This window comes from Amblyomma americanum, chromosome 2 (genome assembly GCF_052857255.1).
Source record: "Amblyomma americanum isolate KBUSLIRL-KWMA chromosome 2, ASM5285725v1, whole genome shotgun sequence".
NCBI lineage: Eukaryota > Metazoa > Arthropoda > Arachnida > Ixodida > Ixodidae > Amblyomma > Amblyomma americanum.
The window spans coordinates 42,501,967-42,573,627 of NC_135498.1; the positions used below are offsets into that span (position 1 = coordinate 42,501,967).

Here is a 71,661-nt window from a genome sequence, read left to right on the forward strand (position 1 = left end):
ATAAGGGCGTACGTGTGTATTTGTCTCATAGCAAGAGATCCCATAGAGGCTCAGGTGCATTCTATCGAGACACTTTCTCTTCTCCCCTACTTACTCCTTATCTCGCTACAGGCTCATTTAAGACGAGAAGTTCATTCTCGCCTAAGGCGTAGCGGTCGGCACGCTTAGCACACGAGGTATAGTGTAGTATGTGTACGAACATAGGGCGACCACGATCGTACAACACGGGAATCGTTTTTGAAGGCCTTTAACTGGAGAGAACTACTCGATTATTTATTCGTGTTAATTTCGATTATGAACCAAAGGGTGACATTTTTTTTCTTCTGTTAGGTGTAAAACAATCTGCCGTGACGTGAACGCTGACCAAACAAATTGTATAGCGCACTGTTTTCCGAGTTCGGGAATAAAGACAGAGTGGAAATCGTTACGGGTACGCATGCCTCTCCGGAAAGATTTAAAAACAAACAAACAGAAAAAATAATTAGGTGTTTAACGTAGGTAAACTGAGCACACGTGCATAAGCAGGAGTTCTTTCTTCAATTGGAGGGGACATTTAAGCTCCGCCTGAAGGATATGGCGTGATATCATCAGGGGGTTAATGCCCATGTACGCAGAACTGGTTATTCTCTACTTAACATATATATATAGGTGGCGGCGAGTCTTCACATATCACTGCCAGCTTAGTGGCGCAGCGCATAAGAGATGCGCCACTTCACTGGCAAGTGGATGTTTCTATCACAGCCACCGGTGGAGATTGCGCCAGCCATGTTAGTCTTCCTGTGCAACCTCCTCCCGCGCACCATCGCGACGCTCCTCCGAACTTAGCCGAGCTTACCCGAGTAAGTCTGTTAAGTTAGGCAGCAGCAAAAGATACGCACTTGCGGTGAGCGTAGGGTGAACGTATGTACAGTTTTTGTAAAAAATATACAGCCCAAGCAGTTTGCTTCCAAACATAGCGTGGCCCTTTATCACATCTGACAGGCGTAAGTTTGGTAGGCTTGAGAACTTAAGTTCACCCTGCCTTCGGGAGGTTAGGCTCCCTCAGTATGCGAGAGGAGCGGCACTGCAGGGCTCAGAAGCAGACCCCATTGGGCTGTATGATTTGGAAGAACTGAGGATTGGGCGAGTTGGTTGAGATCCATCGCATTAAGAACCAGCGCTAAAAACACACAGAGAGGACGAGACGAGACACACGAAGGCGCTGAACTTACAACTGAATTTTATTTGATAGTAAGAAGTCAATTTATACAATACACACACGCGTTTGACTGGACAACCTTAATGCGATGTATGCTTTGTGGGTACGGTGACAAGATTCTCGGCTGGTGTTGGCGATCGTATAAACACTTTTGCAATAAAAGACGTTCATACTGTGCAGCGCCGCCCGTTATTGCAGTTACTTGAACGTTAGAGCGGAAAGTTACTCCGGTGTGACTTGATATTTATATCGGCTTTGATGAACGAGAGCGTAAACCACCATAACTCAACGACGGCAGTTATCGAGCTCCTTTGTTGCGTTACGTTTATGGCTTCCTGCCAAATCCAGCGAAAACAGCTAGAGCGTCTCGGGTTGCACGCATACGTGATTCGGTGGCAAACATTCTTCCGACATCCCGGCTGGAAGAAGCGCCAGCACCTGTGGTTGCCACGTCAAGTTTCGCAAAGAATGGAAAACTTCAAAACATGCGGGGTATATTTTTATTTTTTCTTCTCTTGTATTTTTATCTTGTATCGACAAACTTTTCCGCGCTAGTGAGTCATACCGGTTGTACAAGACGCAAAATTGAGAAAGTTGGCTTGGATGAATGTCGATCGGAAAGGAGCGAAAAGACACGCTGTGCGCATAGGTTTTCTCTCTTGGTGTCTTTTGTGTATACGTGTTTTTTTTTCGCTGGTTTTCAAGCGATCTGTGTACCAGTTGGAGCTTTCCACAGCGTTTCTCACTTCAAGCTGGCTGTGTAAGTAACAGTGCGATGAGTTCCTTTCGCGAAGTCGATAACGCACTTCGAAAATTTGCATCTGCAAATTAGAGACCCGCCGCGGTGGCTCAGTGGTTAGGGCGCTCGACTACTGATCCGGAGTACCCGGGTTCGAACCCGACCGCGGCGGCTTCGTTTTTATGGAGGAAAAACGCTAAGGCGGCCGTGTGCTGTGCGATGTCAGTGCACATTAAAGATCCCCAGGTGGTCGAAATTATTCCGGAGCCCTCCACTACGGCACCTATTCTTCCTTTCTTCTTTCACTCCTTCCTTTATCCCTTCCCTTACGGCGCGGTTCAGCTGTCCAACGATATATGAGACAGGTACTGCGCCATTTCCTTTCCCCCCAAAAAACCAATTATTATCAAATTAGAGACAACTTGTTAACCGGAATAGCTGCTGAGATATTATTAGCTTCGGAGACCTCATTTGCACGTGTAACGGTTGATCAAGGCGCATAGCTGCGATTATGAGGTGGTGGGAGCGCTTCGGGCTTAATCCCGGCTCAGACAGCCGCCTGGGGGCTCTTGAATGCGTTTCCAGAGAAACTCATGTGAAAGACGGCTATATTGAGAGCTGGTGTAAACATGCATGAGTGCTCTGTGGTTTAAAATTAGGTTGGTTTAAACTGGAAACGCCTGCGGCTAAGTCTACCGATCTGTTGGGCCGTTGGCCTTCGCTTAATCGCTGGATGAAATTCCAAGCAGTGTTAAGGAATGGTCCGAAAATAGTTCGGTTGCATCGGGTACTGCCTACACGTCTTAAACGTGCATTGCCGCTCTTATGCAGCTGTCGCGCACGCGCCATTTTTTTTGTTAGAATCTCCGGCGTTCAGATAGGCTTAATGGTATACGTGTACTTATCGCGTTGCTCAGCGGACACTGGACATAATAGTTGTATTTCTTACTTCATTACATGAACTATTTGAACTGACGTAAATATATTAATGCGAAATAAATGAGCGATTGGGATGGCTCTGATTTTATTGACTCACATATTGGTATTTACTCAAAGCAAATGATCAATTTTGATTCTCGGGTTTCATTGATTGGCATACTAATATTTTACAGCTTTAAAAGCTTTCAGCGCAACAAGCAGACCTATCTAAACTGACATTTTCTCTAAATAATTCTCGATTTTGCCTTAATTTCACTAACTGGCATGCTATTATTATTTGCTGCAAATATTTTACTCATTACCATGCACGTGGGCCTTATAGTTAACCGTGTGTGTGCGGCGAATTTTTTTCCTAACGTATATACCATGCCTTTTTAAACCCAATTGCCATATTATCTACGTTTTCTGATCCTAGTAGTCGATATGAATGATGATAGCAAGAAAGAAATACTTGCCAAATAAAATTATTTATCAATTTAGAGCAACTCAAGTGCGAGGAGAAGCATGCCAGTATGAATAGAATGCCCGGCGCTGGCGCTCATCCAGTTTTGAGCATTTCTTTAATTTTCTTACTTCTTTCGATTTACAGTTCATTACCCCTTGCACAGTTCTCCCTGCTCCTTTTCTGCAGCATGCAGTCTGTGCGGTTTTCTTTGTGAGAGTAACAGTTTGGCCAAGAAGATTTGTTGCCTTAGAGACTAAGCGTTGTTTTGTCGTGGCTCTCACACTTCTTGCGCTATTTTGTGGCGGTGCAGGAGGAACATTACGCGAACATTGGTGTCTTGTTTGTGGCCTCTCAATGACTGCTTCGAGAGGTTTGTTTCGCATATTGGTTTGGTGATATGGTGTGTAGGTCTGACTCTAGGTGTGAGGTCAGCGTATATTAGCACGTGATTGCAACTGAAACGCACCGAATGAGTAAAAACAAACTTCTTGTGACCCTTGCACAGGCTTGTTCGACTTCACAATGTACCTGTGATTCTGACCAATAAGTGCGGCCGGTAATTTCCACGGGAATTCTGAATTTTATAAAAGAGAGTGTTCTAGAGGACAACTTACTCCCTTTTCACTCTCTTCTGTTTAGAGTGCATGCGCTCCATAGCTACTGTTTTACGATTTCGGCCTTACGTGAGAAAATGCGGAAGGTCGGGAGTGTGATGCGTCAGTTTTCAAATGGGGATATGGAAAGTTTTGCAACTATCGATAGTGATACTTTAATAACTAATCTTGTTTTCTTAAGTGTTCAGGTTGTTGGCGGCAACTTGTGCTTGATGAGACTTTTGTGTAGTCTTATCTGCGCAAATATAAAAATTTCTTTATCGTAACGCAAACGACAGCTTGTTTCGATTAGGTCATATTTACTCCTTGAAAAACATGTATCTCATTTTGGTCTTCCGTTGCTGACCAACTTTTCACTCACTCACTCACTCACTCACTCACTCACTCACTCACTCACTCACTCACTCACTCACTCACTCACTCACTCACTCACTCACTCACTCACTCACTCACTCACTCACTCACTCACTCACTCACTCACTCACTCACTCACTCACTCACTCACTCACTCACTCACTCACTCACTCACTCACTCACCCAGTTTCCCGGACTAGTTTCGCTAGAGTATTCCTGCAGCAGAACTATGATATAAAGTTATAGCTCTGAAATGAGGTCTGCGAGACCTAACTAATGAAATGCGAAAGTGAGCATTGTAATGTTTCTTATAGACCTTTTCAAAAAGACGTGAGAGGGCGCCGCCATATTCGACACTGAACTATGCGAGGCAGTTGCCAACGCCTACTCATTTAACCGTAAAGTCTTCGGCTTAATCTCTTTTCGACACTCTCCCCACAGCCCAAAAGCCAGCAGCTCCGAGGATCCTGAAAATCTCTATATAAAGGATAACTGCCTTTGTTATTTATAGAATATTGGGAACTTGGACATGATGTATACGTTTCAGCGGCAACACCAGGTAGGTAGGTAAAAACTTTATTGGTGAACCAAGTAAGGGAAGGCATTAGGGGACGTTTGGTTGGCTTCGTTCTTAATCCCGGTTGGCGGCCATCAGTCCATGACTTCTGGCGACCTTCTCCGCCCATTCCACCAGCCTCTTATGTGAGGCCAAGTTAGAGGCCGAGTTCTGGCAAGTCCTCGTTCAAAGCTGTTCCGAACCTCAGGCCAAAAACTGGTCACACGCATAGCTCCGAAATTTATGAACATGAGCCATGCATCACAAGCGCAGTGGCGACTTCGATCATCGTGATACATCGACCGACTGCTTACCGAAAGAGGCTCTTCTATATCACGGTGCAGCTAGAAAAGCATTGCTCAAGGTGAACACACGTAGGAATGAAAGATGCATAGTGCTATAGAAGCCCCTTACTAAGATATTAGTAATCAATGCGCTAATCAGTTAGTTATCAACGCGCTATATTCCGGTATCTGCAGTGACTCCGCGTCGCCGTGCAGACCTATGTATGTATGCTCATTCTTATGGCACTGAGATAGATCGTTAGTGTTGAATAATACGATTAAGAAATTAAACAAGTATCAATGCATCCAAAATAGGTGTAACTGTGGCTGAGTTATTAGTATTTTGTTTATGTGGTGTTTTATTAGAGTTCAGTTGAGGTGTTGAATGCTACAGGTGAGATTAGCCTTGCTTATTCTGCAATTTCTAATTGCAATTTCTAATCTCTGTGTAGAGGCACCTGCACGGAGATTAGAAATCCGTCACCATTTGTTCGTTGCCGGCTCAACTTGCGTGAACTTGTTCTTGTTTCAGAGACAGGCGAGCATTCCTTAAGTCTAAATCGAGTCATGCAATCCGTTTCGTTTATTAGCCTTTCTTTCCTTCTCTTTTGTTTTCTCACTAGCGTCCAACGCTGCTGGCGTTTCGCTGGCGTCTGCATCTAGCGATCACCTTGTCGGTATCCGCCCTTTGATCGCTATCGTCTTGCATGGTTTCACGCTTCGATGCGCATGCCCCAGATGTAATTCGAACGAGCCGTTCTTCCATGGCAGCGGGAAGTGAAGACGCGGGGGAAGGATCTCTTAGAGCAAGCTACGAAGGCAGGGTTTTCACCTCAGAAATTCGTTAGATTTTGGGTCGCAAAACTGTTAATCAAAACAAAAATGCGATCGCATTTGTTTCAAGTCAGTTTTCTTTATTTAGAATATCTTTTATTGCAGAAACAAATGCAAGGGTAAACACAAAAAAAATCTACTGTAGAAGCATCTTGGCAAGGGTTCTTTACCCGTTTCCTGGCAACAGATAGCTTACGCTAACAGCGAACACAGCTGCAGTTAAATTATTACACAGGAAAGGACACACAGTAGGAATAGCTTTATAAAAAAAAAAACGTCATGGTCCGGAAATAGTGCCTACACATATTAAGTGATTTGAGTGTTATCTTCGTAGATGGAAGGGGGCGAAAGCAATTTTTCAGTATAATATTTCTTGCATTGGGTGGAGGGCATAGCAGCCTTTCCCTCCTTCAGATTCTTTTCTCCCATAAACCTGTCCGGCAAAATTCTGACCAAACCACCGCCGTGGCTCAGTGCTAAGTGTGCTCGGCTGCTGAGCCGAAAGACGCGGGTTCAATATCGGCCGCGTCGGTCGCATTTGGGTGGAGGCGAAATGCTAGAGGCCCGTGTACTGCGCGATATCAGCGCACGATAAAGAACCCCAGGTGGTTGACATTATCCGGAGCCCTCCACTGCGCTGTCCCTCATAACCTGGGTCGTTTTGGCACTTTAAACCCATAAAATTCGGACTAGCGCAATGCTGCATAAACCTTGCGCTTTCAAGAGGGCATACGGCTCGATGTACACTTTGCCTCCATATGTGGCACATCCGCACTGCTCTCAGATCGTTGCCAACGCATGCATTAGTGTTGAATGACGCGCACTAAAAGCGCCGTCTCTCCCTGAATGGCTGTAACAAGTACGAGGAAAGATAATTTCAACCTTCCTGGAAACGGCTGAAGAGGAGGCAAAATAGGGCGTGTCACCAGATCCGTCCCTGCAGCCTCGTGGAGATTGACACAAAGCTTAGATATTAAAAAATAAAAAAAAATATTTGAAAGAAAGAATAAACAGGTGATTCACTACAGACAGATATAGACAGTCCAAAAAATAAAAAAATAACATGACAGCATGCAGTCTTGTCTAACCCAAGAACAAACAAAAGTGTTGGAAGGAAAAAGAAAATGAAAATAGCAGCCGGCAAGTCACTAATAGAGGACGGAAACAAACAGCGATAGACTGGACGGGAAGTGGAAAGGGGCGTGCCTCGTTTCCAATGCGTGTCAGCGGGGTGTCGACGAAATACACTCGCGATCTCTGGCGATTACAAGTTCCTTGTCTGTCCGAAACACCAGAAAGGAAGAGCGAGCGGCTTGTTTCTTTGCAAGAGGACGAAGTAGGTCTGCCGCAGCGCACTGTGCAAGCATAGTGCCACAGCTTTGCAATAAGAGCGATAACACGTCGCCCGTGAAAGGCGGTGCTCATCCAATCGAGGAGTTTCTCTCTTCTTTGCACTCTCGGTTCCGCTTTCCGAAAATTTCCGGAACTTTGACCGCTGACCATCCCACACAATGAATGAATGAATGAATGAATGAATGAATGAATGAATGAATGAATGAATGAATGAATGAATGAATGAATGAAGTACTTGGGCTTGCCTCGGGAAATCCGGAAATCGGGAGCTTTCCGGTTACTTTGGTTTGGTTTATCTGGGTTTAACGTCCCAAAGCGACTCAGGCTATGAGAGACGCCGTAGTGAAGGGCTCCGGAAATTTCGACCACCTGAGGTGCTTTAACGTGCACTGACATCGCACAGCACACGGGCCTCTAGAATTTCGCCTCCATCGAAATTCGACCGCCGTGGCCGGGAACGAACCCGCTTCTTTCGGGCCTGCAGCCGAGCGCCATAACCATTCAGCCACCGCGGCGGCGTCTTTCCGGTTAGTAGTCGCAGTAATATTAGTGGTGGTGTTAGTACCATTAGTAGTGGTACTGGTATTTGTAGTAGTACTACTAGTGTCAGTAGTGCCAGTCAAAGACGTAGTCAGAAATGCTTTTCGGTATGGGCCCAAGGTGAATTTTTATATTGAACGGGGAGGCCGTAGAAGGTGCTGGGTAAAAAAAAAAAGAACTGGTGGATTTCGGGGGGGGGGGGGGGGGAGGATACCTGGGGGGATGCCCTTAGATACCTGTCTGGTGTCAGAAGTAATAGTAGTAGTAGTCTGGTTTGGTTTACGGGAGTTTAACGTCCCAAAGCGACTCAGGCTATGAGGGACGCCGTAATAGTGAAGGGCTCCGGAAATTTCGACCACCTGGGGTGCTTTAACGTGCACTGACATCGCACAGCACACGGGCCTCTAGAATTTCGCCTCCATCGAAACTCGACCGCCGCGGCCGGGGTTGATACCGCGCCTTTCGGGTCTGCAGCCGAGCGCCATAACAAATGAGCCACAGCGGCAGATTATAGTAGTACTAGAGGTGGTGATGGTGGTACTAGTAGTGGTGGTGGTGGCAGTAGTAGTAGTTCGAAATAGGGTATGTCCCCGAAGGGCATGGTGGGATCCACGGAGCATCCCCTAAGCCTGCACTGTTTCTTACAGCCACCTGAAAAGGTGGTTCTATGAGTGTTTATGTCTGCCTATGTGGTTGTCTCAGTGCCGTGTATGTGTTATACGTTAGCCCCTCTCAAGGGTGATGCCCGGTTCATCAATGGAGGGCAGATCAGAATGGTAGTAGTAGTAGTAGTGGTGGTGGTGGTGGTGACAGTAGTAGTAGTAGTGGTGGTGCCAGTAGTAGTAGTAGTAGTAGTAGTAGTAGTAGTAGTAGTAGTAGTAGTAGTAGTAGTAGTAGTAGTAGTAATATGCACTTGTACAGGTGGCGGTTGCAAGAAACCAGGGGAAAGTGGCTATGACGACTCCCTCGCCGACGAACTCCGAGCGCACATCATCAGAACGCAACCTGAAAAGGTGATGGCATCGCGGTGACCACCCGTACACGCCGCACCCTCGTAAAAACCACCAACTCTCTCAGCGGAAGCTGCAAGAGCGTGGCAAAAGCGGAACTCTTCCTCTGACGCGCGCAACGCACGCACGTAGACGCCACAGCGCCAGGGAGCACCAAGCCCTTCTCACGGAGGGCGAGGAAATGGCGCTGCGAGGGTTGGGAGCGAGGGAGGGAACGGATTCGCGACTGCACACCTGAGGCGCAACTACGCCAGCCGGCGGCAGCATCGCTCGCAACGGAGCGAACGGGAGAGGGCGAGCCACGCTCCTTCCCCCTTTTCTGCGAGACACGTGCGCGGCCCAGAGCGCTTCGTTATAAGCGCGCCGACGCCGCTCCGGTCAGCCTAGAAACGAAAAGGCTGCACGAAGCGGAGCGCACCGGCTTTCGAAGCTCGCGCCGCCTCCCTCTCATCTTCAATCCTTTCTTCGTGCTCCACCTGCTCCGAGGTTGAAGAGGAACCTCCCGACACACCTGGACTGGACTTCTGTACCTCTCCGATGCGCTCTGCCTGGCGAATTTCAACGTGACTGTGACAGTGTGGGATATTTCGCTGTTTCGAGTTGTTCGTTGAAAGTGTCGAAAATATCTGCGAAACTTTGGAGTGAGTGCGCTGTCATCGACCCGTCGGCGTAAAGAACTGGGGGTTTGTTTAGATTAGGCAGTGCTCAAGAAACACGGAGAAGCCATGACGGAGGCCGGGGTAGGCAAAGCGTTCGAAAGCATCAACTTGGAAGTGTGGGACATTGTTGTTATTGTCGCGTACTTCGTCGGAGTGATCGGCGTCGGCATCTGGGTAAGTGTACACGTCGTTACTTTTTGATGTCCTAAAACAACAAAACAAAAGTAACACACTGCAAATACGCGAACGAGAAGGCATTAATGGGCGAGCCATCTTAACGACTATTCGTCATGACACCGACTGGTACTAACTTTAATTTACCCCCATTACAAAACCGATAATGGAAAATATATTGTACGTCTGTGATAAAGGCGGGGTTAAAAAATAAGCGCCAGACAACTGTAGGACCCTTCGACGTTTTATTCTTGTTTTCTCTAATGTGCCAAGAATCTCGCCGATTTGAAGTTTACGTTTTCAAATTCGGAGAGCTGTCTACAAACATTATCGTTCGTTGAACGCTTCAGCTAACAATCGAGAAAACATCGACAGCATCCCTACTTCTTTATTTTTTTTTTACAAGTGATCTTTTAACGTTGTTTTATTAGAAAGTGCTCGGAGTTGGCGATCCTACGACATAAGCATGAATGGAATGCTCAAGTACGTTGAAGTTAACTGCATTGAATTATCTTTTATTCTCGGTTTTATTCTCGGTTTTTACACGTTCTCGGTGATAACAAAAAAGTGTTCAAAAACAGAAAAGCTTTACTTTTCACGACTTTTGACATTTTCCAACAACACGCGTGTGCGGGCTGGGAAAGCGCGAGTCGCATGCACATCAAACACCATGATGTACAGATGAGTGAAAATATAAGCTCAGGTCACTAAATCGCAAACAGTTAACAACGTATCGGAAGGCATAATGTTATCAATTTTTTCTTTGCGCTACGGTATTTGATTTTCAATCCATTGTCAGTGGCGACTTCTAATAATCGCTTTTCGCAGTGATATTGATTCAGTAAAATCGCATATCTGCTGAGCAAGTTTCCGAAGAGCATAGGCTGTTCTAACGTAATTCCTGGACTCCTACAATGCGTTACTAAGCAAGTGCAAATAAGTTATGAATTATCACGTGAATTTTCGCATATGGATCTATAACTTTAATAATTTAATTTATCTTCGGAAATCTGTGTTTGCATGCGTTGACACTGAGAATCAGCTTTATGCGCCAACAGCAGTCAGTCCGTTGTTGGGAGTAGAGCGCGGATGAGTGTATAAAAAGCCGATCATCGCCGTACGAACGCGACATTTGTGTCCTCTTTACGTCCTGCAAGTGCATCTGCAGCGAGAGTCCATGTCACGCACACGTGCCTTCAACCGAGATGAAAACGATTAACGTTGTGGCTGTTTCGCATGGGTCTCCTCAATCCACGCCACCTGCGAGACAAGCTTGCCGCAGGCGCGGCGCAATAATGATCGGCGCAGCCACGCTATACACAGAGCAGTGCAATCTTTACAGCCTCCGGAGTGGCCGCGTTGAGTGAGCCAGGTCACCCACGTGAGACGCGTCTGACCACCGATAAGGCTTGGACGGGAACCAAGTCCTAAAGGGAGAAAAAATATCAAGCAAACTGAGGTTAAGGAGCGAGTTGTTTGAAGTGGCCTTCGGAATGTCTGCTCCATTCATAAGCTTCAAACCAGCCCGCATACAGTGTGCAGATCTTGTTAATTAACACTGCATCGAATGCACGGAATGCGGGCAGCGCTATGCGAATGGCCGAAAGGAGATGGTGAATGGATTGTAACATGCCAGAGGAACACTGCGGGCTGTGAGAGGCGCGGGGTTCGGACTAATTTAGATCTCGGCACACACAGGCGCTTTTGCATTTTTGCTCTGTTGATATGGTGTCGTCGCTGCCGTATTTTATTGCAACTAGCAGATAACGTTTCCTGTCTGGCACTGGCGACTAAGGTCAAGGTCACATACCATTGCATCCCTACTGGATTACAGCCTCTCTGTCATGAGATAGCCAACAAGATAACGTCAGACTTATCCTGGTTCCTCAAGGTGCAGCCGCCCGCCGACCCCTGTCGAGTTGCTGACTGGTGCCCTTTGCCGTGGGGTAAACCCTGGCCATTCTTGAGACGTGCCAAGATGACAGGTTTCGGCGAAATCGCGGGGAAAAATATGCGACTGGGGAATGTATCTCGAAGAAGAACCTTGGCCGCTGAAAAGAGCCTTGTTGTATACGCGTGTGGTTTTCAGTGCCCAGCTACAACGTTGTTTGCTTCCTCAAGCACTCGCGTTCTGAGTCCCGTACTCGTGGCAAGAGTTTCTGCTATCCTCTGTCACGATAGTGGTAGTCGAAATATGCCTTTTACGATTAACATTTAATTGATTAACTTCTGCGTTTCAAATCCTCACATGAGAAGGAATGAATTCGTGCAGCGCGAAAAATAAGCGGGTGGGTCTTCATCTTCCGGTGACACTGACACGGTCAGTTATTCTTGCCATGTCCGTGTGCCCTTTAAATGTTTTTGTGGCGAGCTACAAATGTGTGTTAACACACTTTCTGGCTGGTCTCTTCCCAGAGGGCGAGAAAAGGATAACGGATTTTGTATAGGAATGTCAAGCTCGCTCTGGAGAGTTCAAAGGGCGTTTTGTTTGGGGGCTGGAAACCGTTATCTGGTGAAGCTTGTTACTAAGTAAGCGCAGATGCTTGTTCAGTGCTTCCGTGCCAACCAATTCTATTGTGAGATATATCCCCCCCTTTTCCGTGAACGTGCACACAGTGTGAACTTTATGAACGGCTGTTCATGATAGTGCATTTTTTTTCTACTGCAAATTGGTAAGTTCACTGAAAAAAAAACAACAAAAAAGCCCGAGTACAAGACAATTCTTGCGTTGAATTTCTTTTTAAAGAAAGGGCGAGGATATCTTTGAAGTTAACATGTTGTAGGGATTGCCTATACGTAACAGCGACTGTTTTCACTTGCAAGAGGAGCCTACGCTCGAGCTTGGCACGTGGTGATGAAAAATAACTCTTCTTATCGGTCTCACTGTACTATTTCTTTTTTTTTTGGTTACGCGCAGCACCGACTAGTCTTGGGCAGAAATGCCAGTGTCAGCGCCCTACTACGCTGCAGAGCAATGCCAACGCAGCAACACTAGATTTTCTTCTCGAGTTACGTAAGCGTGGCTATAGAGGAGCGGTCAGGACTTGCCTTGCTTTATGTAATGAGACCCTGAACGAGCTTACTTCCGCGCTGGAAGCCACGCATTTCATTGTGACGCGATCGAAAACTAGTTTTCCTTCGCCATAAAACGCAAGAAAGGACAAAAAAGCGAATCCAGTTTTCACTTTAACCCGTTAGGTAACGAGTCCTCGTGATGAAATTTGCATTCGTTGCGTTGACCTCTTTTATGTTTGCTGATTTTTTCATTGTCACGAGCAACCTCTTGAAAAGGAGCGTGACGGCAAGATATCGTTGGAAGCTATCGAGATGTGAAGTTACCGCACAGTTTTCAAAATTTCTCCCCTTTTAAGTGGCAGAGCGATGGCTCATTCGTGTTCGCCATGTCGGCTTTAGTTTCAAATATATTTACTACCGTGAAATCATTTACAAACATTCCTGCTTCGCAAGTCGAGTAATTCGAAGCGCGCATCAGTCTCTTGCGGACGGCCACCTTCAGACAGAAACGTAAGTGGTTTTTGTCGTAGTTCTGCGGAACTCACACAGACAAAATAAGGCGTTACAAGGAATATGTTTCGGGGCGTTGTTGGCAGACTGGATGGTCCAGTCTAATTATAGGTTGAAGTGGTTTCGATCATCTTCTGTATTAGACGTTTTGGGGTAGTAACAGAAAGGAAGAATATGATAATTTAAATGCTGGCTCTCGTGAAATGTTGCCAAGTACAACCTCGGCTCTAACTTGCCGTTTGGGGCAACGAAACGCTATCAATTCACCCAGCTGCGTTGATTCTGGAAAACTGCTTTGCTGGAAAGGTGCATAAGAAACAGTTCTAGCACTGCAGCGCATATAACTCATGTTATCGCTCGCTGGCCGGCATCAGAGTGTCATCACTACCCATCCCATATGCACGTGTCCCCATGGCGCCGATATCTTAAGCAAGTGGCTGCGATAACGCGGATTCCAAGCGTGTTCGGCTTTTAAACTGGCTTCTTTGGCAACGCGCAAAAACGTGCATATACTTCTCAATGCGGATTACGCCAACTCTGGCGTGGGAAAGCGAATGAGTCGTGGATTGCTTCGGCCAAATCGGGTGTCTCAAAATGTTATGTGGAATTAGGGCAATGGGCTAATTTTCGTTTGCTTTTTTTTCGCTTGTCAATCAAGTGCTTCTTAAAAAACGTATTTTTTTTGTTGCGGCAGTGTGCCTGCTGGCTTAAAGTAAACACGTAAATTGGTTGTAGTATCTGTAAAGTAGCAAAGTAAAACCCGTAATTGCAATGATTAAAAGGGTGTTTCGCAAACAGGGTTTTGTAAGTAGCTATTAGCTTCTTTTCTTTATAACCGCAGCACTGTAATAACTATGCTTGCAGGGCCAACATATGAACATTTTGGCACTTATTCCTAAATGTAACAAGGCGACACTTCGAATTTCTCTTCTTTAGAAAGATCTTGCACTTGGAAAACTGTAGAAAGGTAGTAAAAATCCAGAATGGCTTTTATGACGGGCGCTCGACTACTGATCCGGAGTTCCCGGGTTCGAACCCAACCGCGGCGGCTGCGTTTTTATGGAGGAAAAACTCTAAGGCGCCTGTGTGCTGTGCGATGTCAGTGCAAGTTAAAGATCCCCAGGTGGTCGAAATTATTCCGGAGCCCTCCACTACGGCACCTCTTCTTCCGTTCTTCTTTCCCTCCCTCCTTTATCCCTTCCCTTACGGCGCGGTTCAGGTGTCCAACGATATATGAGACAGATACTGCGCCATTTCCATTCCACCAAAAACCAATTAAAAAAAAATTTATGACGGACGCCTGCATCAGGTCTCCATGAAATGCTCCTCGATGCGAGTCTAGCGTGGTCAGAGAGCGTCAAGGGATTCCGTTTCTCGTTTATAGAACCGACATATACCATATAGCTTTTTTCCCCGCTGCTGAGGTGTATTGGCACCGGAAAGACTGCGCGTCCTTTATTAGGCAAATGTGAAGGCGAGTATTTTTTATGCCTGTCAGGAGGTACGTTGTTTCTTTCTCTACACGTGGACAGAACGTGATATTACAAGCTGTTATTATTCGTATTTTCTTTTTTAGTTTCTAGTAATGTTACGCAAACCTATTCGGACTGACTGTGCAAACAACCAAGGGCATAAGGTTCGCGGGACGTTTTGCCCACTGCAAACAAAACAAAAACAATAGCAAAGAAAAAAAGCAAAAGCAAAGAAAAAAAGGCAAAGAAAACAAAAACCAATAAATCGTGCCAAAAATGCAATGTTTTGTCGCTTCGTCTAAGCGACAGATTTTTTTTAGTTCAGTAGAATTTACTGTATTTCTGTGGTTCCATCACGAAACATTACTACAGAAAATTCTGTTACTACATGTTCACGACCAAAATTACTACAAAATATCAGTTGCTACCACTGAAATTTTTATTTCGTTTTTTCGACTGGGTATTGGAAAAACGTGGAACATAACGCGAAAAACTTTTCTTCCTCGTTTTGTTTTCTTCAAACTTGCTACGCGTTAAAATTGTAAAGTGACGTTTCGCTTGGAACTTTTCCAGACTACGCGCGAAGTTTTCCCTTAGCTTGCACTATACTATTGACGCACACGCATATTTCTCCGCACTTTTCGTTGCCAGTGGATAACGCTCACGTGACTTTTTTTTCACGTTGATGCTTACGTTGCCATTATTCTCTTTCTATTTGTATTTTTTATTTACACTGGCGATATTTTTTATATTCTTATAGCAGCTTGCTTAGAATTCCATGCATGACAGCTTCGCAAGCGTGAATCTTATTTTGACTGCGCTTTGCACAACGCTGCAGGCAGTCTTGTTTGCGGGGCTGCTTCTGCGCAGTTTGCGGATCGTGTCGAAACTATGCCGAACCTGACTTCGTAGTTCGGGTTCCGTCACGTCTTGGGCTGAATAAGCCTAGCGAAAACGACAGCTACGCACCTCTCCGCTTCCCTCGCATCTCCCCTCTCCACACATTAATGCACCCAATAGTCGGACATCATTCCTTGTACCTCACAGAAAGCAAATGTACTTGGAAAGTCCTTAAGTTGCTGTTGCCTAGCAACAGGGCATAACTATGCTGCCATGCCTTCGTGCCAGCATCCACGGCACATTTAAAAGTGGGATTGATTCCTGCTACAGTCCCAGCCCTTTTCGAGAGTTGGCATGGCTAGCTATACGTACAGTCTTGGACAAAAGTCTTAAGGCCAAAAGGTTTTCGCCTCAGCCGCAAAACAGAGCCATTACGGCGCAATTAAAGACCGAATGAACTTGAAATGATAGCGGAAGGTTTCTTCTTGCGGTAGGGGAGCTTTCTGCTTGGCTTGTGTTTCGAATGATCCGCTACACGGAGCATTCTAGGAGCATTCATTTCGCTGCAGCTGAAGACTGTGGCCTTAAGACTTTTAACCAAGACTGTACCTCCTTATCGTCGTTTGACCGCTTTGCAGTAAACCAGTGCATATGGTGGCTGACCGTCACTACCCTGATGCTTTACCCAGTCCGCTCATCTGCATGTTTCACCCTCTCTGCATCTTTGTGCCAAGAACTCCCGAGGCTTAAAGGTGCATATTTCCTCAGTGAACACTCACAAGTGACTAAAGAAATCACCGTGCTTACAAGGTCAAATGTACCCGAGTAGCCTCAGTTAACGTGAAGGTCATAGCATCTCCTTGAAGGTTTTCTTGATGCGCGACGCGAAAAAATGACAACTGAAATGTTTATGAAGAATTTATTCCGTGGCCTTCCTTGGACGCAGAACAGTGTTTGACGGTGCACGGAGTGTACTTTTGCCAAACGCCCGTCGAAAGTATCCTTGCTGCGAGGTGCATTGTTCACCATGGGAATTTTTGATCCGCATTTTTTTATCATCGTGTGTACTGTACGCTCAACTCGTGAGAATTCTTCTATTTCCCTTCCGGGAATGGTAGGAGTGACATGGAACCACGCTCTGCAGCGCCACCTATGCCCACGGATCGCGATAGGAGTGCACGCTTCTGCCTAACCACCTGTTTGTCGCTGACGTACGACGGGCATTCCTGTCGTCGGTTTCTCAAGCCGCTCCTCGTAGTCGATTCAACGGACGGAAGACGCTGTGCGTTTCCTTCCAAGCAGAGATAAACGCACCGCATGACGTTTGTCTGCTGGCGGCTTCCGGATAGCGAGAAGGCGTGCCCTGCAAGGAAAATATGAAGCAATAGGAAGATCAGAGAAGACTGAAAGAGAGAAAGAAATCTAGAAAGGAGGATGCAACAGCTATCGCGCTTTATCCAAGGTTTGAAATTTTATTACTCGAGACTGAACAATAATAATAATAATAATTGGTTTTGGGGGAAAGGAAATGGCGCAATATCTGTCTCATATATCGTTGGACACCTGATCCGCGCCGTAAGGGAAGGGATAAGGAAGGGAGTGAAAGAGGAAAGGAAGAAGGAGGTGCCGTAGTGGAGGGCTCCGGAATAATTTCGACCACCTGAGGATCTTTAACGTGCACTGACATCGCACAGCACACGGGCGCCTTAGCGTTTTGCCTCCATAAAAACGCAGCCGCCGCGGTCGGGTTCGAACCCGGGAACTCCGGATCAGTAGTCGAGCGCCCTAAACACTGAGCCACCGCGGCGGGGCAACTGAACAATCCGCAAATCAAGATCTCGAGCTCAGTGGAAGGACGTAAAATAAAAAAAAGAAGAAAAGTGCAGATCACGGCACCACTTTCTTCTACCCACATTCACACCACGCAAGAGTAGTTACAGCCTTTCATTCGCGGGCTGTAAGAGTGGTTTTGTAGTTGGATAAACATGCGTCAAGAGGTTGAGAGGAGAGGCTTGCTTTAGCCGAAGGACATAGAGGTCTTTAGCTCTAGCACTTCAATCCCCTAGTAGGTACAATGCATTGGCTGTAAACTTTCTCAAAGTTTCGCACTCGTGGGCAAAATGGGAGGTTTTCAGAGATATAATATGACAGATAAAAGACGAAAGGCACAGACAAAACGAGAAACAGGCTACATACGGACGGAGCTAGAGCGATGACCTGACAAATGAAGTTGTTCAATACCGCACGCGCCGAACGCTGTCACAAGTTTAAACTGTTACGAGAGAAATAAGGAAGCAGCGCGTGCGTTTTAGACCGAAAACATCTTTTTACCCAAAAATGTTTTTTTAGCACACGGGGAGAGAAATGGCACTTGTGCAGACATGAACACACTTGTTTAGAGAGCGTGAGCGGTGTGCCGTCGGCGTGGTTTACGAGAGGTCTAGAGCTAGATATATATCACGCCATCGAGCATGCGCTTTCGTAAAGGAATGATGGTTGGTATGTGACGCTCTCTATGGTTTTATGAGGTGCTACACAAGTTTGACGATTGCATCAGTGCAATGTGTGGCATCATTAATTGCTTCTGTGCCGAGCTCGATCGCTGAGCATAAAACAAGAATAAGTTGAGCCCGTTTGGTATGCTATTGTAAGCAGCTAGAGACCGCACAATTAAGGTACTGTTTTCAGCGTGATATGCGGACCTTGCCTAAATGTCACTTAAAAAGAGATAGTCTGTGCTCAGGTGCAATACCGGACTGGTGCAGAATTATTCAACGATCATAGTTGGCTAGTGCTCGTTGACATTCCTACTCCCACAAGACAAAGCAAGACAGGCACAGCCATATGTCTATATCAGCCGGATTTGGCTCCGTTAGATGGCCACCGGCTACGTTGTATCCAATACAGATACTCAGGCACACACGCTCCATTGCCACGGACACCCGCCCGTGGTTATCCGTCGCTCAAGGTTACTAGACGAAGTCGCGAGTTAGGAAGAGGCACTTGTAGCAGAGCTGAAGTGGGTGCCAGAAACAAAAACTGGCAGCAAATGAGAGCAGTGTGGGCAACAGAAACAACGGAGCCCGAACGAAAGCAGTCGGCCGTCTGTCGCGAGAGGTCTGTGACGGACAAAGTGAGATAAGAAAGCACTCAGGTGGCTGGCTATGGACGCCTTGGTAACTGGTTCTGTGCACTTCAGCGACCGTGGGTAGGCACTTTATCAAGTGTTAACAAAAAGAAAACAGAGATAACAGAAGCTTGATATTTAGAGGGAGTGCCAGAGAGTGAGCTATGGAATGAAGCCCCTCCACTTATGACCGATGGGAGGCTTCGCTTGTTTTTTATTCTTGTTTAGGAGGTAGCCTCAAATGGGAGTGGGGGTGGGGTGGGGTGGAGAGCGTTTTTTTTTGCCCCTGGGTCCAATGCTTTCACACAATACGATAGTCTGTGAAACGATTCGTCTCTCATGTTTCGACGTGTGTCGAAAACTCCTCACAGTAGCTAGTGATTAGGAATTTTTGACAGCACACGCTTTAACAACACACGGGAAGTTACCCTCACTTCGCTGATTAGCGTTCGTTAAAGTGCAAAAAAAAAGCGAACATTTATTCGTAGGATGATGCACAATGAGTGAAGTATATCAGTGCAGTTAACATGACTCTTATTACCCTTAAAACTAATAGAAAAAATGATAAACTATGCTTCTCAACAGATTTTCTTGTTAGGGATTGCACGAATGAAAACTTTGGCATTATAACCAGTGGAGTTCGCACTCCTTGTTCCGGTTTCGCTAACTGGCAGATGCTAATATAGGACACTGTAAAGATGGTGGAATTTTGGTTGCAAGAAGCAAACTGAAAGTGCAAGTTTTTTGAAAAGGCGTTCTGTGTCTGCTTTAAACACACTGACATCCCGAGCGCAAGGTCCACACACGGAGCCGTTAACGTTGAACTTGCGTTTTTTTTTTTTTCAAACAAAAACTCAGTTGTTGAGTGTGTTCCTGCTCCGTGAAAGTTTGTCCTTGTGAACGCACAAATCCGCTTTCGAAATGCCCACCGAAAAGCCGCTTGCCTGTAGCTACGTGTTGAAAGAAGCGTGGGGCCGAGTGGCTGGACCTTGCCCGCCGCGAGTTTGTGGCCGTACACAAGGATGGCCGCTTTCTCTGACTGAAAGGCCGCGGCAAAGGCCAGCCCGCATTGCCGCGAGCAAGTCGGCATGCTCTCACCCTGCATAAAAGCAAAGGTCGCCGGAAACGACTGTCAATAATGTGCTTCAGAACGCTCACCCAGCAGAGTCCAGCAAGTTGTATACTGCAGCTGCAGTTACGCGGACTAGGCAATATAGACCAAACACAGTAAAACAATAGTTGACAGCTACTGGGAGTGCGAAGGAAAGATGCACAGCATTTTCGAAGAATGCTTAAGTGAACAAAAATCAATCTTGGTCCGGGGCTTAAGCCCGGGACTCCCAGCTTACCAGCTACACTCATGGAACTCCTGGAAAGCTACATGAACGCCACGTAGCCGCTCATAAGTGCTCCAAGCTCATGAAAGGTAATAATGGATATTTACAAATTTATGGAATTAATTAATATGGTACACGAGTTCTTGCTCATGCAGGTGACGATGAGTTGCATGTGTGTAGCTCACGAGATTTAATGGGGCCACAATAGCAGGAATGTGATTATGTGTGTGTTTTCTGTAGAGTTTGGCCAATTTATGCTTACGTATTAAATACAACTTTGTTGCCTACGTAACAGGTAGTTTTGCAGTCTCTGCACACTGCCTTCTAACGCGTGCACGTCGCGTTATTCAGCATGCTTAACTGATCGTCAGTTCCGATGAATACGGCCTGTATGTGGCGCCACACCAGACATCAGAGTACGAGACGCTGCGTCAAACCCTACGACCCGAGGAGAGCCTTCATACTGCAGACACCCACTGGGGTCTTTAAACCACTACGCTAAGCAAAACCAGCCAGACAGGGCACGCGAGCCGGGGGCTACACCCAGGGCAATGCCAGTGACGCGGCGCGCACACCCCAGAGCAGGGTTGGCGACACGCAGAAAGATTGGTCCTGATTACGAAGCATTACACGCCGAGCCACCATTTACTGCCGCACCGCGAGCGGGCGAAGTGTACCCGACAGACGGCGCGTCGCCCAGCTAATGGCCGGCAATTTCCTTCCCCTCCTCCCCTTTCCCGGCGAGCGCCCTCTGTAGTGTACCTCCACTACCCTGCGTCTCTGGGCTCGTCGGGAATTCCGCTGAAAAGCGTTCGTGCCCTGCCTCCGGAATGACGACCGCGAGTCTCGAAAGGGACCTCGCGTGCGACTGCTGCCTGCGTTGGCTCTGTGGGGTGAACTCTTTCGGCACGTGCGCCTGCGAGGAGGTACACCGGAGGCATTCCTCCTGTCCCCCAGAGGCGAGCGAAGGCGTCGCTCAAGCGTTTAACAATAACGCGCTGTCGCGACTAGTGATGTCGGAAACGCGCACATGCGGAAAAATGACGGAAGGTGACGTGTTCCACTTTTGTCAGATTTTTCCGCTTGAAACTCGCGTGCTTTAACCTCGGATGGCTTTAAAAGTTATATCCGGCTGCCGGATATGTCGCAGCCAGCCATTCGCTCCGGCCGCCCACTCTGGAACAGGTGGGCACCTTTCGTGCGAGCAAGTAAACGTGATTGTTGGGAGTTGATGCTGTGGGTGCAACACCCGCGCTGTGAACCGCGCAGCGAAAATACATGCAGTGCACGAAAGTGACTGTTGCTTGGAGGCTTGGAGCCCCGCCGCGGTGGCTCAGTGGTTAGGGCGCTCGACTACTGATCCGGAGTTCCCGGGTTCGAACCTGACCGCGGCGGCTGCGTTTTTATGGAGGAAAAACGCTAAGGCGCCCGTGTGCTGTGCGATGTCAGTGCACGTTAAAGATCCCCAGGTGGTCGAAATTATTCCGGAGCCCTCCACTACGGCACCTCTCTCTTCCTTTCTTCTTTGACTCCCTCCTTTACCCTTCCCTTACGGCGCGGTTCAGGTGTCCAACGATATATGAGACAGATACTGCGCCATTTCCTTTCCCCCAAAACCAATTATTATTATTATTATTATTAGAGGCTTGGCAACGCGTTTAATATCCAATCATCATAATCATCACTCTCATCACAATGAGCATTAGACGGTCATGGAATGGGAATGTCATGGATTTGTGCATTTCGGTCGCAAAAACCACTCGCAGAAAAAGGAGGCTTATTGAAGTTGTGTCGTCAGCGGGCACGCCTCATGTCATTTAAGGTGAAAGGGTGCAACTGATGAGCACTGCGCGGTTTAAGTTATTCAGAACTCAAACGGCGAGCCTGAAGCTTCGTACGAGTAGTCTGGTTGAGGAAAGAAAGGGAAAGCTGTTCTTGATAGTGGACTGCAACTTTAAAATCTTTAGCGCCTACATGAGGAGTTAAGTTGCTGTCTCATGGCATGCTCAGTGATGATCAAGGCGTCATAGGGGGCAAAAAAACAAAACCTGCAACTAACAAGTACATAATACAACAAAAAATTTACCCGCTTGCTGAAAGATATTGTTATTCGAGTTCATGAAATGCACCAAAAATAGCCAAACTTCACCTAATTGATCAACAAGAAGCCATTATGCACATTTTGTATATTCTGGAGGCCATGTAAAGTGATTAAATGACTTCAAATAGAACCCTCCAAATGCACCATTTTTTAAAATTTCAGCGCACAATTATGCGCATTATAAGTTGAGTTCTAAAAAAGATCTTTTCGAATTCCCGTCCTTTGAAGAAATGTTAGCATTGGTAGATTTCCCCGCTCCATATAACTCGAAACAACAGCTCCTGTCGAACTCTACATGACACTATCTTAAGGAATAGATGCAGGGAGGGTGGGGGATTACCTTGTGCTTTGAACAAGCCTCATTTAAATATTGCACAAAAATTTATGGCGCAGTTGAACGAATCATAAAGGAGCAGCCAGTAAACATCTGTCGTCCCCAAACGTCAACGGCAACGCTTCTGTCACAAGTTCATTCCATGCATCTGTAACGATATTTTTCGGTGTTAGATTTCCTTCACAGGTCTCTTTTATTCTCCATCTGACACGAATGTACGGACGCACATTTTTCCCCCTATCTTTGCCGGCTCTGGGGGCAAGAGAGCGAAACGTCAAGAGCACACACTAAACGGCTGCCAAAAACACTCTCCTCGCATTTTAGCAGCGCGGCATCTATGAGCTCACTTGGCTCAAGGTCGTCTCGTCATTAATGGGCTTTACGGTGGCTACCGCAACGACGCGGGAAGCCTCGACTTGTGGATACCAAAACAAGGATCGCCGTTGGAATAAAGCGATGCGGATAAAAATGAAAACAGCACAGCGGACCCGGTGATACGGAGAATGAAAGGATACAATTTAGTGAGAAGATAAAAAAAAAAAGGACCGCCACAATGGGGCGTGAAGTGGACCCGACGGGAGGCGGGGGTGTTATTTGTGCTTGTGAATTGCTGGTCGGTGAACAACGCGACAAGAAGACAAACAAGAAAGGCAAATGCGCCTAGCGTGAATCCGGTTCGGAGAGGGTTGCGTGAGCTCTGCTTCCCCCCCCCCCCCCCCCCCCCTTCCTCTTTGGTCCGTTTCGTGAGAACGCACGTGGCGAGGTCTTTTAGGAGTTGTTTTGGGAGAGCGAGGTTTCGCCGGTGTTTTCGCTCGGGGGCACGCTGGCACAGGCAGACTGGATGTCGCCCGTGCACGGCCGATCGCCTGTACACAAACACAGTGCTGGCTGGAAGAAGGAGGTAGGGATCGGCATTCCGCTGAGCTTGTGGTTATCCTCGAAGCTGACGCGTGTGCGCGCAGATTTGAAACGAGGTGAGCGACATTGGATTGGATGGGGTGGCTCCTTTCGAGCCCCCTAACGGTGCCTTTGAAGGTGATTTTCTTTTCGCTCACGAGTTGCTGGAGCGGGGTTTATCGACGTGACGAAATTGGCCGCGTCGGCTTTGCCCATAGCGAAGAGGGAACTATGCGTTAAAGAAGTAACGGGGACTGCTGAAAAAATATACGCTGGCAATTCCGAAAAAAACGAATGAAAAAAGTAATGAATGCATTGTTGTTTCATTGAATGAAGGAAACCAGGGAACGGATGAATGAGAGAAGGAAACAATGAATGAATAGAGAAGTTTGAAATGAGTGAACGAGTGAGCTTAAATGTATTATTCGGTTGTTAACGCAAGTACTGGCCCATAAATGCAGCAGCATGAAGTGTTAAGTTGAACCTTATACAAGTAGCAAAAACAAATTTGAAACGATGCAGGAGCGTCCCACTCAAAAATAGATAAGAATAAGTGGCGACTGCCCACTCTCGAGCAGCGTGGAAAGTCTCTAAGTGCCGCCTTTCCTGAAACATGACGAGAGTACTGTTTTTGACATTCATATTTCCTTCCACGCAACATGCACGTGTGTTTTGAGAACCCTATATTGGCTGCTGAAGAGTTCCATTGCCTATGATGGGTGCCGGTGCCGATGTTGGATGCCGGTGCCGATGGCCGATGATGGGTGCCGGTGCCGATGAACTGTACCTGTGCCAGTGCAGGGTACCAGTGCTGATGACGGGTACCAGTGCCGGAGGATGGCTGTGCCGGAGGAGCACTGTGGCAAAGAATGGCGAAAGATGATAATGCTGTCTTGGAAACGAACGTCTACTTTTACATCAATTAATTGAGGGCTCCTGGCTTTGGCCGCCGAAACAGCAGCGAACACGCTGGGCGATCTGTTACATACGCAGTCGTCCCAATTAACACGACGGGAAGCCGATGACACCCGTTGCTCGAGCCAGCGGCAATGGACACGCGGGAGGCTTGAATCGTTCATCGCGACCTGGTTCGCCTCGAACCGTTGCCTTTCTATGCCGGGCTTCCTCTTCACTGAACAGGTGTGGGAATAAAGAAAAACCCGTCTCGCACGCGTATTGCCAAGCCGGCACGCGCAACCCGACGGTATTGCCCAACGGCGTGAAAGAATCGTTTGTAGGGGAAAGCGGGGTGCGCGTCTGCGCCCCGCGGAAGGCTTGTGTTTGCAATATTGTCGAGAGTGGGCGACTGAGAGCAAGAACGGAAAAAACAACAACAAATCATTAAAGGAAAAAACTTGCGTGCTAGGCGTGGGGAAATACTCGGAGAGTTACTCTCCTCCCGGAGGCATGAGGTGAGGACGAAGCATATTGCGCTGCTTGCGGTGCCAGCGTCGTCCCACATCGCTTCTCGCTGAATTGCCACCCGGTTTCTGATTGCGCACGGACGCTGTCGCCGTCTAAATCTCCTTGTTATTCGTCCACGCGTGGATCCATTGCGCAACGAGCAAGAAAACGACCCTTGAATGAATGATATGCACTCATAGGTCGGGATTGCACGCGGTCATTCTATTTTTGTGCTTGTATAGCCACTTTCGGCGTTGTCACAACACAATCAGTATTCAGGGCGTCAAAAAGCGAAAGAGGTGGGTTATAGCAGGGACGCTACGGTGGAGCAATTGCCGGCAGATAAAGCAAGGCTAACGCCACCTGCAGCTTTCAACACCTCAACTCAACTCAACTCAACTCAACGGAAGAGGTGGAACAGTTAAGAGAAACAAAGAAAGCGGTTCGAGCTTTCCTTCTGTATTGTTTCATTGAAATGCTAGGCCACTGCTCGGTGGTGGGCTATGTCGTCTTGCGGCAGGACTCAAGGTCACGGGTTATGTTCCTGTCCTCAGTGGTCGCTTTTCACTCAGCTCTAAAATGGGAAAATGTCTGTGTTTATAGATTTTAATGCGTTTAAAAAGCCCCGGGCCAGTAGATGTTTACAATGTGCTGATTGTGCTCTCTGTTTTAGTGTACAGCTAATAGTCTGCACTTGATACTTGGGGTAAAGTGCATCATGCTAGTTTTTGCGACATTTTTTTCGTCTCTTGTCTTGTCTTTGTATCAATACATCAGCGATGAGCTTGATCTTTTATTCGTTGCCAACTATCATCTGAGCACATTATTTCTCACTGTATAACCGCGCCAAGGTAGTATTAGTGTATCCAAAGAGGGCCTCATCCTTCCTTGATCGAATCCATTGCCGCGGATATAGTCTGCTGCTAACTATTTATTATGCAGCCGGTAACTAATGACGATGATGATTATGCTCCACATCCATGTATGAAAGGTGTTACGTTACCGCTAGCGGCACTATGCCCTAGGACAAAAGCCAGTACGGCTATTGAGGAACCACTGGAATTCAATATGGCACCCGGCTTCCAGAGCACTTTGAGCGACTGTTGCTCATGGCGGGTTTTCCCGCTCTCGCCTCAGCTCCTGTTCTTGCTCCGTATTTCGGAGTATTGTTTGTCTCGAGCTCGGCATCAAACATCGGGAAAACGCGCGACAAGATTGGCAGGAAGGACAACGGCATCGCGTATCACCGATGCCCATGCGTTCTTTCCATCGCACGTGGTCAGGGTGAAGGACTTCGTTGATAGTCGTCAACAACTGCCAGCGAAAGCAATAAAAAAAAAGAGGGAGGGGGAGAGAAATGAAGGTGCAAATCCAAGTTTCCGCTATCGTCTCGATGAGAACCGCACACGCACGCAACAAAATGACGTCAGGAACGTATACTTGTGCTGTTTCGGTTCCCCACGCCGATAATTCTCGCCGATTGGCCGAGTATGCATTTCACCGGACCCTCGCCAAGTAGGGGTGAAGGTGAAGGGAGAGTGAGAAGGGAGAGGAGGCGAAGGAGGAAGTTTTTTTTTTTTGCGCGAACGCGAACCAGCCATACATCACGGTCGTCCGCTTAATTACGGAGCAGCGTCCGCGGCTACGTCCGCCTGCGTTACTTCCAGCAACCCTGCAGCAAAATTACGCGGTGAAGGCTGGCACCGGAACGCCAGACAGTGAATGTGAACACGGTGGTAAACGGGGAATCTGCGCTGCCAAGGTGGCACTGCAATTGTTGTTCCATTCGGTGATTCAAAACTGCTTTTGTCAGCCGCTTGGGCCGCTGCAAACGCGAGAACACATTCTGCGCGATTAGATACCCGCGTTTGGCTGACAGCATTCATTGCCTAGCTTCTCTCGGCGTAGCCCAGATAGCTGACGCACGGCACGTGCGCCTTCGACAGAGCGCGGAGGCTCACGCCAATAAGCGCCTGAAGGTGGCGCGGAAAAGTACTAAGAGTACTACCCAAAACTGCTTGCTCTTCTCGCTAGGCAGTGTGTTATGGCGCTGCAATCGGCACTGCAAACTTCAGCGCAAGTTCGCCATAGCGGGGCTGACATGAAATGCGCTTTCCTCTATGCGGTCGTGCCGATAGCCTTCGTTTATAGAAGAGCGGCAAAGGTGAAAATGTGAGAAGCCTGCGCGCCATCGTATGTGACATTTTTATTCTGTGTTCCTTTAACTTAGTATGCTATCTGTATTGAATTCCTTTCGTAACTTTCACCAGTTTTTGCATTTCAATGGGTCAGCGGCCGAGCTTTCCGCACAAGTAAAACATATAAGGCCGTCGGAATATTTGCATTCTTTATTTCAGTATTTAAAGAAAAAGCAAGGAATTTTAATACCACAGCACAGGTAGATGCGTCATCGGCTAATAATCGATTCAAGAATATCACATTCAGCTCCGCTTTCTATCCCAACGTCCCGACTGAGTAACGAAGAAAGAGTCCAGTTTGTGAATGACAATTATTTTAGTCTATGGAACGGATGCAAATGAATCCAGGAAAGAAAGAAAAGACAGAAGCACGTTTAAACAACTAAGCCTAATATGATAATCGAACCACAAAGTTGGCAGAACATTTCTCTTTAACCTGTGTGGTTGCGAAACAGGTAACAAACGAAATAAAATGATAAGCAAGGCTATGCGCATTACTGGACTTCGCCGAGTAGGCTGTTTACCGCGATAATTCCGCGAAGTAGTCTCGTGGTACATTACAACATGCATGATATAAAGCACTACAGGTGGCGCTATACGTAACACTCGAGACAGACAGTTTTGAGGAAGAGAAAAGAAGCCGAGCTGGGGGAAAAACCCTCAGAGGTACAGGACAAAGACTGCGTGGATGGCGATTCTATTTGAGCGTAATATACATGGTCTTCTTTAGCGTAATGAGGCGCGACGTTTTATACGTGCAGCTAACCGCTGGCATCATGACAGCGTTCCGTCTCGCAGTCCAATTAATTCTAGTCACCTGTAATACCCCTCAACCACAAGACAGGTCCTTTCTTCGCCAGCTGGGTGACGAACAGCTAACAGGCTAATCGTATGGCGACGTTGCGAGAGGTGACAGTCCGGCCCTTTTCGCACCGACCTTGGTCTTGGCGGTCAGTCGCTCTTGTGAAACAGCCAACTAAGTAGACTCGGCAACAAAAAAAAAAAGCGGAAAGAAACGTGAAGGGGGAGTGCCGTGTTTTCCTTCAAGGGCCAGGCTCTGGCAGGCGAGCTAGCTGTGCCATTAAAATTCCTGTCGCAGCTCGAGGCGTCGAGGCTTCTGCGTTGAATTAAGTCTAGCCTGAATAGGAGCCAGTATATGCATCACTCATTAACGATGTTTTCACGTGAGCTCCAGCTATATTGCTTTCTCTTTATTATTATTTTTTTCACAGAAGACGCGTCTGAGATGAAAGTGAAGGTTCTTGGTGTGGCCGACACAAACTAGCGTCGTACACAAGTTTTTCTCTCCTCTCTAGCTTATTGCGTAAGAGTATGAGAAGAGAAAAATAAGTGGATGAAAGCGAGAGAAACAATAAAAAGATCGTCTTTGCAAATTATACGACCAACATTTTTATTGTTTTAACAACCGTGGTTCGAAGATCTACGTATGGTATATGATAGATTTGAATGACTTGGGCGCGCAATAAATAATGCTTACTTGATCTTATAACTCAGCAGCGAGTACAACACGTGCGGGTCACTAAACTTATTTATATTCCTTCTTTCTTGCGCAGTCGTCATGGAAAAGCAGTCGTGGATCCATGAGTGGCTATTTCCTGGCCAGCAGAAGCATGCACTGGATACCGGTGAGTTTTCCACTTTTTATGAATCGTGACAACGCTTTCCTGGTTTGGTACTGAGCTAAAAAAATCTGTTTCTGTATTTAGGTTACACATACGCGATGCCCGAACTATACGGTGGCCCGCATCGACAAAAAACTGCCCACAGCTCTAAGTCCCAAGGCCGAAATGTTGATGATCAAGGCCAAAAGATATCTCTCTATTTATCAAATAATCAGCTTCTATTTTGTCTCATTATGGCCCCGTTTATACTCTACTGGGCCACGGAATAATCTCAGTAATTGCGCAAACCCCTTCTCAAGGACTCAAATTTAGCGTATTAGTATTCGGAGAATTCCATCGTCAGATACCTGACTGTCGACACACACCAGGAATCATTCGTTATCGGCTGGGGGCATAAAAAAAGTCCTCAAGTAAGAACAACATGACTCGCACACTGCTTCGCCTTATCCTGCGTACGAGGACAAGAAAACCTGATCTCGGCGTCCTATATAGCCCAGGAATATAGAAATTAAAGGTGAAGTCAATAGTGGGCATCCTTGCCTGATATGCCTTGCCTGCCCCACACGGGTAACGACCAGATGCTGTGTCGCAGTTTGTGTTAGTAAAAGCGCAGCCATTGGTTCATAGAGTGTCTTCTTTTGCTTTCCTCGATTTAGGTCGGCGCCTCGCTGTTCGCCAGCAACATCGGGAGTGGTCATTTCGTGGGTCTGGCCGGTTCCGGCGCAGCTACGGGCATCGGCATCGCCGGATTTGAACTCAACGTATGTATCGTCCCCGACAGCGGGACAGGCCACACCTATTTTTATACTAACAGTTGTTCCAGAAAAAATTATGGCCATAAAATCACCAGAAGAAGAACCAAACTCCAGATGACGATTAGGTTCAGGTCTCTGAACCGGTATAGGAAAAAGAAATCCGGATTGCTATATTGCCTGGACACAGGGTCCATATCATCGTTCGCTTCTTGATTTCATCAAATCAGCCCACATTTTTTCATTTGTTTAAGCATCTTACTCATATTTCACTTCATAGTTCTTATGCCCTGAGGCAATAAACATCGCTTCAAAAAAAAAAAAGAAAGAAATGAAATAAGGAAAAAATGAAGTACAAATATTCAGTCCTTCCTCGTACTAGGGACCTCAAACCTACAGCAGGTTTTCAAATACCAGCGTTTTTGTTTCTTTTGCTTCTTGTTTGATACTTTTTTTGCCGTGAGGTTTACTTGTGAAATTAATTTTTTTTTTGTGCGGAGTAGCATGTAAAAGAAAAGAAAAGGGGGAGGTATACCGCAATGGATAGCGATATCTTGAGCTACGGCATCGCTGCTAGCTGATCTTTCGCACTCCGCGATTAAGAGATAAACGTTAGCAGGAGTTTTCTCAGGAAGGGCCCGACAATAACAGGACGTTGGAAGAACGCAACACGCGCACGCACTAGCAAGCAAAGGAACCCGTATGCCGACGCAGGCATCTTATGAAGGATGCGGCGGGACGTCACGGAAAACGAAAAAAAAAACAAGAAAGAAACTGGGAAATCAATTCCTGTTGAGCAGAATTTGGAGCACACCTGTTTCTCTGCATAGGCTTGCTTATCATGGCAGGTTTAACTACAACTTCGAGGAAATCTGGCCGCGAGCAAATTGGTATACTTCTAAACTCCGGCGCTCTCTAGCTTTCATGAACGAAGCGTAGAATTCCGTCTCCAATGGCCGATATCACGCCTGAACAAGAGCATTGAAGGAGTCGAGGCTGCTTGCCACGCCTCCTGACGAGCCAGCAGGAGGCTCAATGTTCGCGCAGATACAATTGTGCGTGGCAGCGCTAAAAAGAAAAAAAAGGAACAAGGGTTATCTCAAACAAGAGGCCCGTCTAGTGTTATCTTGCGTGGTAATGCACACCTGTCTTGTACGCACGCAGGTGCCTAGAAAACTACACTTGTTGCAATCGATAAGCTGCTATTGTGTTCATTTGAGCAGAAGGGTATGACAAAAAAGGTGCGGTATCAGGAGACCTTACAAACATCAGCGGGAGGCCACTTCGTCACTTGAGACCAACCGGCTGGAATGCAATGCGATATCGTTCTTATCCTTTGGACCTATCTGGCTTGTTTTCTTAGGTCTTTCCCGCTTATGAGAGCTTCGAGCGCAGTGTTCATCTTGATGACGCGAAACTACAACACAGAGTTCTGGCCTCTTCCGATGACTTAACTTTCAGGGCCGCGAAAAAAAAGAATACAAAATATTAAATGAGAACATGCCAAAATATAAGAATAAAGAAGACACAAAGTCGTATACAAAATTTCTTTCAATACAACTTGAAAGCCACAACTGAGAATGAAAAAGCAAAACTAAGGGAAAGGAAGAAGCGCCCATGAAGCTTTGATGATCCAATAATTAAGCCTAAGCACATCATCATCATCAAATACTTATGATATGATCACAGAGCAAGTTCGAAATTTTTTTGGCAGCAAATATAACTACATTCACATTGTGGGACTTCTGAAATTGACGAACCGCAAGCTTACCCGCCACACCTGATCAGTACCTGTTGTAATCCGTTTTTCCTTTTTTTGTTGTCCACAGGCGATTTTCATCCTCATGATTCTCGGCTGGTTCTTCGTGCCTGTCTACGTGGCCTCAGGGGTGAGTGCTCTATTGCCGCTTGCAGTTATGCTTATGTGGCATCTACAAGCGTTAGGGAAACTAATCCGTTCCTCAAGAACTTGAAGCATCACGCTATAAGGGATGATAATTGATTACGAAAAACGAATACAAAATTAGCGTTACTGTTCGATAGGGACGTACGCTATCTGTTAGAAACTAAATTCAATATAGTTATCTGCGACGCCGGTGCCAAACTATTCTGTCATAGAGCCCCAGTTCGCGGACAGGCAGTCCTTGCTTTAGTGCTGTCATTTTGTAGAAGCGAACTCAATAAAGGTAGCTACAAGAATTCGAGAGGCTGAAAATCCACCGATAATTACTCATTCGTGTGCCTCCCGCCGCCCATTCTTATTTCCGTGGTGTTCTTCTTTTGCCAAATAGAAATATTTTTACAAACAGAAGAACCATAGTTATGAATACAACGTATTGCAGAAAGCGTATGTTATGTGACATCAAAAAAATTTCTTGCGGTGACAGGGTTTCAGGTATATACTTCTACCTGGCATTAACTGTCCCCCATTACTCTAAAGAAGTTAGGAAGATGATTTTTAAAGAACTTTATAAGAATTTAGAACCGCTTTCTGAAATGCAGTTTTTTTTCCTAAATGAAGCTAGAATAAATACTACAGGCATATAAAACAAATTGCTTGTTCTAGCACAGTGCTGTTCTCTTCAAGATATTCTTCCTTTTTTTTCAGGAAATTTGAACTGTAAAATTTGTAGACAAAAAAAATTTCATGAAGTTAGGCAACTTCTGTTCTTAAAAATTCCTCACTTTTTCCAAATTGACGCAGTTTTCAAACTTCTGTGAGGAAAAAAAATGGGCGTAAATATAGAATTTTTGGTGCAAATTAGGAATTTTTGGATTATGGCACGAACCAACGCTGTTCCAGTATCACTTCGCCGTTTGCGGCGCATAGTGTTCTTTCGTTATTTCTATTTTTCCTCCGTACAGCGCAGTGCAACGGAAGAAAACTCGTGTCTTGCAACAGGATAGTGTCCTGGATGAAAACACTAAAAAATTCAGTATTATACGGCTCTGAGAAAGTCCCTGTATGGGCGAGGTGTCGGAACGCGCCGGGTTTCAAATGCTGTCCCACATACTTGTTTCCAAGGCCCGTTTATTTGCACCGCGTTGGCATCCCCGTTTGCGGTGGGGAAGCGCGACCGAGATTCTGAGTGTCGTATTTCGTAGCTCTGGTGACAGCACTACGCATACATACATGCATAGCTACGGCTCACTCTTACCGAAAAGTAAGTCGCCGCGTCGCTGCTACTTTCTCTATGCACTCGGAGTTCCCGAGGAACTAGCAACAGAGTGAGGCTTGCTCTTTCATAAACCTTCTTTGTATGCTTGTTTTTTTTTTTTTGCCCTAACGAAGATTACGGTGATTTGTGTGGACGACGATGTTCTGTTGGCAAGACGACTTGCCCGACGCCCTTATAAAAATTTCTTTAGACAGTCTATAGACTATCCGTAGACTTCCGTCTACCATGTCTATAAACTCTATAAAGACAAACCCTAGAGGACAGTCTATAGGCAATAAAAATCCTATAGATAGTCTATAGACAATCTATAGATATATGGCCATACACTTTTCGTAGAATTTAGTCTATAGACAGTCTATACACTATGAATAGATAAAAAGAAATATCTATAGGAAGGCAATAGAGTCTATAATAAGTCTTTATACTGTCTATAGACCGTTTTTATAAGGGTGCACAGCCGGAGGCCTAAAGAGTTTCGCTATACTGGGACACAAAATAAACACACAAGAAAAATCAATCTCTGCGAAGCCCAAGCGTGACTAACGCAGAAAGATAAAGACTGGGGCAATGACAAGAGAGATCATTAGGCGAGCGTTCAGGCGCATCATAAACAACTGAGTAGGCGGCGATCGCAAGTTTCTGTGCCTATAATTTATTTATTCATTGTACAGTACATGGTTTGTGGTTAGGATGTGTCTATTCAGTGGTGTGTTTATGTGACCGAAAAGAAAATAAATTACATATTCAATAAGTCATTTAAGAAAAAAGCAAATCCGAAACTCTTGGTAGCAGTTTCTTTGCAAACGAAGGAAATAGGTAGCTGTAGCGTGTCCCCCGCGTTTGTGTTAATAATAATAATAGTCTTTTTGGGGAAAGGAAATGGCGCAGTATCTGTCTCATATATCGTTGGGCACCTGAACCGCGCCGCAAGAGAAGGGATAAAGGAGGGAGAGAAAGGAGAAAGGAAGAAAGAGGTGCCGTAGTTGAGGGCTCCGGAATAATTTCGACCACTTGGTGATCTTTAACGTGCACTGAAATCGCACAGCACAAGGGCGCCTTAGCGTTTTTCCTCCATAAAAACGCAGCCGCCGCGGTCGGGTTCGGACCCGGGAACTCCGGATCAGTAGCCGAGCGCCCTAATGACTGAGCGAGCGCAATTGACGATGGCGTTGAGGTTTCTACCCAGCTTGTTGTCGTGAGGAACTGATTAAAAAGGTGCCATCGTTGACTATTCCGCTTCATTAAGGCAGCTAATGAGCATAACGCCTTTCGTTTTCTCTAGCGTTGAGTCTGAACAAGCTGCGTTGTGATCTGCTTTATTGTGGGGTCACTACAAGGTATATGCCGGCAAAGAATTAATACCACTGGATGGCTTTCTGGAGAGAGGCACCCTCCAGGTCCCTCTTGCGCATTTACCCACGGCACAGAAGTGCATTTCCGAACGGCAATTTACGAAGTCTCATTCTGTCAGTACTTGGCTCGCTCGCTTGCTGACTTCCAGGAGGGAGGCTTTGAACGCTCGAGGAGAGCGTTGCGTACTGTCGGAATCAGCACGAAGATCGCAACTTTAGGGCTAGCTTACTCGGATAAAGTGCTCTACCTTAGTTCACATTTGCACAAAGTCCAAACAAAATTCACGAGAATGGCTGGCTCCTGCATCCTTCACCACCCCATCTTTCGTAGAAGGGCGGATCGTAACACTAGAAAAAGACATTTAGTTTTTGTTTCCCGGCACTGAAGCCATAAACATCGTATTCTCGCTGGCTGTGCACAGTTTCATGTCTGCGGAGCAGATTGTCCTGACTGCACCTGTCCTTGCACCACAGGTGTACACGATGCCGGAGTACCTGCGGAAGAGATTCGGTGGACAGCGGATACGGGTGTACCTGTCCGTGCTCGCCCTACTCTTGTCCATCTTCACAAAGATCTCGGTACGTGTGCGCATTCTTGACGACGTCCGTCTATCTTGATCGGGTCTGTTTGCTGCAACTCCTGCTTAACACCTCGCGTCCTCAGGCGAGCTACGCAGTACTACTGTCAGATGCGGGTACTTGCCAGATGTGTACTACCGCTGAAGCATTTTCCTAAACTTATAGATAAATTACTCGATCTTAGTAAGTCAGCCAGTCACTCAATAGGTCGACCTGTCAATTAACGAACTAATGAATGCGTGTATCAGTAAATTAATCAGTCAGAATCTATCGATGTGCTGCTGGGCCGATAGATCTTTAATTCACTCATTCGATCAAAATATTAATAGTAAATAAGTGATTCTATGAATGGATGGATCTGTAGATCAACCAGTCGATATATAAAGAATTAAAAAAAATCAGCCATTAGATCAATCAATTGATCCATCACTATTAGACCACTGAATCCTTATTACGCTCGCCACTGCTAAGCTGGCCTTGCAAATAGCTTTTCATACGGTGAAACGCACATTACCAATGCCTGTCTGCTTACTTAAAGGACAGGGGATACCCTTGACAACGTATCGAAACTGTTTACCCAGGCGGACCTTTTCGCCGGAGCCGTCTTCATCAAGCAGGCCTTGGACTGGAACCTTTACCTGTCTGTCGTCGTACTTCTCGCTATCGCTTGCATTTTTACAGTTGCTGGTGAGTGTTGTGTACGCCCCCCCGCCCCCCCTTTCTCTCTTGTACTCTTTTTCTACGCTGTTCAATTCTTCCGGCAGTGGGCGGTTTTCGATGTCGGCTAGGCACGTACATACGTGTCGCATGTATGCTCAGCTTAGCAATTCCAAACTGCGCTCCTCAAGCAAACAAAAAGAAACAATCTATCCCAGTACTGACCTCGTTTCTACATTTTTTTCTTAATTTTCTTCACATTCGCAGGTGGCCTTAGCGCTGTGATATGGACCGACTTTGTCCAGACGATCCTCATTGTTATTGGAGCCTTTGTCCTGATGGTGCTGAGTAAGTAGTCTGCGGCTCTTTTTCGTCGCCTCTGTTCGTCTGGCTGTGTTTATGCTCTTGTGCGTCTCCGTTTTGGCTTTGACGAAATAGCATTGCAAAACAGCGTACCGCTTCAGTGCGCAATTCCGACCAGCGCTAACGTAGGGACAAAGCAGGCACTCGAGATGTCGAAACCGCGTTGCTGGCGATATCTCGCGCGTTTGAAAAGGCCGTCGGTACGTTCGTGCTGCAGGTGGAGTCTGCGTATATATTGGAACAGTGGGTTATAACCCTGCTGGAATGCGGCCGTGAAATGCGAACACATCGGTAACAGTCGCAAAAATGAAAGACGTCACGGCCATACCTGGAAATGATAAAGCTCAAAGTAGACGAAGGGGTAAGTTGCAGCAATAAAAGTCCGTTGAGAATTGAGAAGCGCTATGGTATTCATGGGTCTCAAGGTAACCGCTGAGAACACCGGCGGAGTTGTTGCCAAGTGCCAAGGGACGAGGCTATTCTCAGTATTGAAATATAGTCTTGAGGTTAGTATGAATTGGCTCGTACTCTGGCGAAGCTTTGTGCAACACAGCGCGCCACAAATACAACATCAAAACGACGAATATGTTGTTTCTTTTGCTTTTACGAGCGTCTTTGGTTGTTAAACCCTCCTCATTCTAATCAGTCTGGTTTGGTATTGTGTAAAAAGGTAAAGGAAAAATGAGAGCGAACCAAACTAACTGCGGCTATTGATGAAGGCCATCCTGACAAAAACGATCTCGCAACGTTTGCTTGGCCAATGAAGATTTGTCGCGTCAAGATTCGATTTATTTTGTGATTCGCTGCACGGACGCAGATTACAGAGCTGTTTTGTCGAATTCACTGCAGTGTTCTTTGACAGGTTTCGATTTTCGGCATCGTCACTCAGCAGTATTCGCTCTTTTTTTTTTAACTTTGAGCTTCGTGACATGACTGCGTCACGCATCTCGAGTGCCTTCTTCATTTTGTTCCTATACAAAGAGGGTTAAAGAAATCGTCGCACTTACACCAATTAACGTATGACTGATTCAAGGCTGAGAAGGCAAATTGATTCAAGGCCATTGGATGATTACAACTGTGGGAGAATATGTATATAGACTTCTGATACTCAAGGCCTGTCAATCAAGAACTAGAGACATTTATTGATTTGCTGACCTGTTTGCATGCGAGCAGGTATGCTTTCTCATTGGGCCGGCTAAAATCCACGAAAATCCGGCATCCCAGATGGCTGGCTGAGCTGCGTGCCTATACGCTTGTGTGTGCCTACGCAGGTCTGATCAAAGTGGGCGGCTACGAAAAACTGATGCACGACTTCGCGTTCGCCGAGCCGACCAACGAGAGCTTCGTCAGGTACACCTTGGACAACGTGTCCTGCTCCAAGGTGCCCGACAACTACAATCACCTGCTGCGCACCGCCTCGGACCCGCAGCTGCCCTGGACCGGAATTGTTTTCGGCATCACCATCTCGGCCGTGTGGTACTGGTGCTCCGACCAGGTGAGTAACTTGCGCCCGATCCTTCGTTGCTCCCTGACCTAAGGCCGACGGAAGCAATGACGCCGTCGCAAAGAGTTGCACACCGTCAGTGGTTGAAGGCCTCTTTCCCAAAGCGGGTCGCACATCACCGTGCGTACGAACAGTGTCAGTAGTAGTAGCAGCAGTCGTAGGAGAAGAAAAAGTTTGTTCAGGGAAAAGAGGCAACCACTCCTTTTCCCATCAAATCGTTCCTGTATCCAGCAATTAACCGCCTGTGTCTTGGCCACTCCCCCGCAGTGGGTATGTGCCTACATTGTTTGAGGCCAACCAACCAACCAAACGAGGCTAGGAGGTAAGGTGCGGGATTCATCGGGTCCTTTCCGGACCATGTTGGCTGAATCTCATAGGGTGAGTGAGTAAACGCTTATTGAAGAGGATGGGTCCATGTATCGAAAAAAAACGGTAGCCTGAGTTGGTCAAAATTTGCAAGTTTACGATTTGCAGCGACACTGGTGGCCAGTAGGGTAAACTATGTTCAAGTTGCAAACTTCGAGCTTGCTGATAAACGCACAAACGCCTGGCAACAGAATCAGTGAAACAGATGCATTAACAAAAATCAATGGGTATAATGGTCCGAGAGGTAATTTCAGAAGTAAAAGAAGCAACAAAGTTAAAGAAACTCTTTTCAGAGGATAATGGTGATATTTATGGCGGCAGCTTTTATTACGGACGGCACCGTCATCTGTATGCATCCGAAAGGTGGCCCTTGGCATAGTTTCTCAATATTACCTAAAGGGAAAGCAGGTGGCGCTGCGCTGTATTCACCATGTTAGCAGCAGGTAGAAGTAACCAAGCGAAGGTTATCTGATTGGTGGCTAAAATCAAGACAAGAGTAAAATTTCATAAGTCATGGCTAGGTGGCTTGAACCACCGCCCGATTTAAAGGTTTCAGCCTTATCCATCCATCCATCCATCCATCCACCCATTCACCCATCCGTCCGCCCATGGAGAGGCTTTAGAATGCCGGGAAGGTGGGGTCCACTATTCAGTAAGATTCTTATCGAGGCAAACTTCCAAAAAATGCTGTGAAAGTTTCCATACCAGTCTAACATTTGGGTTCGAAGGGGTGAAAAATGCACTATTAAAATAATTTCGTCTGCGCATACAGCTGAGAATCGCGGAACAGCCACCGATTTTAAGCCAGAATCCACCCTTTTCGGCCCAGCACTAGCCAAGCCAAATAAGAAACCTGGTCTTCCCGGCATTCGCGCAGGTGGATAAAGTGGTCTATAAGAAACTCGCATATGCCATTGCGCCAGCTTTCCCTGTAGGTAATATTGAGAAACTCTATGGCTCCTAGGGCTAATCACTTTTTCAGGCGGAGTTTGCCCTCAAAAGAGGTGAACAGGACATGCTTTTTTATCACGACACAAAACAAGACATTAGCTGTTGTTCCTCATGTTTTGTGCAAAGCTTTAAAATCGTGCTTTTACATGCTGGCTGCCTGCAACTCTGACACCCTGGGTTTAAACAAAACCACGCAAATTCTGTTGTGCAGTTGAGCGCCATATCGAAACAATGTTCAGCTACTAACATTTCAGTGCTGAAACGAAATCGGCCGTGAAAAACTGATTCCGGTGAAACAAAGAGAATAAATTTTTTTGGCCTTTTTTCGGCAAAAGAAAGTGGCGACCAAGCAATCGAGGAAGTTGCGCCATCTGGCAGCCAGCGAACGAAGCATAATTTCAAACGGCGAACAAGTAAAAATGTCAGCGAGGCGCACGCTGTCGGTTTGTGGCACAAGGTGGGGTGACCGTTCCCTTTAAGTTGGCGCGAAGATTTACATTTTTTCTTTCGTCTGCTCCTCCCCAGCTTTTCCACTTTTATTTTTGTTGTTCAGAGGGGTCGCTTGCTTTTCGCGCGTTGCTGTGTAAATTCAGAGCAACTGATATTGCCTGTGAAGCCGGTAAATAATAGAAGGTTATAAATGGACTCGACGAACATGTTTCGAAATGTTTCGCTAATATCGTTTCCATGCTATAAAGCGGGGCTATTTGCAGTTGTACAACAGGCGATTGTTGCAAGGCCTCTGAAAAATAGTGTTGCCACATGGATATAGCCGTCACGTAAAAGGTACTCTGCAACGCGTCTAGTTTTTTCAAATGACACATAGCCACTCGTTTGATCTGTAGTTCATAGTAAAACTTCTTCGGCACATAGTGATAAGGCCAATGCCGAAAAAAAAGAAGAAAAAGGACAGAAAAAAAGAACAGTGTTTTGGCGTTTATCTGTGATCCCCCACATTAACACGTCGCCAAAAAAAAGGGGGGGGGGCGCTATTTGCTGCTTGCTCAGGCTTCTTGAAGTCCCTTAACAAGCCATAAAATATCTCTAAAATGCTTTTACTACTTCTAAGTATACGAAGCGATCATTACCGAAATTTGCGAATTTACCATTTTCACTGAAATATACTCTCCTTTACTTGAACCGGAAGGCACTAAAACGCGACAATTTATTTTTATGTCCAACTGGTTCATGATGATTAGTATCGTAACACATGCACACACAGAAAACAAGCGTCGAAAAAAAAGTAGTTTTCTCGTATTTTTATTTCTTGTTTCAGGTCTGTTTAAGAAAATTAAAGTGCTGTCCGGTAATGCAAACCGTTCGCCAACGATCGAGCTACGGTGCTTGTTTTCTGACGGTGCGATGTATGCTTTCGCAGGTGATCGTCCAGCGAGCCCTCTCCGCCAAGAACATGGTGCATGCTAAGGCTGGATGCGTCTTGGCCGGTTACCTCAAGCTGCTGCCCCTGTACCTCCTTGTGCTGCCCGGAATGGCAGCTCGTGTCCTGTTCCCAGGTGGGTCCTAATTTAACTCGTGTTCACATGACTTTTCATTTCCATAATAGGACGACAAAGACATGTTATATACATTGAATGGCTATAAACAACTGGCCAGGAACAATCCCTATATTTCTCAAGATGTAGCTCCTTCTGGGAAGTGGCGAAATTTCGTCTGCTAACTGATTGAAAACAAACGCACGTGACTCACGCAGGCGCGATCTGGTTACACGAGGAGCCAGCTGCGCCAGGGAAGTGGCAAGTGGGCTTACTTGACAGCTACCGCCATCTGTCGCATGCGCCTGTCACTAACATGATCTGCGTATGCGCTGTAGGAGCAGGCGGTTTCATTTTCAACCAGTGGAGCTGAAAGAGAAGAGGCGCGCATGCGCAGAACGGCCTTGTGAAAAAGGCGGACTGGTGCTGCGGCGTTTTGAAATTTATTGGTGAATTCGCTTGCCTTTTAATGGCAACAGATATCTCATTTCATTTATTTACTCTAAGGGCTGATTGGCGTTACAAAAAGGAGTTGGTGACTAACAAAAAATGTGTAGTAGGCAGTAAAATTAAAATAATTATATACAGCAGACTTGAAGGCGTGGGGGCAGTGATGGAAACGACAGAGGCAGGAAGGTGGTTCCAGTCCGCGCTATTCTTTGGAACAAATGAATCGAAATAAAAATGAGTTCTGCAGCTTCTCTTCTTTCACTCCCTCCTTTATCCCTTCCCTTACGGCGCGGTTCAGGTGTCCACGATATATGAGACAGATACTGCGCCATTTCCTTTCCCCCAAAAACCAATTATTATTATTATTATTAGCTTGGAGCGCCAACTTTGAAACGGTGGTCCATGCGGGATGAAAAGTACGAATGGATAGGAAAAATTGATTGTTTTAGGTTTTCATTGGTGAAATATGTTCTCTGAAAAAGTCATAAACGAGAAATACGACGGCGAAAGGAAACGTCAGGAATATTCAATGTGTTCTTCATAAGCGTTACACTGACCGAACGTGAGTAATTAGTATAAAATGGGCAGAACGATTTTAGACGGATTCGAGGGCTTGTATGAGTTACTTGCTGTGGGGATCCCGCACAGAACAGGCATACTCTAGTTTCGGGCGGACAAGAGAGTTATATAGAAGTAATTTTTAGGGACACTGGAGCGAGGGAAAAATTATGGCGAAGAAAACCGAGTGCTCGGCCGGAGTGTGGAGCAAGAAATTGACATTTCAGTATTTCTTGCGCCGTATGCATTGGCGGACAAGACAATAAGAATGCTACTGGTGGAATAGGATGCTGAAGTGGCCATAATGACGACCTTTGTTGTGCTGCCTTGCTGTCAGTTACACAAAAAAAAGGGAAAAGAAAGATTCCGTCAGTTTCATTAGAATCTCTCTTGGACATCTTCCAGATGCTACGCATTTGTAGTATCTTAAAAGGAGAGCGCCAAAGATACGAACCAATTACGGTAGGCAAACGATAACTTTTCAGTCCACTAAACTGTTGAACCGCTCCGAAATAGACGTCAACTTCAAGAAATCCTTTTCTATTTTTAAAAGTGAATGTAGAAGCTTCTTGGTTAACTCCGGAATTTCATACACGGCTCATTGACTTGCTTTAACGATTGAATAACCATATTCTAGACTTTTTCGGGGTGAGTACATGAATTGTATTGCCACTGTATACATGTATTGCGTTTTACATTGTTCCAAAACCACATTATTTTGAGATTGTTTTTTTCCCTTCGTGGTGTATATGGTTCTGACGTTTTATTGCGGGTTTCGCATTTGATGCATAATGTTGCCTTTGCTTTTTGTGCCGACTTGCGAGCGTAAACAGAAGTCTTGTTTTGTACTGCATGATTAAATTGTTTTGGACTGATGTACAGGGTGGTACATTATTTTTTTTCTGCCTTTTGAAAACTTGTTTTTTTATCGCAATCGTTGTGCTGACCCAAGTGTATATTTGTTCATCGATGCAATCGCATGTACAAGGGGCCAGGGCCTCGTCAGGCTCTTAGCCTTTAGCCTTGGCCTCCTCTTAGGCACTGTCTGAGAAAAAAAAAGAAAAAAATGAAAATAATAAAAAGGGGCACGGAAACTTCCGGTGTAAGAAAACTTGCATAGGACGCTATATGTTGCAACAGCCTGTTTTCCTCTAACTTTCGTAGGAATCGGATGCCTGATTTCAGCCGCTCACTCTGTTTGGATGCGTTCTTTTTCCTACCGCATACAGATCTCGTGGGCTGCTCTGACCCCGATCGCTGCAAAGAGATCTGCGGCAGTGAGAATGGCTGCACCAACATCGCCTACCCTCTTCTCGTCGTCAAGCTCATGCCTATCGGTAAGCAAACGTCAAGAGTATGGCGCGAACGTGCTTAAAGAAGGCTACTGATTGTGCAAGCCTTTGTGGTTAGCCCGCTGCTTTTCGCTAGAGCCAGCATCACGGATTTTTCGTGTTTTTTCTTAACCTCTCCTTTCCTGTTTCCCTTGTTGTTTCATCCAAGTCTTTTATTGCTGTATTTATCTTATTCTTCGCTCAGTTTGGAGGGGGATGAAGGTGCTCGTGTGTGTTTTTTTAAGTTGCTGCTCAAATGGCTAGGACAGGAACGGACAAGAACAAATTTTCTCGCAGGACATCTGAGATAGCAGCTGTAATAATCACATCCATGACAAACCTGAAATATTTACGTTTTATCTTCCTGGTTCTTCTCTGTCTTTATTTAGAGAGTTTATTGTTGCACGAGCTACGTTCAACAAGCTATAATCTTTCGGCTTGTGTTGTTCAAGGTTATTCTATCGATTTCTTGACCTTGCTGTTCTAACAAGCGTTAGGCGCCTCCTTTTTCTGCTACATCCGAAACCGGCAACATGATGTAAACGGCTTTTCTAAGTCCCAGACCGGAACCGCCGCGGTGGCTGAGCGGTTATGGCGCTCGGCTGCTGGCCCGAAAGACGCGGGTTCGATCCCGGCCGTGGCGGTCGAATTTCGATGGAGGCGAAATTCTAGAGGCCCGTGTACTGTGCGATGTCAGTGCACGTTAAAGAACCCCAGGTGGTCCAAATTTCCGGAGCCCTTCACTACGGCGTCTCTCATAGCCTGAGTTGCTTTGGGACGTTAAACCCCTATAAACCAACCAACCTAAGTCCCAGACCGAGGTCGTCCTCATCCCTTAGCGCGGTTTACACTCTGTTGTCTTTCCCCAAACTAGTTTAGGTACACCTTTCGTGAAACCACCCACTACCGGCTTTTCTTTCAACAGTGCACGCCATTTGTTCCCATCGCAGGGGCCCGCGGCATGATGTTGTCCGTGATGCTGGCGGCGCTGATGTCGTCGCTGACGTCCATCTTCAACAGCTCGTCCACCATCTTCACCATCGACATCTGGAAGAAGTTCCGCAAGAGCGCCTCGGACGTCGAGCTGCTCATCGTGGGCCGCTCCTTCGTCGTCGTGCTGGTCGGCCTGAGCATCGTGTGGATCCCCATCATCGAGCACTTCCCCAGCAGCCAGCTCTTCCACTACATCCAGAGCGTCACCAGCTACCTGGCGCCGCCCGTGTGCGCCGTCTACGTCCTGGCCGTCTCCTGGAAGCGCGTCAACGAACCGGTCAGTTTGCTTCCGCTTGGCCCTTCCTCGTACAGGAGAGAAGGGAGCAGGGAAGAAAGACAATTCCATCATGTCAATATTAACGCGGCAGCGTTAAGGAGCTTGTGTGGTAGAAAATATAAAAGAGAGAGACGGGCTAGTTGGTGACTATTAGTAGAATGCTTGTTGAAGATAGATAGATAGATAGATAGATAAAGAGGAGGAGGGAAAGGCAGGGATGTTAACCAGAAAGGGGTTCCGATTGGCTACCCTGCACTGGGGAAGAGGGATTAGGGGGCGAAAAGGAGGAAGAGAGAAGGGAAAAAGGCATAACACACACACGCACAAGGCTGTCACAATTTGTCATTCAATCCAGTCGTTCTGAAGTAGGCAAAGAGTGCCCTTGTATGCCTTGAGGGAAGTCCACTGCTGTGGCCACGGACCGAGGATCTTTTGCTCTGTTAATGGGTGAGGATTGCACAAAAAAGACAAGGGACGAGGAAGAAACCCGCGCTCTGTCCTGTTGGTTTCTTCCTCGTCCCTTGTCTTTTTTTGCGCGGTTTCAAGATGCATTCTACTAATGTGGTAGAAAATGCAGCGGCGTCGGCGTCGTTGACGGTGAGCGAAATATTTACAAAAAATCACCAGAGAAGCAGCCCAGGAGACAGGTGCGCCCCCTAGGTCAGGTTACCTTGCGGCGTCATAACAACCTGCCCACCGAATTGTGATCAAACTGCGGACCGTTGCAGGTGGCTATTAAATCAATCATTGGTCGCGAGAGGTTGCTACAGCACCTGCCATAACAGGGCACTGGCGCATCGCTTAACCGCTACGCCTCTGCGCCAGGAGTCAATGAGGACTCCAAGGGATCTATGAATTTTAAGTTCAGAATGACCACTTCTGCATATACTGGCATTCCGTTAACGCTCTCGCGACATACCCTTAGGGCGGAACTTAAGTGCCTCCTCCAGTTATTTGTTGGTCGGTTACAGTGTTTCAGGTTCCCTCGTAAGCGTTTTTTGTGCCTAGTGCCATTAAAGGCTTCGGCATACATCGACACGGTCCCTGTCGCCAAAAGTTGAAAACATCCTGTTTAACGAGCGCGAGTGTGGTGGTATACTCCCGCATCTTCTTATTGTAGACGGCGGCTGTTCACAAAGTTGTGTTCAGCAATTGCTGAACCAATTTCGAGGTCATGTGCGTCTAAAGCTTCGAGGCTTAAGGAAATGTCAAATCAAAGAAAAGAGGGCGGTTTGTTAAATTTGATATTTGGCCTTTTAGTGTTCTTCTAACCGGAAAGTCGAAAGAAAGGCCAAAAGCATATACATGCTAACCTTGTTCAATTGTCTTGTTTTGTACTGGTGAAATCGTGGTCGAAGACACGAATAGAACCTTTTACACAAAGATACGGCTTTGCAGGTTGGCAACCAGCACCATGTTTCAGACTTCAGTACACACCTGCTATAGGCTGAACGCTTTTCGCTGTGATAAAGACGCATGCACGATTATGTCTCACCTTACAGACGCTACTTACAGTAGCTGCGCAGGTGTTGCAAATGTTAACATCTAGACGCAGCTTCTGATGCCGGCAAAACAATCGCATTGACTCATGCGATGCTTGCGCCTACTCGCCATGTTAAGAGAGCACTCAGGACAAGGACTTCCATGCGTATCGTAATTTTCGATACCCATCTTTCATCCAGTCTTGCATGTTCTCATCACACTTCTGTCCCTTTAATCCCGAAGGGGGGGATCAGACTTTGACGGAAGCAGGCTGCAGTACCACAATTTTTCTCAGGATGTACTCCTTTACGTATGCAGTAGGGGAGGCGTCGGTAAATCTTTCCCACATCCTGAACTCTTAAAGAAAAGTGTGCTGAACTGAGACGCATCTTTCTACGTTCACAGGGTGCCTTCTGGGGCCTGATGATCGGCCTGACCATCGGCCTCATTCGGTTCGGCTGGGAGTTTTCGTACGCGGTTCCGAGCTGCGGCAGCACAGTCCAGGATCCCCGACCGGACGTCATCGCGCACATGCACTACCTGCACTTCGGCGTGCTCCTGTTCGTCATCTCCGTAATCGCCACGGGCGTCATCAGCCTGCTCACGCCACCCATCGACGATAGACAGGCAAGTGTCACATCGGTGTTCATAAGTATGTCCAATCTAACACCGACAAAGCGCAAATCCGGCTGCAAGCGCAGGAAACGAAGGCGGTAACGGCGTTTCTGCAGTGACGCCAATGACGTTACTGCGGAAAGCCCTGCTTTGCGTCCAACTTCGAGCCTCCTGCTACTATTACTGCATGAAGGTTCCAAGCACCCCTCTCATTTTCAAGAGCGCTGCCCAAAAGAATATCAGAAAAGGCCGATGCGACGATAAGCTCAAAGCCCATCCACGACGACTGCGCGATTCAATTGCCTCGTCATCGTGAAAAAGTGGTAGGACTTTAAGGTAGTCAAGCCGAGTGTACGTGCGAAAGGATGTGTTCATTCTGCGCCTCTTCATTCTGGCATATATGTGCATGTAAACGCAACCGCGTTTCTCGCTCTTCATCTTCACACCTCCTCTCCCCTCGGCGGCAGCTGGCACGACGCCCTCCTCGCATTGGCTACAGCTGGCGCGATGCTCCTCCGAACTTTCCCGAGCTTCCTCCCATTGGTTACAGCTGGCGCGACGCTCCTCCGAACTTTCCCGAGCTTCCTCCCATTGGCTGCAGCTGGCGCGACGCTCCTCCGAACTTTCCCGAGCTTCCTCCCATTGGTTACAGCTGGCGCGACGCTCCTCCGAACTCTCCCGAGCTTCCTCCCATTGGCTACAGCTGGCGCGACGATCCTCCGAACTAACCCGAGCTTACCCGAGTTACTCTGAAGCTTCACACAAGATTCTTTTTTTGGACCGTGTTAACTATAGTGCTTTTACGCTAAAACGAAGCATACCCTAATCAATCAGCCGCGCGGCGACTCTCGCCTCCCGAACGTCGGCGACCGTTCTCCGCAGAATTTAGTCGGGCCGCCATCTTACGCGCGGAGGCATAGAACAATAGAGCGGCAACATGCAAATTTGACGTTTTCGAAAGGAGAGTCAGATAAGAGGGAAAGCAGCGAGAGAGCGCTTTTAGCGTGCCGTAACAATGCCAAGCTTTCTTCGCGCCCAGCTGCCGTTAATGCGACGACGGTGACACTGTGGACGTTGAGGCGCCTTCCGAACTTTGCTACAACAAAATGAAGCTTTTGCGTCTCGCGTATTCTCTCGTGCGTTTCGCAGAACGAAGTGTCTCATCGCAGCCGGTGCACTGCACAGTCTTCCAGTGATGTGTTGTTCACGGCGGCGCCGCAGATCCGATATGTGATACGTTAGAAAGTCGGTGCAGTTAGCAAGCCGACCTATATAACGTATGGGTCGACCAATATGCGGGTATTTGAAACAACTATTGCCATGTTAAGCCCAGCTTTTCTCCGTCACGGGCATATTATGTGCACGTGTGCTTCAGTCCAGCTTTCAATACAGTTCATGTCAGTTCATGTCAGTTCATGTCAGGAGGCAAATCCGCCGTCCGAGGTCGCGAAACTCGCTGATCGGCCGAGAGGTATGACATCAGGTCACGCGACTGCAAATGAACCAATCACAGGCCGCTACTCAGAGGATGCAAATTCAGAAAGAATGGCAAACGCACACACACAAGTTGCCACAGTAGTTGCAACAAATGAGAAATCGAACGCTATCGCTTTCCACTACTGAGGTGAGATAAGCTCCCCCATAGCCTTTTTTCCTTGACCTCCTCTGTGCAAGTATTTAGAAACCGATGAATGAAAGAATGAATGAACGAACGAACGAACGAACGAACGAACGAACGAACGAATGAATGAATGAATTAACAGTGCTAACCGTTTCATAGAGATGCAGCTCTCTTCGCATTGAAATTGCACATCAAACATACTATTTAATTCTAATTCACCGGTGTCCTTGTAGGGACAGAGCTGACGCCAGTGATAGGGAAAAGTATTAGAACGAATGCGGCGGTGGGTGCGGTGATGGGAATGGCATTAGGAAATTCACTGGAAAACGATTTGGCGCTACATTTATACGCCTGAAAGCTTTTGTCTTGTAGCATACTTAATTCTTCCCATTAGGATCATCGCAATGACAGTGAATCCGACGTCTTTGCAACGTTCTTTCCTTCCGGTCATGCAGCTCTACCGGCTGACCTTCGCTTCGAGGTTCAGCACCGAAGTCCGGGAAGACCTTGACAAGCGACACAAGGTGGTGCCGCCGTCCATCAAGCCCATCAGCGACGGGGCAGACAACATGGCCTACAACGGAAGCAGGTCCAACCTTGCTTCCAACGACCTCCCTATGACAGCCCGGGGCCACACGTCTCCACATGAAGCCATTCAAGCTGCTCCGCGGAAAGGTATGCGTTACTGCGTACCATTCTCAGCAAGTAGTCTTATTCAATGCCCCCTTAGACAGCCACTTTTTTGCATTGCCTCTGATTTTCCATGTTGTTATGAACCATGTTGTTGCTCTTGTTGGAAGTAGTCCCTCAAATGGACATGAAGCTCTGAAACGTTACATCTCAATAATGTTCTTCTTTGTTATGGCCCACCCCCATAAACTAAACCAAACCAAACTACAGCGAAATGTTCAGTGCGCACCCTTTTCGCAAAAGCGCCGTACCTGCGCTCGCCCCTTAGTCGATACATAGCGAAAAGTTTTGGAAGCGCTTCAGAAAGTTTGCCTGGTTGCAAGATGCAATGTTCAGAGCCGAATGTTTGGTACTTTGCATGCTGGTGCAGTGTGCCCTAGGATGTTCCTTCCAGTGTATTTTCGCGCCACATTTGAGAAAGAAACAGGGTGGCGAAATGGGCGGAGTACGCCAGAGGCCGCTTCTAACCAGTTGATTCGTAGTTGGAAACACCCGAAGAATGCGATTTAGAGCTGTCCAGTAGGGGCTTATAAGGAGATAAAACAGAGATAGAAATAAATTAGGCGCGTCGCGGTCAGGCTTTCGTATCAGCAGAGAAAGTAAAAAAAAAAGGGAAAGAGGTTATGCTTCCAGTTTGCTTAGCAGTTCCTTGACAACGCGAGCTCTAACTGGGCTTATAGACGTGACAGGAACTGAGTGGAGATACGCTTACGTTGGGCCACGTGTATTTATATTCATGTAAACATTTAGCTTCTGGCATTGTAGGCGGAATGTAGACGTGCTACTATCGATTTCTTTTCTTGCTATAGAGCCCCAGTAGTAGACTTCTGCACATTTTAAACGCGATAGCGTTAAGGGTCTTGTGTCGTAGAGAAGCCGTAGTCGGCGTCGTTGGCCGCGAGAAAAAAAAATGTACGAAAAATCCCCAGAGAAGCAACCTAGATGGCAGGCGAGCCACCTAGGTCACGTGACCTTGTAACGTCATCACAACTTGCCCACCTATTATGAGCAGTCTCTACCGTGCCAGGTGGCAGTTCAATTAATGATTGGTCGCCAGAGGCTTGCCCGGGAAGAGCAACCTGCGTTCCGCAAGCTCCACCTGTGGCAGCACCTGCCATTGCGAGGCAGTTGCGGATAGCTTAATCGCTGCACCACTGCGTCATAAGTGGTGTGAGAACTCCCCGTGATCTATGAGTTCAAAGTAGAGAGTGACCAATGCATATAATGACATTAACACATTAACGCTGATACCTTCAAGGTGAAGCTTAAGTGTACCCGCCAGTTTCTTTTTCCTTTGTACCGTTCGCAAGAGCTTGTACTGACTTGAAACTCCGCAGAACTGTGCCGCACAAGACGAATGTCAGGAAACGTTTCAACACGCTGAACATGTCTAGCTGAATTTAAGCTTCGTTCTTTGCCCGAAGTTGTTTTCAGGGCTACTGACCATTTGACATGTATTTATTTATAGCTTAACTTTTTACAACACAATAACACACGGAAAATAAAACAGATAAAATTTCGTGGCTGCATTTGATAAGTCTATAGGCCAAAACTATTGCTAACAGCCCATTCTTCCTCTCCTTTTTGCCCCCCGCATGCAGAACTGCGTGGCTTCAAGAAGGCGCTGTTCTGCATCTGCGGCGTCACATCTACGCACTTGGAAGAAGAGGAGATGGCGGCCAACCAGACGCCCGCCATGAGTCCCGAGCAGGAGGCCGAGGATGCCGTCAAAGCCCTGGACGAGCATCCTGTGTGGGGTCCCGTGACTACCTTGAACGCAGTCCTGCTTATGCTCATCTGCGCGTTCGTCTGGGGATTCTACGCCTGAACAGCCTACATCTTGTCCCACTTCGAGCAAGCTCTTAGTCCCTTCGTCGACGACTCGAGCTCATGATGTCGCGAAGGTGGCCTTCAAGGTCCCCTGGAGGGTGACACCGGCTGCGAAGAGCCAGAAGAGTCTGGAATGACAGACGCTTGTCGAACGCTGATTGGCGGCAAAGCATGGTTGAGATCTCCCCGTGGCTTGCGGAACTCGCCCTGGACGAGTCGTGTATACGCTGGACACTGTTTTTTTTTTATAGTCTACATGTGCCAGTTGTGGCACTGGGCGACAGTGTACGTTCTCGAACTCGTTATGTCTGTGATAGGACGCTCAAGGCACCTGCGGTGATGGTGCAAATTCCTCTTTGGTCCGACGCGTGTGCGACCTTTTCTTCGTTGTTTTTTTTCTTTTTTTTATTTTAGCTGTGCCTCGGTGCAGAGTGATTGTTGAACTTGAGAAGCCCCGGATCAAAACAGATGGGCTTGCGTAAATGTTTTGGCGTACTGCTTACGGTACGATGCATGTTCTTGACCTCGTGCAAAAGACGAGGTCGCTTCAGGGAGTCAGGATCACAAAACGCTACGCCACAGAAGTGCTGTACTGACGTTGCTTGCCATGCAACCTGGTGGTGTCATTGTATACGGATGTTATGACAACTACCATGGGTAATTTGGTGGGTCAATTCGGTTTTACCGTCATCACAACTAAGATTCTACTGCATTCCACGCCTCGTTTGCTTCAAGCTTCATCTTCGACCTCCGCTGCGCTGCGGGTGAATGCGTTGCAATTTGAGCATAGGACTTAGAGCTCTATTTACGGGAATGAGCGCTTTTTTGCAACCAACTCCAGGTTCGTTACCGCGGTCGCTGAACTCTTCCTGGTGAACAAGAGGAGTCATTTGAACCAAAGAGTATACGGCTGTCTTTTTATTAAGCACCTACAAAGATGGCATGGCGGCGCTGCTTACAGGGTGCATCCACCACAGCAGAGAGCTGAAAAGTTTGCGTGAGAGTACAGCCTTATTTCATGTTTATAACTGACTTTTGTTTTACCTGGGAACACCGGAACTGTGATTCCATTTTTCATCGTAAGGTCGAGAAGCGGCAGCGCTCTATATACTCTGCTTTAGCAGTACACTGCAAGTGATTTACTGACTCTGACTGGGGCAGCTGCATGCAACTCAAGACTAATCATTTGGAGGAAAGTGACGGGATGGAACGCGATCGCGTTGTTTTTGCAGTGTCTGGGCCATTGGCGTACTCAACAGCATCAGTCGATTGTGGAAACTGCAGCATCCAAACTGTCTCAGTCAGCAAGTTAGAACGTGATATCCTAACTGCGTTCTTATTCTTTGCTTTTGTACGCATAACCCTCGACCTCTCAGCACTGAACCTTGCGAGAGTATTGTTGTAAGCAGCAGTACAAAGTGCCTCTTAATCCATTGTTCGTTCACATACAGCTAGCCGTTAGTATTTTCATGGAGCTGGCCTTGTGTAAATACTTTTCTAGCGAGATTTTTCCTCCGCGATTTTTGTGAGGAGCGCCTATCGGCTTCTGAGCATCACTGATAACAGTAGCAACATTGTTGCGCTTACATACGTCAAAGCCAGCTATTATAATGCGCTGCGCGCTAAATACTAGTCTTGGTGACTGCAAAGCGAGGACTACCGCCCACTCTTTTTTTTCTTGTTTTCGCGTGAAAATCGTCACAGTTGACAAATGTTACTTAAGTACGCCATTTAGAGGCACTGAATATTTATGAGTACGCAAATTTTGACAAAAGAGGTACTCTAACCCTTTGCTCGTCTGTGTAGTCCAGTGTGAAGATGGGTGGTTTAACCTAGTGACACGACCACCACTCAAGGAAGGTTGTTTGTATAATTACGCTTAAGCTGGTTTTAGATCTTCTGTGAAATGTCGCGGGCGTGAAACTTTGCGACCTTGTAGGAAGTAGCTGCTTGCGGGTTTTATCATGGTTTTTATTTTCAGAATCAAGGAAACTGACGCTCATCACAGCTAAGAACATATGTTAACATGAGAGATGGTTGTTTTTATATGTGACTGTTTTCGAAAGCAATGTATTTGCGTGGTTTGGTACTACATACTCAGTGAAAATGAATCATTGCATGGGTGTGTTTTTATTTTTGTGTGTGCTGGTGTGTTCGTGTCATTAGAATCTTTCAACTTTTCATGTTGCGGGGTCAGCAGCTTAAGTTCGCGCTGCTGATTGCTGAAATGGTTGTAACAAAGATTTGCATGAGCAATTATTCATTACTGTAGTATGTATGGTCGTTATTCTGGTAAAGTGTGACATTACTTGGCGTCCCATTGATGATTGATGTAAAAGCGCGAGAACGAGCAACATATGGTTTGCTTGTGACCGTACATGAAGCTACGACAGTAGGCCTTACAGGCTTGTTATGTGACGTCTGGTTGGTAGTGTGAATGAACATATCACAATATTTATTGTACTAATAAAAAGCAGCAAAGCGACAGGTCATTCACGTCCAGAAACAGATTTAAGCTTGGAGAACCACAAATGATAATCAAGTTTCAGGAGCAATTGTTGCGACCATACATCTGCCCGAATTTTATTCGTTTCACATATATGTCATTAATTTTCTGGTAAATTTGAGGACCTTTTGCTACTGGATGAGATAGCAACTCGTTCGCAAGTCGATTTTGAAAATTATTTAGCGTGAGCAATGTGCTAGTCTAATTAACTCTCTTTGTGCAACTTCTCTGGCTTGATGTCAGATATACCGCGTTGTTGCAGAGTTTGTTAGGAGGGGAAGCAATTTTTTAGGCATATATATAGATAAAAAATAACTTGATTGCTTGACCAATGAGTGTCTTTTGGATGAACAAAGGGCATAAGGTTTTGCAAATGTTTTAGGGAATTTATTTTTATGACTAATAAATTAGCCGCTTTAAACAAGTGGTAATGCAGTAAACCGGGGCTGAGTGTTTTAATCCGAATTATCTAATCTGGCCAAGCCATGATCACTATATCATGGTGACAATATCAGCCAGTGGGGGTATCGGAGCATGCCCTAATTTACCGAATTTAACACATTTAGGCCTAACGTTATAGCATACGTTTTGCGCTATTTATGGTTTGAGATTATTCATATTTATACGTTGTTTTAGATGCCGCAAATAAATGAGGTATATCTTGCTCAGCGTTTTTGTGTCCGATTGCTCTATGCATTCTATTCCCTCACGCCACACGAGAACTTAAACAATTAGCTAAATGATGCACTCTTTCATTCAGTTTCTCAATATTGCAACCTTGTTCTCTACACAGCCTGTTACTGAACTCAAGACATCAATTGCACTTGACTTATCGTTGAAAACATGCTGCCGTGAATGGCTTTGTCTTACGAGTTCAAAGCGCTTTTGTAAAAAAAAATACAAAATGAATAAACTCACCTGTTTATGTCTTCTTACACGACCTGTTCACTGTGATATTTCGTCGTTTGCAGTACCAGAGCATCGAGACTACATTCGAAGCTCAGTGTTTAAGATAACACGGCTGTTAGCGAGAATAGAGCGGTTTGTAACCGATTGTGCGCCAAGTTTGGCGGGCAGCGAACATCTCTCAGCATGCGAAAAAACTTTGAGCAACCAGCCCTGTATCGTTGGGACAAAGGGCAAACAGCCTGATCATGATCATCATCATAGCTAGACTACGCCCACTGCAGGCAAAGACCTTTCCCATGTCTCTCCGATTAACCCTGTCCTTTGCCAGCTGTGGCCACCATATCCCCGCAAATTTCTTAATTTCAACCGCCCACCTAACTTTCTGCTGCCCCTTGCTACGCTTGCCTTCTCTTGGAATCCACTCTGCTACCCTCAAGTACCAGCGGTTATCTTGCCTTCGCGTTACATGCCTGTGGAGTTCGCTGACCTTTCCGCGAACTGGTCGGTCTCGTGTTCGCAAAGAAGGCCGCAGCAGTGGGGTCGGAAATCGCCAACAAAGGGACCCGTCCCGTCCATGCCTTCCCTCCGTGTGGCGGACGTCCTTGTTTACTCCGCGCCGTCACGGGCATAGCCCGCCTTAAGAAGCCTAACCATGCACAGCTGTCGACATGTGTGCGTTGTCAAGGGGTTGCCGAGGCTTCAAGGCACGAGATACGGCTGAGTATTAGCCGAGTGAACGTGAAACCCACTATTCCCGTAACGACTGTCTTTAGTGATCGTCTCGTCGGCATATGTTTGTCGCGTGTGCGAAAGAGGAAAGTGGTAACGGCTGTGCCGTAGGTGCCGTGGGAGAGGGTGGTCGCGTTTGTGCTGTTTGTGTATTTGATTGCAACCTCTCCTTACCCAAATGTTTAATCAACATTCTTTCCCCAATCTGTGATTAGTTGGCGCAAACCTTATTTTCCTTTCCCTAACCACTGATTGGTGAGGTGAGTCGCATGTAATCTTATTGGTTGCTGTCCCCGCTAAGGGCGGAGACAGAGGGTTTAAAAACAAGCGCTATGGGTTTAACGAGGGCTGAAATCGTCTCATCAACGGTTTAGTCATGTGAATAGTTTCCTCCTTGCTTTGTTTCTTCTCGTTTTATTTGTGTTGTAAATAAATAGTTAACCTTCCCCTTTCTTCGAATAACGTGAATGTTTGCGAGTTAGAACCACCGGGTCATCAAGAAACCCCGATTTCATCATCAACAAGGTCATCGCCTCCTTGAAGGGGGAAACTCAACTATGCGCTTCCCAAGCCCATTTATTTCTCTTGATTTCGACTAGGATGTCATTAACACACGTTTGTTCCCTCGCCCACTCTGCTCGCTTTCGGTCTCTTAACGTTATCATTTTTTTTTTCATGGCTCGATGCGTGGCCACAAGACGGTGCGCCTGGCCGCCTGGAGCGTTGTTGTCTCTGAAGCACCTTCACACTGACGTTGGGGCAGCTGGCGCCATCTATAGAAGCTTCTGGTAACTAGACGTGCCTAGTAAGTTCATAGTAATTAAGAAAACCCTGAGCTTGATGACTTGCTATTATTATTTTTCATCTTTGTTTAATTCGTTGGGAGTTTAAAAATTAAGTGCAGTTTAAATAAGAAGTATGAAGCACTGTTCCCAGAAACAGATGAGCTATTTTGCTATAGAATACCTATAAAGTGGATCATGAATTACGCATATATTTAGGTATATATATCCGGAAGAAACCATAACATCTAATTATCCAAGAAAGGGACATGGAAGAAAAATGAATTGCCTACACAGATGTGACTGAAAAGACAGATAACTTTTCTAGATTTGGCCACAACTTTTTCTGGTAATGGAGCCGGAGCTATCAATTTTTCGTTATTTAAGACTTAATTCTAACACAACTTCCAACTTTCAACGTTGAGAGTCAAGGAAAAAAAAAGTTTTCTTAATTACAATGCATTTGCTAGGTACGTCTAGTTACCAGAAGCTTCTATAGATGGCGTCCGCTGCCCCAACTTCGGTGTGAAGGTGCTTCTGAGAGAACAACGCTCCAGGGTGCCATGCTCACCTTCGTGCCACCCGTACTATTTAGCGGAATGACACTGTTACGAAAACCCGGCCTTATAGCCATCCCTTCACTGCCAAGAAAATTTGGAGACTTCAGGCCTACACCCCTTTGAAATCGTACGAAGCTTCCTTTGAGGTGCAGGTTCAGAATCTCGGTGACTCCATCGTCGTACTTATGCCATTTGAGCCTGAGAAGGTAGATGATCTCGGTAGCTCAGGGGTGAGATATTCGTTATTTGGGCTCTGGCTCGAAGCTTGAGGACTACTACCCATTGTAGACAGCAGCGGTGAAGAGTCATCTGTCATCGCTTAGGACAATGTCGTAACCATATAGAGGTTATACTAGCAAACGGGTGATAATATATCAGGAAGGCACGAAGAGAGAGAGAGAGAGAGAGAGAGAGGGAGAGAGAGAGAACCTTTATTTCCAGATCCTGGTCCTGGTCGCGGTCTCAAGTCGGATAGTCGGAGCCTGTGTCACCCAACACGCGGGCTATATGGGCTACGAGCAGTGGTCACAACATGGGGTGATGTGCTGCAGGAGGAGAGGCCCAGCTGCCCTAAGAGTAGGCTACCTAGGTGAGAGGGAATCTGCGTTGGAGGAAAAGTGGTGAATGTGTGGCACGTGGGATGCCCCGCCGCGGTGGCTCAGTGGTTAGGGCGCTCGACTACTGATCCGGAGTTCCCGGGTTCGAACCCGACCGCGGCGGCTGCGTTTTTATGGAGGAAAAACGCCAAGGCGCCCGTGTGCTGTGCGATGTCAGGGCACGTTAAAGATCCCCAGGTGGTCGAAATTATTCCGGAGCCCTCCACTACGGCATCTCTTCCTTCCTTTCTGCTTTCACTCCCTCCTTTATCCCTTCCCTTACGGCACGGTTCAGGTGTCCAACGATATAAGAGACAGATACGGCGCCATTTCCTTTCCCCCCAAAATCCAATTATTATATGTGGCACGTGAGCGGGTCCATTATCTGTGTGTGTTGCCAGGGTAGGCGCCTGTCTTAGCTATAGCGCCAAGTGAGACATAGGTTTCCAGCTTAGCAGTACACATTTTTTATTATATTTTAAGAAGCACAAGCTAAGAGGCATGCATGAGAGTGAAGTCACACACCCCGAAGAATTCGACAAGGATTATGATCAGCCGCCGCGCAAGAAGACGCTAACATTGTTGCGAGGATAATATATTTACATGTATTAGCAACAAACAAAGACAACGGCAGATGTGATGGCGGGGAGCGGCGTCGAGAAGAGAGAGGTCTTCGGAGAGCAGAAAGTTGGGCTAGTTGGTTGATACGCATACTGAAGTTGGCCCGGAAAAAAACGAGGACAGGCGTAGACAGACACAAGACGATGTCTTTGTAGTCTACTCCGTCCACCTTCTACTCGTGGAATAAGTGGTATTCGCCGTCGTCTGCCAGTTTTAATGTTATCACCACGCTTCGCATTTAGACACATGCGAAGTTTACATTTATTTTTTATTATTATAGTTTGTTTGTTTTCTTGCATGTTCGACAATGTTCGATACATTCGCGTTGCGCTTACACGCTAGTATAAAGACAAAATAAAAAAGGGGGCCAACGGCTAGAAAGTTTTTCTATTCACCACTGAGCATGAAATCGAGGACACTCGCCACGGTGGCTCAGTCTTTACAGCATTGGGCTGTTGAGCCCATGGACGCGGGATAAAATCCTGAGCGCATTTCGGTGGAATAGAAATGGAAAGCTCCAGTTTGCTTTGCGAGGTCAGTGCCCGTTAATAAACCAAAGGGGATCTACATTAATCGGGGGCCCTCCCCTATGGCGTCTCTCGCAGCACCTGCGTATGCGAAGGAGATGGAAATGAATTCGTATGGGTTTCATACTAAGTTTTTCCGTCATGTTGGTTCCCACTGCATTTACATTATGCAAGGTTATCCTTGCCTTTGTTCATGGCTTTATCTAATCTTAAGTGTTTGGTTCAAAACTTTGGTGGAGATATATTATAGTGCTGTAATGTGAGTAACCTCTTTTGACACCTTGAAAATCATTTTTGGTGCTTATAGTTTCTATACTCAACGCTTTCTTTTGAATATTTCGCGATTACCTCATCGTCCTCTAATGAAGTGCCCTCCACGGGAGCCTTTGGGAGAATTGAGAACCAACCAACCAACAAACAATCCCCGGCCCTGTGCAGTCGCCCTGTCCACTGCCTACATACAACTTTAAGACGCAATACTGTTTTTGGGTTTCATTATTCTGCGTAGTTGTTTTCATTCCGTCTTCGGCCTTCGTGCTTTATTTTTCTTGTTTCCGCACTACCACTGTCATCACCATCAGCCTTCTGTGCCAGCCGTGGGCTACTGGAAGAAGACGAAGTTTCTTCTGACACGAGCGCTCAGGCGGCGAGCCCACGCGCCCCCCACCAGCAGCGAGCGAACGACCGAGCCCGCACCGCGTCATCACCCCCAGCAGCAGCCATGTTCGAGGGATCCCAGGCGTCGCTGATGAGGGCCGAGGGCGGCGGCCAGGCGCAGAACCGCAACAAACCGCTGCTCTCCATACAGAGCATGTACATATGCGTCGGCGTCGGCATCATCGTCGGCATCGGCCTGGTCATCGTCATCGGCTTCATTCTGGTCCAGCGGCGGCTCGTCTACTGACCGGTCGCCGCGCGCTGCTCCACCACCAAGCCAGGGTCGTCGCCGAGGCACACGCTTCAGTACACCGAGGACACCAGCTGTGGCAGCTTCGGGACACTTGAAAGGTACCGCACCACCAGCCGCTCCTTCCATTCGAGGACTACGCAGTCCGTAACGCCGAGCCCGGAGCCTGACGTGGAGAAGGACCCTCTGGAACTGACGAGGACAACGGCGGTGGCTCTACCACGATGTGTACTCCAACCTCGGAGCTGTGATACGGTTGCCCTGGCTGGAGGCTGCGAATATGTGTGGACCCAGCGCCTGCACCTCTTTGCTGACAAGGCGACTCTGGTGTTCCACCGCTGATACAGACAGGACTGCAGGTCGGTGCCCTGTGTGTCATGGACTGCCACCACAAATGAGACTGGAGGTTGGTGTTTTTGGATTTTGCCTCGGCCAGCTGCTGTCTTCGGCTTCTCGGCTGCGTGCGCCTTGGTGACGACAGTGGTTTTGTGGACTGGTAACACCCTGGCAGCTATACATTTTTTATGACCAACCTGCATGTGTGCCATTAAACCTTTTACCTCGTGCACGAGAAGTGGTTCTGTCGCGCTTTTTTTTCGCAGACCCACACGGCTTTGGCTTCAAATAGATTGCCACGAGCACTTGGGCGCCGCATAATCTCTGTTTATCGAGGAAGGACCGCTCCTTAATTTTCATGCTGCCGGAGAATTACATGCGCCACGACATGAGCGTGGCGAAAGAAATTTGATTGGCAAGATTTTAAGGCGAAAGTCTTTAATGGGTCACACTTTCGGGCATGACGTTGTCGGCATCAGGTCATGTCCGGTCTCAAGTCATGTCACACCGATGACTCGATGATAGATAAGAAAAAAAAATACTTGTCCACGGCGGGATTCGAACCACCATCCTTCCCTTCTACAGCCAAGCGTGTTAACAGCTGCGCTACTTCCTTTTTTTTTTCTTTATTGCCTGGCTTTGACACAGAAAATTGCACATAACAAACAATCAACAAAAGACAAACGCTATGTACACCCGACTCGAAGTCAGCCAGCATGAGTCTGGCTTCGTCAACTTAAAATTCACGCAGTGTACAGAGTGGCTCTAGTCTTGAGAGCCACTCCGGAGGCTCCGCTGCGGCCCTCTGAATGGCCAGAAACATGTCCATACTTTCTCGTAAGTAGATTCGGGCAGGTCTTGCGTCTCTGTCACAGTGAAAGCCTGCCATTCTCGAGCGCCATATACAGTGGAGGCCTGTCAGCATTATTAAATCATAAGGCACCCCATCCTCATTTTCAACACATAAGTAACGGATGCCATACGGGTCTAGTGGAAATTCCCTCTTTAAGGTTCGCTGTAATACATCCCAAAAATAAACCCCTTCCCAACAGTGTAAAAATACATGGTCTATTGTTTAAGGCTTTCTGCAAATTAAACAGTGAGAACCCCAGGGTAAAATTAATTCCTTTCCCTCTAAGAATTTTTTAACCGGTAAGGTTCCGGTGTGCAGCTTAAAAAAGAAGGTTTTGGTTCCTGATGGCACCTGCATGTTTTTAACTCTCTTTAAAACATCTTTGCCTTGGCCTCCACTGTACAAGGCCCTGTACAAGGGCACCGGGAAAACTACATCGCACAAAGCACGGTACAGTTTCTTTCGTTTCACAGTCGACAGAAAGTCATTTGAAAACCGCGCGGAAAGAAACCTTACACTGGCTACGATTTCCCGGTAAATACCGGTGACCCTACTGTAAACGTCAGCAGTTCCGACTATGTACTCTGGAAGCAGATGCCGCAGCCTAACTTGGCATACGGTACGCAAAAACGGGTCTCTTGTGTCCCGAAGAAACAAAAAACGATTGACCAGCTGTCTCAAAAACAAATGGCCCAGTCCCAGCCCGCCGTCTTGAACCCGTCGGAACAGGTTGGTCCGGCTGCAGCGCTCCCATTCAGACGACCAGACAAAGATGGCGAAAATTCGGTGTAGCTTTTGAATACTTAACCGTGAACAGTGCAACACCTGCATGACGTACCAGAGCCTGCTGATAAAGAACAAGTTGCAAACAGTGGCTCTGGCGAAAATGGACAAGGTCATTCCTTTCCACTTATCAGCTCTTTCCCGTATCTCTTTAATCTGTCCTGTCCAATACTGTTCACTGTCACGGTAAGCAGCGAGTGGAACGCCCAAGTATTTATCTGGCGTCGTCGTCCAAGGCACGCTGGCAAACCGCTCCGGCGTAGATGCCCACCTTCCGTGCCAAAGTCCGAGGCACTTCGACCAGTTAACCCCGCTTCCAGTAGCTTGGCTGAAATCTCGTACACATTGAACGGCCTCGCTTATGGCTCCCTCGTCAACGGTAAACACAGCAATGTCATCAGCGTACGCCAGAACCTTTACTTCGGCTGCTTGTAAACTGAATCCGGTAATACTTCTGTTTTTCAGTAGCTTCAAACAAAGGGTCTCCACATAAATACAAAATAAAAGGGGGCTGAGGGGACAGCCCTGGCGCACCGAACGCTGCACGCTAATGGGGGCCCCCAGACTCTTGTTAACGATCAATTTCGTCGTGCAGTTCCGGTACGTCAGGGCCACACCCATCGCGAATAACAGAACCAACGTTAACATGGCTTAATACTGCAAACAAAAGTTCATGGGCAACGCAGTCAAAAGCCTTTTCTAAATCGATCTGAAGAATAGCCACCTGACCATTTGTGTCATCACAGGTTTCTAAGACACTGCGCGCAACGTGAATATTTGTAAAAATAGACCGCCCTTTAATCCCGCAGGTCTGATGCGGACCAACTAAGTGATGAATCACGGTCTGCAGCCTTCGCGCCAAAATCTTCATAAAAATTTTGTACTCAACATTAGTGAGTGCTATCGGTCGGTATGCTGTCACCAGTCGTAATCTGTCTGTGTCGTCTGTTTTGGGAATCAGCACAGTATGGGACGACCCATAGGACGGAGGCAGTGCTTTGACTTTAAAGGCTTCGTTAAAGATTACCCTCAAGACCGGGGAAATTACATGTTTAAATTCTTTGTAGAATGCCGCGCTGAACCCGTCCGGTCCAGGCGACTTTCCTGGGTTTAAACTATCTATTGCTTGCTCGACTTTCTCTTGATTTATCTGCTGTTCTAATCTGTCTTTAGTTTCGTCGTCCAGACGCGGCATCTCGGCTAGAAACGCCTCCTTAAATGTGATAACATCTACCGGGTGCGATGCGAAGAGCGCCTGGTAATGCTCGAAAAAGGCTCCTTTGATGTGATCGATGTACGTTTTTGAAACACCTCCCCATTCTATTTCGTTAATGTGATTTCTTTCGGCACGGGTTTTTTCCAAACCAAGTGCTCGTTTCGTTGGCGCTTCCCCTGCAGCCATGTTTTCTGCCCTTGCCCTCACCAACGCTCCCCGATAACGTTCTTCTTCGATTATCTCTAGCTTTTGTTTGGTTTTTCTTATGTCCTCCATCCATTTACCAGGCGCTCGGCATTCCTGTTTTAACATCTTCTGAAGCAGTGTCTTTAGCTCAATTTCCTGTTGTTTTGCTTGATGACGTATACAAGTGGCTCTTTCTATTGCTTTTAATTTTAAAGTTTCCTTAGTGAGTTCCCACTGCTGCCATATCCTCATGTTGCTACTTGGTTCTATTTTTGCTACTTCTTCCCTTACAGCTCGGTTATAAAATTCGTCCTGAAGTAGCTTGTCATTCAACTTCCACATTTCCCATGAAAAACCATTCCCCTTCTTAATGAATCCTATGCAGCATTGAACCAAACAGTGGTCAGAAAATGATACCGGCATAACTACATAACTATTGCATTTAGGTACAGTTTCCGCGGATGCATAAATGCGGTCTAGCCGTGCGTGACTTGTGCCCTCGAATCGTGTGTACCTTACAGCACGCGTTCCTTCAAGACACTCTGCTACATCCTCGAGGTTGCAGTTCACAATCATTCGTAACAACACTTCGGTGCTTTTGTCTCGGAAACCTCGGAGGCTTGTCTTGTCGCGCGCACTAAGGACACAGTTGTAATCGCCCATAACAATCAGCTGTCTGTCAGTGCGAAGCCGTTCTTCGACGCTTTCAAAAAACGCGGCTCGGTCATTAACCACATTAGGAGCGTAGAGGCAAACAATGCGCCAGTATATGTTACTGAGCGAAAAATCGATGGACACGTGTCGACCCGACAAGCACGAATGATGACCGTGTACATCTATTCCCGGCAACTTCTTAACAAAAAGAATACAGCCAGCCGATGTGCCTACAGCATGGCTAACGACGGCAAAATACCTAGACGTGAAACGTCGCACCATGCTCCCGGTCTCTTCCTCACCATCGACTTTAGTCTCCTGCACTGCCAGTATATCAATATCTTGCTCCGTTATAAGTCTGTACAGCTGGCTTTGTTTTCTTTTACCTGCCAGGCCTCTGACGTTTTTAGGGTGGCGACTTTAAACGGAGTTGCAGAAGCCATTTTAACTTAGGAAGAAGAGACCGAAAGCACGGTGCTTACCTCCCGCGCCTAGCATGTCGCTAGACGATGCCGTCGCCGCCGGTGTCATCCGGCGCGAGCACGTGCTCCTGGTCAGGAGGCGCCTTGTCGCCGCCACGCTTCTCAGCCGGAACTTTTGGGCGCGGTCTCAGACCGGCCCGTCGTGCTTGGGGCGTCTTTGCCGGCGGTTCCCCGACGCTGGGCTCCGCTGCCTTCTCCCCGTCGGCCTTGGTCTCGGCGTGTGGCCGATTCGCAGGTGTAGTCACGCCGACGTTCATGCGGGAGTCGTCATTTTCGTCGTGGCTCTCGCTGGCGGCGTTCCGTTCCACGTGCACGGACAAGCTCGCTCCATCTTTGGGCGTTTCCACAGGCGTCAAAGATGGGTCAGTAGCTGGCGACCCGCTCTCCTGAGCCACAGCCGTGTCGGTGTTGCTACTCGCAACAGCTGGCTGCACCGCCACCCCCTCCGCTTTGCCCGTGTCGTCGGCACCGCTCGCTGCCTCCTCTGCTTCGACGACGTCCATCAGTTCTGCGGAGACGCTCGCTGCTACATGCCCGGTGGCCGACGCGTAGGTACGAACGCAGTCAGCCTCCGAGTGTCCATAGCGCCGGCATTTCGAACACCTGGGCACCTTGCAATCGCGGCGAACGTGCCCCGTGCCGCCGCAACGAAGGCACTGCATCGGCCGCCCGGGAACCACCACGAGAGCCAACTCGCCAGTGACTCGTACCTGGTGGGGCAGGTCGTCCACCTTCACACCTGGCTTCAGTTTCAGAAGCACGGTCCTCGTGGTGGACCCCTTCTCCTTCATGCCGGCGACGCGCCAACGCTCCCGGGTGACCTCGGTCACGGTGCCGAACGCCGCGAATGCCGTACGGATGTCCTCGTCGGCGACGCCGTGAAGCATCCAGTGGAGGCGCAGCTTTACCTGGTGGTCTTCTGGATCGAAAACAATGCAGCGGCGTCCCTTGACTTCCAGCTCCTTCGTGGCGGCCAGTTTCTTTGCGGCGTCAGCGGTGCTGAAGGTCACCGCCCACACGTGGTTTATCTGGTACGCCCCCAACGCCACGACGTCGGGGAGCGCACCAGCGTTGGCGAGGGCGTCCCTGAAGTCTTCGACCCTGTAGGGTCTCGCACGCACGTCCCCGTGCAGAAAAACCGTGTTTAAAACCACACGTCCGGTAGGCAGGGTAGGCAGGACGATCTCGTAATCCTTATCAGCGTCGCTGGCAAACCTGTTTCCGCGGCCGGCAACGGCCGCTATCGCCGCTCCGTGGGAGCTCATGATCCTGCGTCCGTCACGCTCGGTGGCCGGAAGTAGAATGACTGCGCTACTTCCTGCGAACGCACATGTAGTCCTGCCTGCACCCTTACGCTAGACGAGGAGAACGCATATGTAGTAGTTCTTGCCTAGCGTAAGGGTGCAGGCAGGGGCTTACTATTTTTCAATATTTTTAAGCTGCCCCAACCCAATATATGTCAAGCGTAAGGAGCCCGTTATACTTAGAGGCACGGGCAGGGACAATATTTTTCGTTCTTTTATGGTCTCACAATAATTTTCTAGCGTCAGGATTCTGGAGAGAGAGTGCGGAAAGGCGTCGAATCAGACGGATGCCTCCCAAATGCCCTCCAGTGTCTCCAGCATTTAAGATTCACAAACAATTGTGTACTTAATCAACATCTTAACCACACAACAGTGACACTAGCAGCAACACCGCGCTAAAGGCGTTCGCCTCGCCGCACTTTACGTCAACTAAGTGCCCCACCCCCTTCCCCTTAATTTTTCGCTATAGCTGAGTCTCACGCTTTGTTTAGTCCATATTCATTTTCTTCTTGTACTGGGGCCATAGAAACGGACAAAATATCAGCTTTGTCGATGACTGGTACGGCCGTTTCCAACGGGCGCCATGAGTGGCAGACATGATTACACCGGAAAACCGCGAACATCTCTCCTCAGCCACCTGCTGCACTGCTGCTGTTTGCCGTACCGGAACCTAAATATTTTGGCCTAAATATTTCCACGAACTGCTGAAGCTCATAGCACAGAAACTAGGGAAAAGGCACTGCGTTTACAACCCCGAAAGGAAAATTTTGCTTCTGAGCTTTTGGAACGCAAGCTGCTACATGCAACTACTCCATAAGTCTGTCGAAAACTGGGAGACAGCTAGGGATGTAAATATGACGTAGGCGAATAAGCGGAGAAAGGAAAGAGAAAGGGCAAGATAAGCAAACTACAAATTTTGGGACAAACAACTGAAGACAAAATAAAGGTTTTGATTCAAACGACGAGCTGTGGCGAGGAATGTCCGAAAAAGTGCAGCTGTAAAGTACTTATTCTTTTAGCTCAGCATGATCTTTGTGATTACTCTCCATTTGCTGCTTTTCAACATCTCTTTGGATCTGCTCAGACATGTAAAGCTTTTTGGTCTTGCTCTTCTAAGTCGGCCCACTACTTGTAACAGGACGTGTGATATTCATCACCTTATCCATTGCTCGCTAATTTCACTGCGCAGTGACGCGAGCATTTGACGCTTAGCGAAGCTAGGAACAAAATGTAGCTAGCTGGGGATTCAGTAATAAATCGGTCGGAGCTGTTTTAATGATTTGAGTCTGTTATGTATTGTGGCTTAGCCATGACAGATTGTACCAAGTAGTTTTGTTTTCATTACGCATGATTAAAACATATTCTCCTGCGTGGCTTTGCGCACACTTTTTAATAGCTTTGCTGGACGTTTCCTTACCGGAAAGCACTTAAGTCGTTGTTTGCCGGTGATTGAAGAACTGTGGAAAAGCGAAACAACCGAGCTTCAAAACCAAAGTGATTATTTGTATGTTCTGTTTTTATTATTTTTTCGAACGACGGTTTGATTTCTGCCGCATTCGTTTATCGTTGAATAGCGGAAGCTCTGTAGGGTCAAGAACGAGAGACGTTCTTGACAAATTTTTCACTAATCCGTCGCTTTGTCAGCATCTATACAACAAAGTCTTATCACGTGTTTGTTGTACGGGAACAGTGTCTAATATATGTACAAAATCTCGTGCTCCTTCGCGTGGGCTTGAAGTTGGTCAGTGCTGTCCGTACACAGCTTATAAAAAATTGGCGGTCATTTAGCTCTGGTTAAACCTGTAGTGACGCGATAGCTACAGCTGGCAGAGTGGAACTTGGACACGTGACCGACCACGTGACGAACCACGTGATCAGCCACGCGCCGCGCCGCCGGCAGCTGCTCCGCATCACGTGACCAACCACGTGACAGCGTAGCGGAGCAGCCACAGAGTGGCAGCGCCGCCATATGGTTGCATGCCGCCACAGGGTTGCAGCGCCGCCACCGCCACGGCACCGCCACGGCACCGCCACGCCGAAGGCTCGGAATGCTACCGCAATGTAGCTATCGCTACAAAAAATATATCTGAAATGTCTACAACCCAGGCGTCTCAGATCACGTGGTCATTCGTTCTTACAGGCAACGATATTGTGGTGGGTACAGTACTACAATATTTCTAGGCAATGACAGTAGTAAAAGTTAAAGGAAAAAATGGCAGAGTAGGTGCACTTTGTGCAAGCTGCTGAGAATTAGCACACACTGACGATACGGTTGAAAGGAAAGGAGTGGAGCCTTTCACGAATCTTCGTAATAAGGTTTCCGGTCAAGGCAATTCGTAGAGGAACTACTGTGAAGTAGCTCTGCGTGTAGCCTCCGAGAGGGACGGGAGTGAAGTTATAGGAAGTTTAGAGTTTTGCTTCAACTGCGACGCTTTTAAAACAGAGGTAAGCTTACATAAGCATCCACACGCTAGATTAAATAAAAAAAAACATTCGAAAAAGGTCTGCCTAGTTGGGAGAGGAATTTGTGTTAGAAAGAACGACAAAAAAAAAAAGAACAGCAGGAAACGACGTTTCGGAGCCTACTCCGTTCCTCCATTAGGTGTGACTGCGGGCGAGTTGCAGCTTGCCCTCTCATTTTTTTTTTTGGATGGCGTTCTTTAAAACTTAAATTAAAAAGCCACAGGCCAGAATGAACTTGGATACAAGAGTATCGATTTGGTCATTACAAACCTGTTTTCGTTCGGAGGATTTTCTAAAACATACTGAAGTAGGCCTAACGGCCTCACGGTCTTCCCTTCATAGATTTAACTCCGCACTGCCTTCTGTTAGCCTTCACTGACAGCTCTCTGGATAGAAAGGCTGTTCTCGACTGGCAGTGGTTCCGGGTTCAGACCCCGAAAAATGCTGAAATTTTTCGTTTTTGCAAAGCTGGACGACTTTGTTTTGTAGCCACATCCTTGTGGTCTACTGTCTGTTCTTATAGGGGTTCTTATACCGGTGCAACACAGTGCGAGGCGTTCCCCGCTTAGCTGGCCTTTGCGTGAGTCGGCGAATCTATCCCCCCCCCCCCCCAAAACAAGCTCATGCTGGAAAAAGCCGTAGCTTGTAGGCAGCTACAGACGAACACGTACCCATCCCTCAGCATTTTGCACCTCATGCCGCTCACATTATTCCCCGCCAGTCCTCCGCAAACTCGAAGAAACAACACAGACGCATGACACAGTAAGCATAACAAAACTTACCTTCAGAAGAAGCAACAGCGGGGAGATGTTACGTCCGCTACAAAAGGCCCCGCTTAAAGAACCACCCTTCGTACAGAGCGGCAGGGGATTGCAAGAAAGAGACTCGGACACCGATGCTGTTTTTTTTCTCAATATTTTGTGTGAGAAAAATTGATTTGTTAAAGACTTTTGAAAATACATACATTCTATCACGCCTTCTATTGCAGCGCTGTCTTGGCAAAAGAAATGAAATAGCGTCGCGCGTGTAACGTTAGCATGTCTGTTCTCTCCTCCTTTCCCTTATTTTCTCCCGTTAACTGAAACTGGAGAAAATGCTAGAGAGCCGCGCCAAGTGCACGTGGTAGAGAGCGGGAGAAAAAAAAAATGAAAGCGAGATGTAAAGTAAAATGAAAGAAGTATTATTTACTGCCTTCCTCGGTTCGCAGTCACTCGGCTATTGCACACGGTTTTTTTTTTTTTCGCGGTAATACACCTCGCGGTGAACACTGTTCAGAACCGTTCGGCCCAAAACACCAAACTATTCTCTTCTTTTTTATCTCGTCTTTTTTTTGTGTTCGTGTGTTTCGTGTGTATTTGAATGAAGGCACTGGATGTGAGTGTTGATGACGTGCACTTGTATCTTTAAACAGTAAGCAAAAACAAAATGGCGGCAAATAAAGCGGCGAATTGCGACTGTAATGCAGAATTACTACTCTAGCGTCAAAAAAACGCCGCAACGAGTTTTTAAAGCTCTTCTAGAAAAATAAACGCTATGCGAAGCCAACAGATGGTGCGAAACACATGCCTCAACTGTACAGGATATATATGTATATACTTTAGCATTATCAGCTTGCCTGCAACGGTTTCTTAGCGAGCAGTCTTTGGAGCTGCTCGATGACTTCGACCACTCAAAACGAAGCCGGAACTTACTTAGCATTTTTTGTTTATCTTTATTATCTGATATTTAGGTAAAATGAACTGCAGTGAAATTACAAAAAGAAAATAATGAGAAAGAAACAAAGGGACTGCATGAATACGACAGATGGTGCGATTAAGTTGCCGTTTTCAAATGTATAAGTGGTCGAAAGTGGTCCACATTCGAGTAAGCCTTTTTTTTAGCTAAATTTTTAAATGAACTCGTGCCGTGATGCAAGACGTAATGATATCTGAGGTATTGCCGTAAGAACGCTTGAGATCAGTTTCACCTCGCACTGAAGCTAATGTACCGCCCAGTGCGTCGTTACTGCACTTACAACGGATACGGGTTTATTGTGAATCGTTTATCAGTTTATTGATCACCTGCACTGACGAATGCAGAGGGTGACTCGTCGTTATAACCCCTGCACAAAATGCGAATAGTACAGAGAACCATTTTTTTCTCCTTAACGCATCCTGATCATCATGATCATAATTAATTAAACGAGAAGAACCCACCGCTGGACAAAACCTGCAGGACATCCTCTGAAAGTGTAATTTTGTAGGAAAAGGCTATGCACACAATATATTTTGTCTCGTTTAAATACGGGCAGGAAGAACAGCTGTTTATCAGCACATGACACATATTCATAAACTGGTGGTTATTTTTTTTTTACGACACACGTCATTCATGGACGCCTTTTGTATATGGGCGCCGAGTTGCAAGCAAGGTTTAATGTCTTGACATAACATCTTACACGCATTTGATTGTTCGCGAACGGGTAGACATGTTTCACACAATGGAGGCTATGAGAAACACTGCATGAAACTGCTCCGTCGTGGTGGTGGTTATTGCCTTAACTGCACACATATTCGCTTACCACCGTCTTTAACCAGCTGCGCTCCGAGAGCGGCTTACCGAACAACTTGGAAGGCTCTGTATCGTAGACCGCCATGTTTTGCTTGCACAGAACTAATGCGCTTGGAAACAAGGTCTGCGACAATGCCATGCTGTGTGCGACTAACTCTATGTACAGGCTACCAGCAGCGGTACAGGAATAAAAAAAAACTTCTACACAACAATACAGCACGTAAGCATTCTTTTCAACTGACTCGCATCATCATCTATATGAGCTCGGACTTTGTGAGGCTGACGAGGTACGCGAATTATTTTGTGACGTTAGATATTTCACATTTTATTTTGTCAGGGAGAAAAAAAAAATCGACTGCCAGCTTATAATGACGCGAGAATGAAAAGTTATCCGTTATGTTAGGTATTCATTGGATCGAGGTACGCAACACAGGCTCCCAAACGCACAGAAAGCTGGTGATGTGCCTGCTAAATCCAGACGTGGTTTTCAGGTTGCCGCCTTACAAATGCCGCGATGGGCACATTATGACCTGATGCTCTCTCAGCTGTTCGGATCCATATGTTCCAACACAGGACCAGCCACAATATGTGACCTTTAGAATTTTAGGTATGTAGTTTAATATTTTAGGATAGTGTCTGTCGACCTCGTGATTCCGATCCGTCAATGCATTCGCGATGCCACTGCTTAAACTAGGTTCGCAGCAATAACCTCGCAAAGCGTCTATGGACTAGGAATCGTAATACTTGTCCGCGTAACAGTAGGGGCTGCATTTCCACTTCGAATGGAGAACGCAACAAAGGGATTATCAATGAAGTAATGGGTTTCACGCACACAAATCTGCAATATATCTTGTTCGAAAAAGAAAACACGACGCTTCGGCTCAAGTGAGAATACGTATTACTGCGCCGCATGCATTCCGGCCGCGCGCAACGAATTTGCGTTCTAGAGCACGGCTGCATTGCAGCTTGCCTTGTCTACGCCTGCGCTTGCATGCAAGTGCACTTCGTGTACTTGCTTTCAAAGCGACTTCAGACTGTCCAGATCTGATTTAGTTATCGCTGCACATTGAGAAGCCCCATGAGCGGGAAGTATTGCGCCCACATGTCTGTCCGCTTGGGTTTAAAACAAGTAGGGTTGTATAATAAGTGAAGCGTGTTAAAACGCGAGGACTCTAGCTTTAGCTTGCCTACTGCAGGTTACAGTTTTAACCTCAAGGTCGCGGGAGTTCGTTTTCATTCTCTCTCTCTCTCTCTTTCTCCTGCACACCCTTGCAAAACTTTCAACACACTGTCCATACACGCTCTAAAGATTGATTATGCACTGTCTACGGAAATTTTCCTTACGGCTTAAGGACAATACAAACATTGCAGAGGAGACAATCGCGATTAGCCAGGGATGACGGACGGGTCAGAACTGTATGCAGTCGAAATTCACACGTACATAATTGAATGTAAACCGTTCCGAATAATTATTTACCGTCCCCCGCAATTTTTCGGGAAAATAAAGAAGTAAATACGTCATCAGAAAGTTATGCCTGATAGCTTCTTAGGCTTTCATGCGAATACGCCATCCTTATGCGGAAATCTCTGTCTTTTCAGGATATTCAGCACTAAATGTTAATAGTTATCAGCGGTTATAGACATAGTAGGTCATAAACAGAAAAATCATAACATTCTTAATATGTCCATGTGTCATAATTGGCAGAAAATTATTTTTACTGACGGTACGCCCCTGATTTTCTGCCATATAACTGATTCCAGGCAGAGAAAACTACCGCCGTCCCACTGTTGAAGTATGGACGAGCTGGCCTGAAATGACAAAACGATGGCCGCATTACATCAGTGGCTCCGTGCAACCATGAGAATGCGAACCAACAGCAGCAATAACGTCGATACGAAGGCGCTGGCATAGTATCATTTCAAGTGGAATGACTCCGTGGTGATAGCGCTTGGGAGAACACATTTGCGGAGCTAATCAACAGTAGCAAAAACACAATAAAAAGTGCGATTGTAGAAATAGTTGAGCGATTAACCGTAGAAACGTTACAAACTGCAACAAAGGCATGACCTTCGGTTCATTAGGTACCTGTTACGCTGACCGAGGCGTGCTTGTCTGCATTCTAGTGCCGTTATCAGTTCGTTTTCTCGTGCCCAGAGGGAGCCACCAGTCGGTCGTTCCGTCATTTTAGGTAAGCTAGTCCATGGCTGTACAACTGAAGCACCACGTTAATAAAGCAAGGAGCTAATAGCCAGGAAGCGAATAAACAGAGTGAGCCGCGAGATCTCGGTACGTCGTTGCTAGTAACTTTCACATGAACTTGATGCACGTACGTGTGAATCAGGCCTGCACTGGTGGGGAACACTCCTTTTTTTTGGTCAAGGCTCGTGGGCTCCGAATTCACTGTAGCACCCACGGCTGGTTATTACGCGTGGATTCACACATATACGACGGCACAGGCAAGGACAAATACAACTTCTTTGACGACACAACGCGACGTAACACACCGACGCTCCTGAAAGACCGTACTCAGGCCACGCCACGTACAGACACACTGTCTACGTCACACAGCTACAAGCAGGCGTTTACGGAGGAACCGCGAGGGGGACGCCTTGACACGCACAACCAGCTACGTACAGACGATAGTCTACGCTCTGTTTTTTTTCCTGCACACTCTAACGTGACGTCGCTCTTTCTATGAAAGAAATACCGTGTACGACGAAGTAAAAAAATAATAAAGTCAGGGTGAGTATTTTTTAGCGATGTTTACTCGTTTAATTGCCTCAGCACAGCTCCGGGTTCTTTTGTACGGCTGCTAAGGCTAGCCAGCATTAAAAAAATACGAAGGAAGGATATGGCAGCGCAGATGAAAAAAATGCGCGAGCTTCGGTTCAGGTCCGTGACGCATTAACTTATATATAGCTCACCCTCAGTACAGAATGTTCTGTCAACTCATTTTTGTGACAGGAACAGGAGGTAGAAGTTCACCCTGGACTCACAAACTAGGTCTTACGACAGGCAGCCTTGATTTTCAATGCTATTGATCTCAGCGAAAATGGGGTGAACTATATTGGGCGAAGTA

General features: G+C 46.9%; 3 protein-coding genes across 3 annotated transcripts in view; 1 reads left to right on the forward strand and 2 right to left on the reverse strand.

Annotated features, from left to right (window-relative positions):
- The first annotated feature begins 9,119 nt into the window (after positions 1-9,119).
- Positions 9,120-53,061, forward strand: LOC144121114 (sodium/mannose cotransporter SLC5A10-like). The gene is made up of 14 exons (XM_077654066.1): positions 9,120-9,699; positions 28,509-28,580; positions 29,234-29,338; positions 31,159-31,218; positions 34,335-34,439; positions 35,021-35,126; positions 35,364-35,444; positions 36,731-36,954; positions 39,659-39,794; positions 42,011-42,118; positions 43,063-43,382; positions 45,270-45,491; positions 47,556-47,775; positions 49,392-53,061. Exons 1-14 carry the CDS (start codon positions 9,592-9,594, stop codon positions 49,616-49,618), a joined length of 2,094 nt encoding a protein of 697 aa, XP_077510192.1. The 5' UTR covers positions 9,120-9,591; the 3' UTR covers positions 49,619-53,061.
- A 9,226-nt stretch (positions 53,062-62,287) lies between these two features.
- On the reverse strand, positions 62,288-63,558 carry LOC144119655 (uncharacterized). The gene has a single exon (XM_077652221.1). It carries the CDS (start codon positions 63,530-63,532, stop codon positions 62,288-62,290), a length of 1,245 nt encoding a protein of 414 aa, XP_077508347.1. The 5' UTR covers positions 63,533-63,558.
- Positions 63,559-66,942: 3,384 nt separating this feature from the next.
- Positions 66,943-71,661, reverse strand: part of LOC144119656 (uncharacterized) — a 591,617-nt gene continuing 586,898 nt past the window's right edge. The window contains exon 22 of the mRNA XM_077652222.1: positions 66,943-71,661. This exon is cut by the window's right edge and continues 4,717 nt beyond it. The gene's annotated coding sequence lies outside the window, so the exon portion shown is untranslated.

Coding starts and splice junctions, on each gene's coding strand:
- LOC144121114 (XM_077654066.1), top strand. CDS start 9,592: ATGACGGAGGCCGGGGTAGGCAAAGCGTTCGAAAGCATCAACTTGGAA. Junction 28,581..29,233: donor GAAGCATGCACTGGATACCG/GTGAGTTTTCCA, acceptor TCCTCGATTTAG/GTCGGCGCCTCGCTGTTCGC. Junction 47,776..49,391: donor TCAAGCTGCTCCGCGGAAAG/GTATGCGTTACT, acceptor CCCCGCATGCAG/AACTGCGTGGCTTCAAGAAG.
- LOC144119655 (XM_077652221.1), bottom strand. CDS start 63,532: ATGAGCTCCCACGGAGCGGCGATAGCGGCCGTTGCCGGCCGCGGAAAC.